The 72089-nt window shown below is 35.9% G+C and overlaps 4 protein-coding genes across 6 annotated transcripts; 1 reads left to right on the top strand and 3 right to left on the bottom strand.

Moving 5' to 3' along the window:
• Positions 1-19365: 19365 nt before the first annotated feature.
• On the bottom strand, positions 19366-20079 carry l(3)87Df (cytochrome c oxidase assembly factor COX20 lethal (3) 87Df). The gene is made up of 3 exons (XM_073960527.1): positions 19944-20079; positions 19688-19875; positions 19366-19623 (listed from the first exon to the last, which is right to left on the bottom strand). Exons 1-3 carry the CDS (start codon positions 19965-19967, stop codon positions 19509-19511), a joined length of 327 nt encoding a protein of 108 aa, XP_073816628.1. The 5' UTR covers positions 19968-20079; the 3' UTR covers positions 19366-19508.
• Positions 20080-21554: 1475 nt separating this feature from the next.
• LOC141389237 (uncharacterized) lies at positions 21555-23341 on the top strand. 2 transcript variants are annotated; one of them, XM_073960478.1, is made up of 2 exons: positions 21555-21746; positions 21805-23341. In XM_073960478.1, the coding sequence occupies exons 1-2, from the start codon at positions 21716-21718 to the stop codon at positions 23181-23183; spliced, it is 1410 nt and encodes a 469-aa protein (XP_073816579.1). In that variant the 5' UTR covers positions 21555-21715; the 3' UTR covers positions 23184-23341. The 2 variants fall into 2 exon arrangements, with proteins under 2 accessions (XP_073816579.1, XP_073816580.1); XM_073960479.1 differs by having other exon boundaries at positions 21578-21746; positions 21808-23341.
• On the bottom strand, positions 23250-26110 carry LOC141389238 (omega-amidase NIT2). Its single transcript, XM_073960480.1, has 4 exons — positions 25937-26110; positions 25362-25868; positions 25066-25299; positions 23250-23505 (listed from the first exon to the last, which is right to left on the bottom strand). The coding sequence occupies exons 1-4, from the start codon at positions 25956-25958 to the stop codon at positions 23417-23419; spliced, it is 852 nt and encodes a 283-aa protein (XP_073816581.1). The 5' UTR covers positions 25959-26110; the 3' UTR covers positions 23250-23416.
• Positions 26111-30571: 4461 nt separating this feature from the next.
• On the bottom strand, positions 30572-63332 carry Phyhd1 (Phytanoyl-CoA dioxygenase domain containing 1). 2 transcript variants are annotated; one of them, XM_073960521.1, is made up of 3 exons: positions 62857-63332; positions 31108-31765; positions 30572-31046 (listed from the first exon to the last, which is right to left on the bottom strand). In XM_073960521.1, the coding sequence occupies exons 1-3, from the start codon at positions 62878-62880 to the stop codon at positions 30862-30864; spliced, it is 867 nt and encodes a 288-aa protein (XP_073816622.1). In that variant the 5' UTR covers positions 62881-63332; the 3' UTR covers positions 30572-30861. The 2 variants fall into 2 exon arrangements, with proteins under 2 accessions (XP_073816622.1, XP_073816623.1); XM_073960522.1 differs by lacking the exon at positions 62857-63332 and adding an exon at positions 50479-50609.
• Between the last annotated feature and the right edge of the window lie 8757 nt (positions 63333-72089).

The raw sequence follows: 72089 nt of genomic DNA, 5'->3' as shown, positions 1-72089 counted from the left end.
TTTGGTATTTAGTCTTCTTTGAGCCTAAAAACTTTTCGTCAGAAATTTGTCGGTATAAAGCGATGTTTTGAAATAGCCCCCATAGAATGGTGCCTCACATTGTTTTACCGAAATTGCTGAAATTTAGTATTAAGTCTTCTTCATACACGAAAGGAAACTAATTATTCCATTTTACTTCAATACAACGTGTGGTGGAGGGTACAACAAGTTCGGCCCGGCCGAACTTAACGCCGTTCTTACTTGTTTGTCTTTGACGTAATCTCTTTAAAATTATGTTTTGCGGGACGATTTTGATTAAATTCAGATGAAGTTCGATTTTAACCCTAAAACGTGTTTTTGATTTTTAAAGATTCCTGGCGATTAGTTAAGATTTGCAGATTTAATGTATTCTGAGACCTATAGTAAAATTTTATGACGAACAATATTGTAAAATATTTGGATTTGGTATGATCACCTTTTAAAGTAGTTTCTGGAAGATTTTCGAAAAAATGACCAAAAAGACCCCTTTGGTGAACCGAATGGGGGTTAAAATTTTTAATAAAAATATTCCCCACATCCTCCTCTGTAATGTTACCAAAGACACTATATACCTAAAATGCAAGGATTCTAAGATATCTTAACTCGAATATTTCGAGAAACTAGAAATGGGCGGAACTTGCCCCGCCAACTTTTGTTACTCTCCGATGTAAACTTTAAAACTTTTTTAGCTCCACTTCCGTTTTTCCCATCATTTTGAAAAAAAAAATGAAGTTTGTTGCACAGTGTAATCGATTAAGGCAAAAAATTAAAGTTTTGGCCAGTAACATCAATTTCGCCGTTTTGTTATGGCTGCAGATTTTGTTAATATTTCGGGTCGTTTTAATCGGGCTCACAATATTCAACCGAGTATTAAAAGGTGTAAACTATCCTCTCACTTGATCTGAGTTTGGGAGACATATTACAATGTACAAAGTTTGGGTCAGATCGGTCATAAATCTGAGTGTATTAAACTATAAATATCCGTTCAAAAGTTTCAGTATAAAATTACTTTATATTACTTCACGATTTGGGATCTTGGGACTTCGCAAAGTTTAATATTTTCATAATAATACGAAACCATCTTTGGCTACTATTTAACCCACTCAGTCGGGCATAATTGCCATGAAATTTGTGTTAAAGGTGTCGTTGTCTTCAACGATATTCCTAAGATCTTTATTCACTTATTACTGGCTTTATATGAATATATAAACAATTCCGAGAGAAACATAATACAGAATAATTCTGCATGCTTGACTGAAAGCCCAATAAACTTATAAGTCGAGTAACAATAACAACAGATGGGTATCCGATAGCAAAGATATAATTCAATAAGGGAAATTATCACCACATTATGTAATGCATTGAGCGTTATAGACTTTTGTCTGCTAACAAATATCTTCCGATTACATTTAAATAATAAAGTATATATGTGCGTCTAATGAAAATTTAAATTTTAATAATTGACTAATATAATTTATAAAATAATATGAGGCAACAAAATGTCCACTCTGAACGAAGTTTCAAAGCAGATATTTTTCTAATGCACCAAATATGCATAAATTACCCAAACAAGGTAAAATAGCAAAGACAACTAATTAAAATAATATTTGCATTGGTTAGATATGTGTATGTAATTGTCTATCAAAATTTAATTCTTACTTAAGCGTTGGGTGACAAAGGGGGTCACATTTTCCTTCCCAATGACCACCACAACAAACCAATGTTTATGAAAGTAATCGGAAACATGCGCATGTTTGTATCATACAAAATCGGATCCCAGACCATTTTTAAAGAAATACACAGTTATAAAAACAAATATAGTAAAAAATGTTCTTAATAAATAACAAAAATATTATTTTGTAAAAAACAAATATGTTTGCTCTTATATGTTACATGTATGTATGTGTGTGCGCCATTTTTATTAATTTTCCTTAAACAACAAATCTGCAACAACACAAATATTAAAAATAAATCAATAAATCTCAATTAATTACAAAACAAACAAATGATATCAGAACAGCTTGAAATCACTTTAAAAAGGTGTTAAATTCATCAACAACCAAAGGCGTTAAGGAAATGCCAATGCGATTGAATGCAAACGTTTTGCTTTGTGAAAAGCGGCAACTTTTCATGGTAGACTTTCGTGTAGATGTTAAATTAGCATTGAGAATGACCGCACATTGAGGTGTATGATGGAACTAATTTTACGATTATTTCATATTACTTAATACAATTATAAGAGATTAAACAGAATAACAAACATCCATCGTTTTGTTACTCCCTAATATATAATTTTTTTTTATTTATAATATAAAATTGATTTTGTTAGAAATAAATATTAAATGACAAACTAACATCGAATATGGCATTTGTGAAAATTGCACAAACTTTGAATGCATATGAAGCATAACGAGACTATGTCGTAATAGTCATTTGAGTGAGGGGATACCACTGAACGTCATCACAAGTGGACATATTTCTGCACACGGGATTTTGTATTATTAAAATTATTTTTAGGAAGATATGGCTTGAACTTAGGAATATAACAGAGTCCAAAAAATATTCTTGAAAAATCCACGCCTAGAGTCCAAAAAATATTCTTGAAAAATCCACGCCTAGAGTCCAAAAAATATTCTTGAAAAATCCACGCCTAGAGTCCAAAAAATATTCTTGAAAAATCCACGCCTAGAGTCCAAAAAATATTCTTGAAAAATCCACGCCTAGAGTCCAAAAAATATTCTTGAAAAATCCACGCCTAGAGTCCAAAAAATATTCTTGAAAAATCCACGCCTAGAGTCCAAAAAATATTCTTGAAAAATCCACGCCTAGAGTCCAAAAAATATTCTTGAAAAATCCACGCCTAGAGTCCAAAAAATATTCTTGAAAAATCCACGCCTAGAGTCCAAAAAATATTCTTGAAAAATCCACGCCTAGAGTCCAAAAAATATTCTTGAAAAATCCACGCCTAGAGTCCAAAAAATATTCTTGAAAAATCCACGCCTAGAGTCCAAAAAATATTCTTGAAAAATCCACGCCTAGAGTCCAAAAAATATTCTTGAAAAATCCACGCCTAGAGTCCAAAAAATATTCTTGAAAAATCCACGCCTAGAGTCCAAAAAATATTCTTGAAAAATCCACGCCTAGAGTCCAAAAAATATTCTTGAAAAATCCACGCCTAGAGTCCAAAAAATATTCTTGAAAAATCCACGCCTAGAGTCCAAAAAATATTCTTGAAAAATCCACGCCTAGAGTCCAAAAAATATTCTTGAAAAATCCACGCCTAGAGTCCAAAAAATATTCTTGAAAAATCCACGCCTAGAGTCCAAAAAATATTCTTGAAAAAATCCACGCCTAGAGTCCAAAAAATATTCTTGAAAAATCCACGCCTAGAGTCCAAAAAATATTCTTGAAAAATCCACGCCTAGAGTCCAAAAAATATTCTTGAAAAATCCACGCCTAGAGTCCAAAAAATATTCTTGAAAAATCCACGCCTAGAGTCCAAAAAATATTCTTGAAAAATCCACGCCTAGAGTCCAAAAAATATTCTTGAAAAATCCACGCCTAGAGTCCAAAAAATATTCTTGAAAAATCCACGCCTAGAGTCCAAAAAATATTCTTGAAAAATCCACGCCTAGAGTCCAAAAAATATTCTTGAAAAATCCACGCCTAGAGTCCAAAAAATATTCTAGAAAAATCCACGCCTAGAGTCCAAAAAATATTCTTGAAAAATCCACGCCTAGAGTCCAAAAAATATTCTTGAAAATCCACGCCTAGAGTCCAAAAAATATTCTTGAAAAATCCACGCCTAGAGTCCAAAAAATATTCTTGAAAAATCCACGCCTAGAGTCCAAAAAATATTCTTGAAAAATCCACGCCTAGAGTCCAAAAAATATTCTTGAAAAATCCACGCCTAGAGTCCAAAAAATATTCTTGAAAAATCCACGCCTAGAGTCCAAAAAATATTCTTGAAAAATCCACGCCTAGAGTCCAAAAAATATTCTTGAAAAATCCACGCCTAGAGTCCAAAAAATATTCTTGAAAAATCCACGCCTAGAGTCCAAAAAATATTCTTGAAAAATCCACGCCTAGAGTCCAAAAAATATTCTTGAAAAATCCACGCCTAGAGTCCAAAAAATATTCTTGAAAAATCCACGCCTAGAGTCCAAAAAATATTCTTGAAAAATCCACGCCTAGAGTCCAAAAAATATTCTTGAAAAATCCACGCCTAGAGTCCAAAAAATATTCTTGAAAAATCCACGCCTAGAGTCCAAAAAATATTCTTGAAAAATCCACGCCTAGAGTCCAAAAAATATTCTTGAAAAATCCACGCCTAGAGTCCAAAAAATATTCTTGAAAAATCCACGCCTAGAGTCCAAAAAATATTCTTGAAAAATCCACGCCTAGAGTCCAAAAAATATTCTTGAAAAATCCACGCCTAGAGTCCAAAAAATATTCTTGAAAAATCCACGCCTAGAGTCCAAAAAATATTCTTGAAAAATCCACGCCTAGAGTCCAAAAAATATTCTTGAAAAATCCACGCCTAGAGTCCAAAAAATATTCTTGAAAAATCCACGCCTAGAGTCCAAAAAATATTCTTGAAAAATCCACGCCTAGAGTCCAAAAAATATTCTTGAAAAATCCACGCCTAGAGTCCAAAAAATATTCTTGAAAAATCCACGCCTAGAGTCCAAAAAATATTCTTGAAAAAATCCACGCCTAGAGTCCAAAAAATATTCTTGAAAAATCCACGCCTAGAGTCCAAAAAATATTCTTGAAAAATCCACGCCTAGAGTCCAAAAAATATTCTTGAAAAATCCACGCCTAGAGTCCAAAAAATATTCTTGAAAAATCCACGCCTAGAGTCCAAAAAATATTCTTGAAAAATCCACGCCTAGAGTCCAAAAAATATTCTTGAAAAATCCACGCCTAGAGTCCAAAAAATATTCTTGAAAAATCCACGCCTAGAGTCCAAAAAATATTCTTGAAAAATCCACGCCTAGAGTCCAAAAAATATTCTTGAAAAATCCACGCCTAGAGTACAAAAAATATTCTTGAAAAATCCACGCCTAGAGTCCAAAAAATATTCTTGAAAAATCCACGCCTAGAGTCCAAAAAATATTCTTGAAAAATCCACGCCTAGAGTCCAAAAAATATTCTTGAAAAATCCACGCCTAGAGTCCAAAAAATATTCTTGAAAAATCCACGCCTAGAGTCCAAAAAATATTCTTGAAAAATCCACGCCTAGAGTCCAAAAAATATTCTTGAAAAATCCACGCCTAGAGTCCAAAAAATATTCTTGAAAAATCCACGCCTAGAGTCCAAAAAATATTCTTGAAAAATCCACGCCTAGAGTCCAAAAAATATTCTTGAAAAATCCACGCCTATAGTCTAAAAAATATTCTTGAAAAATCCACGCCTAGAGTCCAAAAAATATTCTTGAAAAATCCACGCCTAGAGTCCAAAAAATATTCTTGAAAAATCCACGCCTAGAGTCCAAAAAATATTCTTGAAAAATCCACGCCTAGAGTCCAAAAAATATTCTTGAAAAATCCACGCCTAGAGTCCAAAAAATATTCTTGAAAAATCCACGCCTAGAGTCCAAAAAATATTCTTGAAAAATCCACGCCTAGAGTCCAAAAAATATTCTTGAAAAATCCACGTCTAGAGTCCAAAAAATATTCTTGAAAAATCCACGCCTAGAGTCCAAAAAATATTCTTGAAAAATCCACGCCTAGAGTCCAAAAAATATTCTTGAAAAATCCACGCCTAGAGTCCAAAAAATATTCTTGAAAAATCCACGCCTAGAGTCCAAAAAATATTCTTGAAAAATCCACGCCTAGAGTCCAAAAAATATTCTTGAAAAATCCACGCCTAGAGTCCAAAAAATATTCTTGAAAAATCCACGCCTAGAGTCCAAAAAATATTCTTGAAAAATCCACGCCTAGAGTCCAAAAAATATTCTTGAAAAATCCACGCCTAGAATCCAAAAAATATTCTTGAAAAATCCACGCCTAGAGTCCAAAAAATATTCTTGAAAAATCCACGCCTAGAGTCCAAAAAATATTCTTGAAAAATCCACGCCTAGAGTCCAAAAAATATTCTTGAAAAATCCACGCCTAGAGTCCAAAAAATATTCTTGAAAAATCCACGCCTAGAGTCCAAAAAATATTCTTGAAAAATCCACGCCTAGAGTCCAAAAAATATTCTTGAAAAATCCACGCCTAGAGTCCAAAGAATATTCTTGAAAAATCCACGCCTAGAGTCCAAAAAATATTCTTGAAAAATCCACGCCTAGAGTCCAAAAAATATTCTTGAAAAATCCACGCCTAGAGTCCAAAAAATATTCTTGAAAAATCCACGCCTAGAGTCCAAAAAATATTCTTGAAAAATCCACGCCTAGAGTCCAAAAAATATTCTTGAAAAATCCACGCCTAGAGTCCAAAAAATATTCTTGAAAAATCCACGCCTAGAGTCCAAAAAATATTCTTGAAAAATCCACGCCTAGAGTCCAAAAAATATTCTTGAAAAATCCACGCCTAGAGTCCAAAAAATATTCTTGAAAAATCCACGCCTAGAGTCCAAAAAATATTCTTGAAAAATCCACGCCTAGAGTCCAAAAAATATTCTTGAAAAATCCACGCCTAGAGTCCAAAAAATATTCTTGAAAATCCACGCCTAGAGTCCAAAAAATATTCTTGAAAAATCCACGCCTAGAGTCCAAAAAATATTCTTGAAAAATCCACGCCTAGAGTCCAAAAAATATTCTTGAAAAATCCACGCCTAGAGTCCAAAAAATATTCTTGAAAAATCCACGCCTAGAGTCCAAAAAATATTCTTGAAAAATCCACGCCTAGAGTCCAAAAAATATTCTTGAAAAATCCACGCCTAGAGTCCAAAAAATATTCTTGAAAAATCCACGCCTAGAGTCCAAAAAATATTCTTGAAAAATCCACGCCTAGAGTCCAAAAAATATTCTTGAAAAATCCACGCCTAGAGTCCAAAAAATATTCTTGAAAAATCCACGCCTAGAGTCCAAAAAATATTCTTGAAAAATCCACGCCTAGAGTCCAAAAAATATTCTTGAAAAATCCACGCCTAGAGTCCAAAAAATATTCTTGAAAAATCCACGCCTAGAGTCCAAAAAATATTCTTGAAAAATCCACGCCTAGAGTCCAAAAAATATTCTTGAAAAATCCACGCCTAGAGTCCAAAAAATATTCTTGAAAAATCCACGCCTAGAGTCCAAAAAATATTCTTGAAAAATCCACGCCTAGAGTCCAAAAAATATTCTTGAAAAATCCACGCCTAGAGTCCAAAAAATATTCTTGAAAAATCCACGCCTAGAGTCCAAAAAATATTCTTGAAAAATCCACGCCTAGAGTCCAAAAAATATTCTTGAAAAATCCACGCCTAGAGTCCAAAAAATATTCTTGAAAAATCCACGCCTAGAGTCCAAAAAATATTCTTGAAAAATCCACGCCTAGAGTCCAAAAAATATTCTTGAAAAATCCACGCCTAGAGTCCAAAAAATATTCTTGAAAAATCCACGCCTAGAGTCCAAAAAATATTCTTGAAAAATCCACGCCTAGAGTCCAAAAAATATTCTTGAAAAATCCACGCCTAGAGTCCAAAAAATATTCTTGAAAAATCCACGCCTAGAGTCCAAAAAATATTCTTGAAAAATCCACGCCTAGAGTCCAAAAAATATTCTTGAAAAATCCACGCCTAGAGTCCAAAAAATATTCTTGAAAAATCCACGCCTAGAGTCCAAAAAATATTCTTGAAAAATCCACGCCTAGAGTCCAAAAAATATTCTTGAAAAATCCACGCCTAGAGTCCAAAAATATTCTTGAAAAATCCACGCCTAGAGTCCAAAAAATATTCTTGAAAAATCCACGCCTAGAGTCCAAAAAATATTCTTGAAAAATCCACGCCTAGAGTCCAAAAAATATTCTTGAAAAATCCACGCCTAGAGTCCAAAAAATATTCTTGAAAAATCCACGCCTAGAGTCCAAAAAATATTCTTGAAAAATCCACGCCTAGAGTCCAAAAAATATTCTTGAAAAATCCACGCCTAGAGTCCAAAAAATATTCTTGAAAAATCCACGCCTAGAGTCCAAAAAATATTCTTGAAAAATCCACGCCTAGAGTCCAAAAAATATTCTTGAAAAATCCACGCCTAGAGTCCAAAAAATATTCTTGAAAAATCCACGCCTAGAGTCCAAAAAATATTCTTGAAAAATCCACGCCTAGAGTCCAAAAAATATTCTTGAAAAATCCACGCCTAGAGTCCAAAAAATATTCTTGAAAAATCCACGCCTAGAGTCCAAAAAATATTCTTGAAAAATCCACGCCTAGAGTCCAAAAAATATTCTTGAAAAATCCACGCCTAGAGTCCAAAAAATATTCTTGAAAAATCCACGCCTAGAGTCCAAAAAATATTCTTGAAAAATCCACGCCTAGAGTCCAAAAAATATTCTTGAAAAATCCACGCCTAGAGTCCAAAAAATATTCTTGAAAAATCCACGCCTAGAGTCCAAAAAATATTCTTGAAAAATCCACGCCTAGAGTCCAAAAAATATTCTTGAAAAATCCACGCCTAGAGTCCAAAAAATATTCTTGAAAAATCCACGCCTAGAGTCCAAAAAATATTCTTGAAAAATCCACGCCTAGAGTCCAAAAAATATTCTTGAAAAATCCACGCCTAGAGTCCAAAAAATATTCTTGAAAAATCCACGCCTAGAGTCCAAAAAATATTCTTGAAAAATCCACGCCTAGAGTCCAAAAAATATTCTTGAAAAATCCACGCCTAAAGTCCAAAAAATATTCTTGAAAAATCCACGCCTAGAGTCCAAAAAATATTCTTGAAAAATCCACGCCTAGAGTCCAAAAAATATTCTTGAAAAATCCACGCATAGAGTCCAAAAAATATTCTTGAAAAATCCACGCCTAGAGTCCAAAAAATATTCTTGAAAAATCCACGCCTAGAGTCCAAAAAATATTCTTGAAAAATCCACGCCTAGAGTCCAAAAAATATTCTTGAAAAATCCACGCCTAGAGTCCAAAAAATATTCTTGAAAAATCCACGCCTAGAGTCCAAAAAATATTCTTGAAAAATCCACGCCTAGAGTCCAAAAAATATTCTTGAAAAATCCACGCCTAGAGTCCAAAAAATATTCTTGAAAAATCCACGCCTAGAGTCCAAAAAATATTCTTGAAAAATCCACGCCTAGAGTCCAAAAAATATTCTTGAAAAATCCACGCCTAGAGTCCAAAAAATATTCTTGAAAAATCCACGCCTAGAGTCCAAAAAATATTCTTGAAAAATCCACGCCTAGAGTCCAAAAAATATTCTTGAAAAATCCACGCCTAGAGTCCAAAAAATATTCTTGAAAAATCCACGCCTAGAGTCCAAAAAATATTCTTGAAAAATCCACGCCTAGAGTCCAAAAAATATTCTTGAAAAATCCACGCCTAGAGTCCAAAAAATATTCTTGAAAAATCCACGCCTAGAGTCCAAAAAATATTCTTGAAAAATCCACGCCTAGAGTCCAAAAAATATTCTTGAAATATCCACGCCTAGAGTCCAAAAAATATTCTTGAAAAATCCACGCCTAGAGTCCAAAAAATATTCTTGAAATATCCACGCCTAGAGTCCAAAAAATATTCTTGAAAAATCCACGCCTAGAGTCCAAAAAATATTCTTGAAATATCCACGCCTAGAGTCCAAAAAATATTCTTGAAAAATCCACGCCTAGAGTCCAAAAAATATTCTTGAAAAATCCACGCCTAGAGTCCAAAAAATATTCTTGAAAAATCCACGCCTAGAGTCCAAAAAATATTCTTGAAAAATCCACGCCTAGAGTCCAAAAAATATTCTTGAAAAATCCACGCCTAGAGTCCAAAAAATATTCTTGAAAAATCCACGCCTAGAGTCCAAAAAATATTCTTGAAAAATCCACGCCTAGAATCCAAAAAATATTCTTGAAAAATCCACGCCTAGAGTCCAAAAAATATTCTTGAAAAATCCACGCCTAGAGTCCAAAAAATATTCTTGAAAAATCCACGCCTAGAGTCCAAAAAATATTCTTGAAAAATCCACGCCTAGAGTCCAAAAAATATTCTTGAAAAATCCACGCCTAGAGTCCAAAAAATATTCTTGAAAAATCCACGCCTAGAGTCCAAAAAATATTCTTGAAAAATCCACGCCTAGAGTCCAAAAAATATTCTTGAAAAATCCACGCCTAGAGTCCAAAAAATATTCTTGAAAAATCCACGCCTAGAGTCCAAAAAATATTCTTGAAAAATCCACGCCTAGAGTCCAAAAAATATTCTTGAAAAATCCACGCCTAGATTCTAAAAAATATTCTGGAAAAATCCACGCCTAGAGTCCAAAAAATATTCTTGAAAAATCCACGCCTAGAGTCCAAAAAATATTCTTGAAAAATCCACGCCTAGAGTCCAAAAAATATTCTTGAAAAATCCACGCCTAGAGTCCAAAAAATATTCTTGAAAAATCCAAGCCTAGAGTCCAAAAAATATTCTTGAAAAATCCACGCCTAGAGTCCAAAAAATATTCTTGAAAAATCCACGCCTAGAGTCCAAAAAATATTCTTGAAAAATCCACGCCTAGAGTCCAAAAAATATTCTTGAAAAATCCACGCCTAGAGTCCCAAAAATATTCTTGAAAAATCCACGCCTAGAGTCCAAAAAATATTCTTGAAAAATCCACGCCTAGAGTCCAAAAAATATTCTTGAAAAATCCACGCCTAATGTGGTCTGAATAACCTTTAAAAGGTCATATGTTGGTAACCCACGGTTGTGGACCATATTGACGTATGTATTTAAGACAAAAACCTATAAGAATCAATCTTTTTTACTCTCCATTTCAATAATCTAATAAATAGCATCCACTGCATAGACTAATTATTCGTAATTAATTCAAGTTCATGAAGTTACATCTCTGACTTTATTTTTTCCCCTATCAAATTCAGATAACGTTATCTAATATACGCTACCGCCATCTGTTTTTTCTCTGTTCGTTAAAAAATAACTCAAACTGCTCCTCACTAACGCCATCTAACTATTACAGAGCATACTAGGCAACATGCTGAGAGCAATTCTCCGTCTACACCTTCATTAGTCTATGGAAGTTATTAAATTGTCAAAGCTTTCTGTTAAGTGAACTGTTAACCGTTCTTTCCATGAGCTTGACGAAGGAAAAAATACGCACACATATACATAGAGCTTGATAGCCTCATAGAACGGAAATGGAAGCCATTTTTGCAACAACCCAGCAAACACAATGTCGGACGTCCGACGCGTCTGCTCAAAGTCGGAAGTTTTTTCCGAGGCGTCTGACCGACTTCGGTCCGAACTCTGTCCGACTAGTCTGACGAACTTTTTCCTGTCCTCTAAATGTGTAATTGTTGATGTGCCGACATTGATGCAGTACGAAGAAAAATTGAGTGCTCGGGTTTTAATTTCTGTATCGGAGAACAAATTTGGTTTATTTTTGTTATGCTTGTTGATGCATGATAGTGTTTAAATGTTATTCATAGTGATCGTTTGCATACATATTTCTTTATTTTTGTGAAGTTAATGAAAGTAAAGATTATCTTCGTCAAACTTCAACACTATGTTTTATATTATTATAGAGAAATTATTCTTTGCAATTTCCGCCTACATTAATTTTGTCATTTTAAAAATGTGATGTTTTGTTGCCTGACTTGGGAAGCGAACCCGGACCTTCAGAGTGCAAGTCGAGTGTGCTTACCACTGCACCACCGCCTCATATAATCATCTGATAGAAAATGTTCTATATTTGTTCATATGCGTTGAATCATTACATAAATGTAAACAATCGCCTTGGAAGTCACTCAGAAGTCACTCCGAAGTGTCGGCATACGCGATAAAACGTAATCACAATAAGGCTATAGAAATTGTTTGTGTAATTCACCAACGATCTTCCTTGGCGTGTCTCCGGAGTGACCTCTTAGGCGAGGGAGTGCGTAACTCACTTCCAATTGCTGGCAGGGTAGTTAAGTTTCTTAACACTTTTATGTGTATGAACATTTTTTGCATGTGAAGACATGTATTTCCACAGATCGTGTTGACGAATTTGTTGTTCTCCAGTTTGTTTTCCGCATTTAACACAGCATAAGATGATATTAAAACCTTTAATATGTTTATAGTAGATAAACTTTTATAGGATTTGGATATTTCTTAACTAAAACACTTTCGAATTTCATAAGATTTTACTTCCGAATTCGGACCGATAGCTGTCCGAAAGTCGGTAAATAAATCAGAAATTTATACGATAGTTCATCAGAGTTCGGACCGAATTCGGTCCGAAAGTCGGCTAAAACATCAGATTTTCATCCGAATTTCGGTCAGAGAACACGTCAACCACGCCATATGACTTTCGGTCAGAGTTCGGACCGAATTCGGATCCGAACTCGGACGTTTCATCCGACTTTCGGACCGAATTCGGTCCGAACTCTGATGTTTTTTCCGATTTTGGTTTGCTGGGAACATACATACATATGTATGTATGTATTATGCAGCCATAAAGCTATTTTTCAACTAGAGTTATTCTTTTCTCCTTTGGTACATGAAATAACCAAACGCGCACTTTTGTAAAAACAGGAACTACGTTATTTCTATGGATTTTATGAGAGCACCAAAAAACCCGACCGAACTGAATCACCACGATGAATTAACTGAGAGGAGACGCAACGAAAGCATCGATGTTGCGATTGCGGCCTTTTTGCAATGCTATAACAGCAGTATCTTGTGTTCTTATTTAGTTGATTACCGAGCGACAACGAATTAGAAAAAAGACGAATTTTCAAGAAATTAAATGAAGAAATTTGGGTTGAGTTAGACTCTTTATGCAATGTTTCCTTTCTTTCAACAATTTACTACATATTTTTAATCAAACACGTTTCTTTACAAGAGCGTCACAATGCACGACCGAACTGAATGAAACCGATTAAAGAACTAAACTTTAGTTACTATAGTATCTAACTATAGTTAGATACTAGAGTGAGTGCAAAAATGATTGATTAGATGACAATGATGAGAGGCATACAATGGTTCTCAGTGAAAGTCTTGATATAAAAGTACAGGATTAATAATGACAAACGGTGCAAGGCTATAGACCGGGCTTTTTATACCCTCCACCATATGGAGGGTATAATTAAATTTGTCATTCCGTTTGTAACACATCGAAATATTCGTCGGAGACCCTATAAAGTATATATATTATTGATCAGCATAAAATTCTATGTCGATTTGACCATGTCCGTCCGTCCGTCTGTCTGTTGAAATCAAGATACAGCTCGCAATTTTAAAGATAGAGAGTCAAAATTTGGTACAGAAGTTTTTATTACTTGCAGGATGGTTGGTATTGAAAATGGGATATATCGGTCCACGTTTTAATATAGCCCCCACAGAACGGTACCTCCCGATTTTCGGTATTTTTAAGGTTTTGGCTTCCTTATCCTACCAAAATGGCTGAAATTTGGTACGTAGTCTTCTTTAGGGGTATAAAATTTCCCCCCAGAATTTTGTCGGTATCGGTCCACACCTTCATATAGCCCCCATAGAACGGTACCTCCCGATTTTCGGGATTTTTAAGGTTTTAGCTTCATTATCCTACCAAAATGGCTGAAATTTGGTACGTAGTCTTCATTAGGGATACAAAATTTTCCCCAGAATTTTGTCGGTATCGATCCACACCTTCATATAGCCCCCATTTAACGGTACCTCCCGATTTTCGGTATTTTGAAGGTTTTAGCTTCATTATCACACCAAAATGGCTGAAATTTGGTACGTAGTCTTTTTTAGGGATATAAAACTTTCCCCCAGAATTTTGTCGGTATCGGTCCACACCTTCATATAACCCCCATAGAACGGTACCTCCCGATTTTCGGTATTTTGAAGGTTTTAGCTTCATTATCACACCGAAATGGCTGAAATTTGGTACTTAGTCTACGTTGGTGGTATAAAGCTTTCCCCCAGAACTTTGTCGGTATCGGTCCACGCCTTCATATAGCCCCCGTAGAACGTACCGTTCCGATTTTCGGTATTTTGAACGTTGTGGCCTTAATATTCCACCGAAATGGCTGAAATTTGGTATTTAGACTTCGTTGGGGGTACTCAAACTTCCCCTTTAAATTTGTCGGTGTAGGTCCACGCCTTCATATACCCCCATGGAAAGGTACCTCCCGATTTTTCGTATTTTGAAGGTTGTGTCTTCAATATTCCACCAAAATGGCTGAAATTTGGTATTTAGTCTTCAATGTGATATGAAACTGTTCGCCTGAAATATGTCTGTACAGGTCCACGCTTTCATATTGCCCCATTTCTGACTAAAATTCGTCGGTATAGGTCCACGTTTCGATATAGCCCCCAAAGAACGGAACCGGATTTTCGTAATACTGAAGATTGTGACGTCAATATCCAACCGAAATGTCTGAAATTCGTTATTTCGTCTTCCATGAGTTATAAAATATACCAGAAGAGTATTATCAGTATATGTACACGTCTTCCTATATCCCCATAGAAGCTTACTTCTTGATTTTCGGTATTTTTTTAGTTTTAGCCACATTCTCTTACCAAAATACATATAGGAAATTTGGTATTTAGTCTTCTTTGAGCCTAAAAACTTTTCGTCAGAAATTTGTCGGTATAGATCGACGTTTTGAAATAGCCCCCATAGAATGGTGCATCACATTGTTTTACCGAAATTGCTGAAATTTAGTATTAAGTCTTCTTCACGAAAGGAAACTAATTATTCTATTTTACTTCAATACAACTTGTGGTGGAGGGTATAACAAGTTCGACCCGGCCGAACTTAACGCCGTTCTTACTTGTTAAGAATGTTTTTGGAAGCACTTTCAAGGCTATAGGCGTGGATTTTTAAGAATATTTTTGGAAGCACTTTCAAGGCTACAGGCGTGGATTTTTAGGACATTTTTTGGAAGCACTTTTAAGGCTATAGGCGTGGATTTTTAAGAATATTTTTTGGAAGCACTTTCAAGGCTATAGGCGTGGATTTTTAAGAATATTTTTTGGAAGCAATGTCCTGGCTATAGGCGTGGATTTTTAAGAATATTTTTTGGAAGCAATGTCCTGGCTATAGGCGTGGATTTTTAAGAATATTTTTTGGAAGCAATGTCCTGGCTATAGGCGTGGATTTTTAAGAATATTTTTTGGAAGCAATGTCCTGGCTATAGGCGTGGATTTTTAAGAATATTTTTTGGAAGCAATGTCCTGGCTATAGGCGTTGATTTTTAGGAATATTTTTTGGAAGCAATGTCCTGGCTATAGGCGTTGATTTTTAAGAATATTTTTTGGAAGCAATGTCCTGGCTATAGGCGTGGATTTTTAAGAATATTTTTTGGAAGCACTTTCAAGGCTATAGGCGTGGATTTTTTAGATTATTTTTTGGAAGCACTTTCAAGGCTATAGGCGTGGATTTTTAAGATTATTTTTTGGAAGCACTTTCAAGGCTATAGGCGTGGATTTTTAAGATTATTTTTTGGAAGCACTTTAAAGGCTATAGGCGTGGATTTTAAAGAATGTTTTTTGGAAGCACTTTCAAGGCTATAGGCGTGGATTTTTAAGAATATTTTTTGGAAGCACTTTCAAGGCTATAGGCGTGGATTTTTTAGATTATTTTTTGGAAGCACTTTCAAGGCTATAGGCGTGGATTTTTAAGATTATTTTTTGGAAGCACTTTCAAGGCTATAGGCGTGGATTTTTAAGAATATTTTTTGGAAGCAATATCCTGGCTATAGGCGTGGATTTTTAAGAATATTTTTTGGAAGCACTTTCAAGGCTATAGGCGTGGATTTTTTAGATTATTTTTTGGAAGCACTTTCAAGGCTATAGGCGTGGATTTTTAAGATTATTTTTTGGAAGCACTTTCAAGGCTATAGGCGTGGATTTTTAAGATTATTTTTTGGAAGCACTTTAAAGGCTATAGGCGTGGATTTTAAAGAATGTTTTTTGGAAGCATTGTCAAGGCTGTTGGCTTGGATTTTTAAGAATATTTTTTGGAAGCAATTTCCTGGCTATATGCGTGGATTTTTAAGAATATTTTTTGGAAGCACTTTCAATGCTATAGGCGTGGTTTTTTAAGATTATTTTTTGGATTTTTAAGAATATTTTTTTGAAAGCACTTTCAAGCCTATAGGCGTCGATTTTTAAGGATATTTTTTGGAAGCACTTCCAATTCTATAGACGTGGATTTTTAGGAATATTTTTTGGAAGCACTTTCAAGGCTATAGGCGTGGATTTTTAAGAATATTTTTTGGAAGCACTTTCAAGGCTATAAGCATGGATTTTTGGAAGAATTATTTGGAAGCACTTTCCAGTCTACAGGCGTGGATTTTTAAGAATATTTTTTGGAAGCACTTTCAAAGTTATAGGCGTGGATTTTAAAGAATATTTTTTGCAAGCACTTTCAAGTCTACAGGCGTGGATTTTTAAGAATATTTTTTGGAAGCACTTTCAAAGTTATAGGCGTGGATTTTAAAGAATATTTTTTGCAAGCACTTTCAAGTCTACAGGCGTGGATTTTTAAGAATATTTTTTGGAAGCACTTTCAAAGTTATAGGCGTGGATTTTAAAGAATATTTTTTGCAAGCACTTTCAAGTCTACAGGCGTGGATTTTAAAGAATATTTTTTGGAAGCACTTTCAAAGTTATAGGCGTGGATTTTAAAGAATATTTTTTGGGGCCACCGTGGTGCAATGGTTAGCACGTCCGCCTTGCACTCAGAAAGTCTGCGGTTCGAATCCCAGGCCAAGCAACATCAAATTTACAATGGTGGCAAAATTCCCCCTCAGTAATACTGGCGACATTTTCTGAGTATTTCAGCCTTGAAAAACTTCTCTACAAGTGGTGTCGTAAGACACGCCGTTCGGACTCGGCGATAAAAAGTAGGTCCCATATCATTGAGCTAATATGAATCGGCGTGCACTCATTGATATGAGAGAAGTCTCCATTGTCCCTTCGGAGATGTTGTGGGAACATATGTATGTATGTATGTATTTTTTGCAAGCACTTTTAAGGCTATAGCCGTGGATTTTTAATCATATATAAGAATGATGTGATGATGTGTTTTTAAAATGAATCCTCAATGTTGTATAGCTTCTTTTAAATAATATTTGTAGGTTTCCAGACCAACAATGTGTCATCGTTTCCAATCCTCCATTCTAGCAGCACTTATAAAAAAAAAACATTTGTTACTCCCTTTGTTGTTAAAGCTTTACAAAAGAGATGAGTAATCAGTTTTTATTTCTCCTCTAATATTACCATCAACTCAACAAATTTTCCGGTTCGATCAGTTATTTCGCCGCGTTCATGTCAAGTTTTATTTTGCTCTCATGAATAAATATGCGTCTGCATAAAAATATGTATAAATTGTTAAATAAGTGTTTTAAAATTAAATAAAAAGTTAAATTCCATATTTATTTCAGTGCATATGAAGTGAAATTGCTTTTAAATGTTTCGTGTTTTTCATGTGTGTGTTCCGCGATATTAGTGGTTAATTAAAATACAGTCGAACTTCTCTATAACGACCTTCCCTATAACGAATTTTTTCAGCTGGTGGTTTTGAAAGCTTCGCTGGTTTTGCCGTTGTGAAAAACTCTCATCGTAGAGTTGGTATATTGAGCTTTTATCAGTAGGCCTATTCTGTAACTTTTAACAACTATCGATATTAGGTTTGTCCTTTTACGTACTGAACATTGTTTCTTCAGTAATGTTTAGCAACATTTCAATTATACAATTGTCAAAACTTTACTGAAGAAAAAATGTTCAGTAAAGTTCAGTACGTAAAAAGACAAACCAATTGTTTAAATGTCTTTTGTTACTGTAACAAAAACAAAACAAACAAATGAAATTGTTGTAAAATAAACAATGAGTAAAGTTGTTAAAAAGTTACAGAATAGGCCTACTGATAAAAGCTCAATATACCAACTCTACGATGAGAGTTTTTCACAACGGCAAAACCAGCGAAGCTTTCAAAACCACCGGCGGAGTTAAACAGGGATGTCTGCTTTCTCCGCTCCTGTTCATAACAACACTTGATGAGATATTGTCATATTCAATTAACCAACACTAAGGCATCCCTTGGAGACTTCATCATAACCTCGAAGATCTAGAATATGCATACGATATCGTGCTGCTTGCAACAACAAGAGAAAATATGCAATCCAAATTCAATCAACTATCAGATCAAGCAGCTAAAGTTGGCCTACACATAAATGCAGAAAAAAAGGAAATGTATGTTTGTTAAAACCAATCAAACGGCTTCATTCTTTCTGAACGGGAAACCTACTGAGAATGTCAATAATTTCTGCTATCTAAGTAGTAACATCAACCCGAGCGGCGGAGCAATTGACGATGTCGACATGCGCATCCAAAAACCCAGTAGCGCATACTATAGCCTGAAAAGTATTTAGAACTCTGGGGCATATTCTCCAAAATCAAAACTGCAATGTATGCGTCAAGTCAGAACTACTACATACATATGACTACATATGACTGTATGGATCTGAAACCTGACTAGTGAACGAAAACATTAAAAATAAACTGCAAGTATTCACTAACAGATGTCTTCGCAATATTCTTAAAATGTGGGGGCCAAGGACCATTTCAAATGGAGACCTTCTGCAACTGGATATAAACACACAAATAAAACGACGTAAATATAACTGGATTGGCCACACACTCCGTTAAACTTTTGATGATATATGTATGTATGCCGTGAAACATTGAGTTGGAATCCTCAGGGTAATCGCAGCAGAGGACGGCCAAAAACCACCTGGCGAAGAACCATCCTAAATGAAACCGCAATAAACATTTAATGAGTTAAGATATATTTACATTGGATAGAGTAAGATATATGTAAATAGTTTAAGTTCCTGATGGAATAAGCTAATAAATAAAAACGTTTGAAACGGATAAACAAACTTAATGCTATATATACTATGGTGGAGAGTATTTTAATGTACCATGGAAATAGTGATTTTTGACCCCAAGTATGTTTATACGAAATCCGTTTTAGAGTCGTCTTACTCTTGTTTGTTTATGGTTGGTAGCTGGTGCGTACGTTACCAGTCGAACAGATCAACCAATTAGGTCTAAATACCTCGTAATATTTTGTTCAAGTTCGATGATGAGCCATATTGATCCATTAGTGCTCTGCAACTTCTGTTTACGCTTAGCTGTTGCCAAAGCCAACTGATTCTTGTTTTCACACATTTTACATCAAATAAATCGAGATACAGCAGTCTATCATGGTAACAAAGACAATACAACAGCAAGTCATTTTTATGAATTAACCACAAATCAAGGTTTATTCTTCTTTCACTAATACTTAGCATTACGGTCGTGCTTCTTCCATAGTATGTGTAAAATTAACAACATTAAACAAATCACTTTAAAAAATATATACTTTAACAAATTAACTACTACGCCGACTTCAAATCCAACTTCTTTTCTATTTGTGTACCTTCGTACAGAGCCTGCTGTCGCATTGCCTTTTCCAATTGGGCATATTCAAAGCGTCTTACTGACCATTGATATCTGAAAGAAATGGAACAAACAATATTATATATTGTATATTACAAGAATATTACAACATCCTTACCGGCACCATGCCCAATACGATATTGTCCCACAGAAAAATGTTCCAAAGCCTACATGCGTTGAAAATTTTGTGCGGGAAGTAGCTAAAAATGTGAGTAAACCTATACCTACACCACCTCCAATGCCATACAGAAAACTACTACGAAAGCAGGGAATTTGTGAAACATCACGGCCATAAAGCATCAAGCCCTAGAGAAATGGGGAATATTTCTTTATAATTTCATTTTTAATTTATATAAATTTGTTGTGAAATATACTTTTTTCGGTTCATCATCTTCCATCGTGCCTGTGTTACGTATTTCTTCCAATCCGACGGTAAAAAATGTAAATATTTAGAATGTCAGATTATAAGAAAACGTGAATAAATCACTTTGAATTGTGTTCCCATATGTTTTCTCTTATAGCTTTAAGTTAAACGTATGGCAAAAAAGGTTGGAAGTAGTGCTATGTCCCAATTTACATTAGGCGAGTTTACTTGCGGCAATTGTCAGTTTGTTGGTGAGAGAGGGTGTTGAGAGGCAAAGGGTTACCATCCATATACCTCACCTCTCTCTCCATCAAACTGACAATTGCCGCAAGTAAACTCGCCTAATGTAAATTGGGACAATGCAGAGTTATGATTTCATTACAGTTTTGTTCCAGATATAAATTTTTTTACAATTTTTACGACTTTTAAGGCCTGCGTACATAAGCTGCCTTGCCTGCTTACCATGCTTACTTCTGATAAAAGAATAAAAAAGAAAAGGGCAACCCAGTTCGAAATTTCCTCGGCCTTCTTTATTCTTTTATTTTTATTATGTCAAAAATGAAGCAGAAAAGCAAGGCAATCAGGCAGAGCAGCTTATGTACGCAGGCCTTTACACATTTTAACCGAAAACCCATTCCCGTACACAAAAAAGTTGTAAAATGTTACCTTCTCTTTAAACAAAAATGGCGCTGAATGACGCTCTCTTTAAAAACTTTTTACTCGACAAATTTGAGCGTGTAAAAAATAGTAACATGGATGCTGGCGTCTGATTGGCGTTTTTTACATTTTTGCGTTCCCGAACTTTTTGAAAAAAAAAACTTTTGTGTGAGAACAATTTGTCTCTCTTTCCTTTACGAGTTTTACTTTTAAAAAGTAAGGGAACAAAGCTTACATTTTTCGATGCAATCCACACGGAGTTATGAAAGCTTTGTTCCTTTACTTTACTTTTACTTTTAAAAGAATAAAGAAGGCCGATCAAATTTCGAACTGGGTTGCCCTTTTCGTTTTTATTCTTTTATCAGAAGCAAGCAAGGTAAGCAGGCAAGGCAGCTTATGTACTCACCCCTTGAAGGAACGGAAAATGGTAGATCTGGTAGCAATATCAAAAAGAAACGTAAAAATCAATGTTCTTTTATTTCACAGTTTTTAATTTTGTTTTGTCAGCGTTCAACTTTTTCTTCTGTTCATTTTTTTTTTTCATTGTGAAATAATCGTCAAACAAATGTCGAAAAATCAGTTCTACCATTTTTTACCTGCAGAAATTTGTCTGGTAGCCTGTGGTAGAAGAGAAAGGCATACGTGCTCTCTCCTCTCTCACTCTCTTAAAAATTGCTGCCAGTTCTACCACATTTTGGGGTTAAGGAACGCTTTGCAGGTAACAAATGGTAACCTCAGGAAATTAAAGGAACTGTAGCTTCTTGCAGGTTCTGGAACAGAGCATATGTTGTAGTGTACCAAGTTGTTTTTACACGAACAAATCAAAATAATAACAGTGTGGCTCTTTAATCGCTTTTTTAATAACTACAAAAATATAAGAAAGCTAAAAATTGGATGTACGTCAAACTTTAGAGTGCAATAGAAACCTTAAAGTTTGACGTACGACCAACTTTTAGCCGTCTTACATTTTTTGCAGTTATTAAAAAGCGCTTAAAGAGCCACACTGTTATTATTTTGATTTGTTCGTGTAAAACAACTTGGTACACGACAACATTAGTTAGTTTTTTTTATTTTATTGTAATTAACAATCGTTGTAGACTTATAAATCCAAACAAATTAGGACAAATGGAGGTGGCTTTTATGGAAATGGCAAAGGGTAAATACAGGATTGTGGATATCGCTTGAAATTCTTAATTTTCCCCAATTCCTTAAAGTAGGTCGTACGAGTGGCGATGGAATGGAGGATCTCCAAGAGAAAGTGGGGGAACAAGTAGCACAGTCAAAGGCGGTTCAAGCAGATAATCAGGTCAGCTGTGTTAATGTTGCTGCTGAAACAACAGGCATAAGCAACGAATCAATATCTGCGGCATTGGATAATAAACAAAAAACAAGGAAAACATCAAGCTGTTCAAACAGCAGCAAGGCCAATAATGGCGGATTACCTTTACCTGGGTTGCACACACTTTATCGCAGGCCAGAATGTATAACTAGAAGTTTGAAACCTGTTGTTCCTAAGGGCGAGTTGATAATGATGAAACCCAGACTTGTTGATCCTGTCAATGCAGTTCCTGAACATAAAAAGACCAAGCCCCCTAAGTTTATACCATTCGAACCGTATCCAGGGGCAGTCAATCCCATAGTGCCAAAAGCTCGCAGTGGTTCGATAACACCAAAAGTGGGCAACAATTCAAAAAAATCAAATCGTAATAATTTGGATATTGGTGTCTTAGTTTCCCAAATGTCCACTTTACGAACACAAGAGCTGCAGGAACCCGGTGCTGAGGCAAAACAATCAACTTCCACCAACGACACAACATCACCTAAAACAACATCAGACTCTGAAGAGTTAGAAAAACTAAGAGAGGAATTAAAAAAAGTCAAAGAGGAACGTGACTACTTCCAGGGCCAATTTAAGTTTCAAACCCAAGTTAATGCTGAATTGAAAAATCTACTGGTTGCCTCGGTGGGAGAGGACTTACTGACCAGGGTGAATGTATTGACTGAGGATAAACTTCAATTGGCCCGTGCCTTGTTGGACACAGCAAAGAATTTAACGACACACACTGAACAAATTGAATTCCTTGCAGGGCAATGTGAGGTGTGGCGTTCCAAGTTTTTGGCAAGTAGCGTTATGGTAGAAGAATTGGCCCGTTGGAAGGCTGATTTAACACAGAAAAATCAAATGCTTACCGAATCAACAAAAAAATTGCTACACACCACGCATCAGCTACGGCAAATGCATTTGGATATGTTAAAGAATTTAAAATTCTTAGCAAAAATACGTTATCTAAATTTGCCAGCTACTGATGTTGTAAATTTAGCTGTGGAAAATTTGAATATTTTACAACAAATGGTGCTACATTCCGGTGTTGGTATGCCAGAAGGTGATTTGACAATATCATCGGCATCCACATCACCACTTTGTGAATCGGAAAAATATGCAGTGCAAGCTTTGGAATTTATTAGTCAACCCCTTATGGCCACCGATGAAGCCATTAAAGCTCTTTTTGGACAAACACATAGACCTTATGTGACGCCACAAAGTCAGGAGTTGACGGAGCAAATAGGTGATACCAGCAAATCGGTAGAATAAATTTAAACGCTGTGGTTGTATATATCATATTTTAATTACTTACATACACATATAAATCAAAATGTATTTGTTTTTCTTTATATGTATATCCCTTTTTTGTCTTTTTTATTAGCCATAATAAAAACAGATAAGCAATAATTATTACCAATTACACAAAATATACCAACAAATTATTTACAATTTCAGAGATTGAAGTAAAGAAATGCCATTTTTTATGATTATATATGAAATGTTTAACACTTTTTCGTGGTGCTGTATAAATCCAAACGGCGTTGAGAGTAAACCGGAATCTGCTGACGAACTTGTTCAACCAATGAGAAATCTAAAAAGAAAAGGGAGAAAAACGTCTTGTCAGTTGGGTTGGGTTTTCGGATACTCTTTATCAACGAGTATCGGAATTCCTTTATGCAAATGAAGCTTTTGATTGTCAAGAGCTGTTAGGAGGTATGTTCGGCTATACATTTTTGTTGATCCACAGTCTCGCTTTTATACCAATACTATAGCGGAGTTATGGTGCCACTTGAAAAGATCAGTTTCTGAATATAATATTTTTCAGTCGCTGTATTTTTCTGTCTTTACGATTATTTCTTTAAAGATGTTGCCGAGATAATGGGAAGAATTAGTTTTTGGGTGTGCGGGTCAGTTGTATGATCCGAAAAATCCATCGGCTGATACCGAACTAGTGAGGATCAATATGTATTATTCTATAATTTTGGATCCACACAATATTTCGCACCGCCTTCCAATATAATAGACCCGATTGCATCACGACGTTCTTTTGTCAATCCAAGAAAGACATTTACGAAATAACTTTTTATGGAATCAGTACCTGTACCTGTTTGAATATCATTCAATCCTGTCTAGAATAGTCTATGATCTGGCGACACTCTTGTAAGATTGTTGTTGTTGTGACAGTATTTATTATTGTATGTTTGTGTGTTCGTTCTTCTGCTCAATCTGGCTGTATATCCAGTTGGAGGAAAGCTGCTTCGATGGGGTGTAAGCACAGATCCACTGAGGTTAGATGAGTAGGTTTGGCGGGGCAGTTGAGAAGATGCAGTGTGTCGTGCGGGCCCATGTCGCATGCTAGACAGATGTCTTGCACAGCCCAATAAGAATTTAGGCGAATGCAATACCCCGACTATAGTTGAGCCTAAACTACTGTCGTTTGTCGTGGCAGCTGACGCTCCTCAGTTGCGATAGATGGGGGATGTACTCCGAGAACTTTCTTCACACTAAGGGGGTTATCATGAATGAAATATCCCCGTGAGTGTCGTCTTTCCGCCGTTGCAACTTAAGGCAGAAAGTGAAAAATTCACGGGGAATTGCCGTTCATGATAACCCCCTATATTTTCTTATGGCCATAGCAACTGCATTTAAACCTGCTTGACATGCCTGCGATAGATGGGGGTAGTGAACGGAACTATTCTGACATCCACTGGAATTCTCATCTCATTAACTGACTTACATCCATCACCCTTTTGTGCGGTTTTGGTGTTTTGATGAATCAATGAATTAACCATCTTATTGATGAGTGATTCCCCGTTACCATTTTCTTCCTCCAATGCTTCTTGTCTAAGAAGTAAAGGTTTGTCGAATTTGTCCGACTCTAAAACCTCCGTCCTGAGGTTGTCAAGGCATCTCGCCCTGTTTTTTTTTTTTTTTTGGATGCTGGAGTATAGTTCTGGTGTGATAGTTACTGCATACAATGTACTGTATGAATCTCATGATAGTCCAGACACCATAGAAGAAACTGGACAGTTTGTTTTTGGGCTGAAGGAATTACAGAGAGGTGCTGGCGACGGTGAGCTTGATGTTATCCACAGCTAACCATTGCAATTGGATGCTTAAAAAGCAGAATAATTAGTTCCATTTTACTTACCAATATCAGCAACGACAGTTTCCTCTCCTTCTTTGGCACTTTTAACAACCTTTGCCCAGGGGTCAACTACCATGGAATGACCAAATGCTACATAATCGGCCGACTCATCACGGGCAGGTGATGTGGTTACCACATACAATTGATTATCATTGGCACGAGAACGTTGCAATAGTTCCCAATGCAATGGTCCCGTGGTCATATTAAAGGCAGCAGGATATATCAGCATTTCACAACCTTAAAAACAATAAATTTTAATTAATAAAATAAAACGGAAACATAACTCTTAACCAACTTACCTTCATTCCTATACACCTTGGCCATTTCTTCAAAACGTATATCATAACAAATGCCAATACCAATTTTATGACCATCAACTTCTATTATAGTGAATTCGTTGCCGGCCGACAAAGTTTCCGATTCCTTGAAACGTATACCACCCTTTACATCGATATCGAATAAATGCATTTTACGATGTTTAGCAATTAAATTGCCTTCGGGTGACCACACGGTACAGGTATTATAGATCTTATCATTATCTCCCAATTCTGGTATAGTTCCACCAACAATATAAACTCCCATTTCTTTTGCCAATTGCGATAGAGTTTGTGATGACTCGCCACTAGGTATGGTCTCTGCATATTCACGGAAATATTTTGTACCATATGGACAATTGAAACATTCCGGTAGTGTTAATAAACGGGGTTTATGCTCCTTCACAGCATCTCGTATCTTTTGCGATGCATTTTGCAAATTGGCCAATTTATCTTTCGAGCCCTTCAACTGCAATAGTGCCAGCCTCATAACTGTGGAAAAGTAATGTTATGTTCTATACAAATGAACTTGTCCAATTGAATTAACAAAACTAACTTACTGTTGCTTGTTACTTTACTCATAGTTTTGTTTTAATCAATGTTTACTTTTATCTTTTCTTGCTGTGGTTTTAAGTTTTTATTGTTACTTAATTAATTTGTTTATATTCTCATAAAGTGATAAGACAATTTGTACGCAACAAGTTGTAACGTAGTGTTACCAACTTAAATTCCATATTCTTATCAGTTCAAAGCTTTTACTTGCGGTTTCTGAGATGGCAGTTTGAAAGACATTCTTTATTGTTAGCGTGTGGCAAATGGGGATTGCTGTCACACATGGTACAATAATACAGGTAGCATTATCATGCCAGCTGATGGCATGATTGCATTGAATTGATGTCAAATTTTGACATCTTATGTTGCCAACAATTGTCGATGCGGCTACCTGTGTATTTGTACCATGCTGTCACATTAGGAGAGTGAATTTTTTTTAAAATAAATCCTACCACTACCTTTCTACTGAAAGCAACATTTTTGCCGGGTTAGGATGAGGATTTATTTGGCATACCGTGGTTGTCACTAAAAATGATGCAACCTGTAGTGCGATTCTCTAATGGCTATATTATGGTGTTATATAAAGTATGCAAAGTTCATATTCGTACAAACTTCAAAAATGAATAAAATCGTTATTAATTCCATATGTTATATGCAAATATGATACAATTGATGGGGATTACTATAACGAAAAAAGATTTAAAAATAAGAAAATAAATGTTTAATTTATTCCGTCATTTAGGTATAGATGGCGCCTGTGTGGGTGGCAAAGTTCGTATTCGTACACCTAGAAGCACTATATATTTGTGGTATTTAAGGATTTTTAAAGCAAAATACCACAAATTTTTGTTGTTTTCTTCTTTTAGAATGCCTCTGCTGTAGAAAAATGTAAAAATAACGATAACTTAATTAAACATTTTGCATTAATAAAAAGTCGGACGAACATCCGAAATACTTAAGAAAGATGTCATAGAAACGATTAACTATGGCAATTTTTTCTCGAATTTTCAACGGAAATAGCTAGCAGGAGTCCTTCTGCAATAATATTCAAGGTCTTATATGAAAATAAATGTTGTCAGCGTTCGGAAATGCAACGAAACGTAATCCGGGTTAAGGCAACGCAAAGACATGTTTTGGTTTCTACGTCGTAAAAATCGCAATTTCTGTCTTATATTTGGCGGAAACTGTATTGAAGTTTTAGAATAGGGTTTCGAAAATTATTTTATATCGAAAACTGTGAGAAATTATGAGGAACAATTAAACTGTAGAAGTCTTTATACTGTCTCCGTGCGACAGAAATTTTACGCTTACTATCACGAGGGTTATGATTGATAAAATTGCAAAAACAATGATTTGTATTTGTAGAAAATTATACATATTTCTTTACCAAACGCTGCTACATGAATGCATAAATGTCAAAAGATTTAAGTAAATTTGCCAAGAAAGAACGTGGGGTAACCTATTGAAGAAATGCATTATTTTCGGGGAAATTTTCGCCCTTAATTATCTATTTTTTCTCGTAATTTCCGATATGTCTTGACATAACAAGATTTTCAAAACCCTATTCTTATACTTCAATACATTTTATACCAAATATAAAACAGAACAGAACAGAACGACATAGAAACCAAAAATGACTTTACGTTACCTTAGACGGGATTACATTTCGTTGCATTTACGAACGCTGACAACATTTATTTTCCTAGAAGACCTCAAATATTGTTGCAGAAGACTGCTATTAGCTGTTTTCGTCCAAAACTCGAGAATAAAATACCATAGTTAATCGCATCTATCACATTTTTCTTAAGTATTTCGGATTTTCGTCCGACTTTTTATTCATGCAAAATATTTCATTAAATTATCGTTATTTTTACATTTTTCTACAGCAAAGGCACTCTATAAGAAGAAACCAACAAAAATTGGTGGTATTTTGCTTTGAAAATCCTTAAATACCACAAATATATAGTGCTTCTAGGTGTACGAATACGAACTTTGCCACCCACACATGCGCCATCTATACCTAAATGATGGAATAACTTAAAAATTTGTTTTGTTATTTTTAAATCCTTCTTCGTTATAATAATCCCCATCAATAGCATCATATTTTTATATAAAATATAGAATTAATAACGATTTTATTCATTTTTGCGGTTTGTACGAATATGAACTTTGCATACTGTAGCTGTCAATTCCATTACTTAAACGTCAAATGAAATTCAATGGATTTCAGTAGTGCGATTCTTGTTGAGTTACCGACAAAAATCGGTAAAATTAAAATGCATACAATTTCGGTAATTAACGATATTATTCATTAAGTTAGCGACCAATTAAATGTCGTAAAGTTCTACCGATAGCAACAGTTGGTCTGTTCATTTACTTTTGAAAATGGTAAAACCGGCAAAAGTAGTAAAAGTTGTAAACTGCTCCCATATGAATTTTATGGTGTCTGAAGTAAAGGAACGCTTTTCGAGTAAAAAGTGGTAAAACTTGAAGATTCTTGCACGTAAAGGAACAGAGCTAATACTGTCGACTTTTATTTGAACTTTTCATTCATAATTTTGCCTTTTAATGCTATTGACTTGTGTCGGTATCTCAAAAAAATGAGTTAGAGAATCGTACAATCATCCTTATGCGTTACGATCTCAATGCCGTTTGGAGGGGTGGAACACATGAGAGGTAGAAGTTAAACAGTTCCGGAGATCTCAACTCCCTGTTTCACTCTGCGGGGCTTGGATTTCTTGTTCCTGTATTCCACATGCGACTGGCGACCACACATATATGTAGTTGATTATCCAACGTTTCAGACTTGGCCGGAGTGTTGTCTGTTCTATGTCCTCAAATAGCGTGGAGTGCTTGAAAGTATCAAAGGCTTTTGATAAGTCAAGCGCCACCATAACTGTTCTATGACACGGCCGCTCCTGGTTGAGTCCTAATATATATGTGGAGATGGCGTGCAGCGCTGTTGTCGTGCTGTGCTGCTTACGGAATCCATGCTGATGATCGCCAACTTGATAGCTATTTCTGATACTTTGGAGGATTAAGGCCTCAAGTGTCTTCGCTACAGGTGACAAAAGCGTAATCGGCCTGTACGATTCACCTTTGCTGGCATCCTTGCCTGGCTTCAGTAACGGGACCATTTTCCAGACTTCGGGAACAATTAGGGTGGCTAGCGACCGGTTGAGAACTTTAGTGAGATACCCGACTTCCGGCCGTCCAGCTGTTCCAGTTTAAGCATGGCCGCTGCTCCCGCTGCTCGCAACAGAGTTTACTTTCTCCGCAACTGATTTTGATTCATCTTACAAAACGTTTTTTACTTCCCATCACCAGTACAGATTCCGTGCTCTCCAGCCACTACATATGGTGCCATAAGGGGTTTTTACAACTTTTACCATCGTAATTGAGGCTGCGAATGCAAGTTGCTTCAACAAAAATAAAAGTGATTCGATATCAGGTCTTAAAGTGAACTTATCCGAAATTTTGTGTGGGAGGTACCGGATGGAGTAGACAAATATAGTCCATATTTGAACCTGATCTATACCAGGAAGATATATTAGGATGTGTAAAGTATGGAACACTTCGGCCACTCCCTTCAAGAGTTATCGTGCGAACAATTTTTCCAAACATTTTTGAACTTTTGTGGGGGAGGTACCTGAAGGAGTGGTCCGATATGGCTTACTTTCGAACTTAAACTATGTTTGGACAAAATATTACTAAGGATAAATGATGGACCGAGTCGGCAGATCCGTTCTAGAGTTATCTTGCGCTCCAACCTCCTCACACGGTGTCATAGGTGTTTTTTGCAACTTTCATGCTATTTTCCCAGGAAGTATGGACTTGCCCCTAATGAAACTTAAACCGTCGTATTGGGGGCAGTGAATACAAGTTGCTAAAACAAAATTCAAAGCGATTCGAGAGATGGCCCTAAACTGAACTTGTCCGAAATTTTGTGTGGGAGATACCCGAAGGAATGGACCGATTGAGTCCTTATTGAAACCTTATCTAAGTCTGGAACACATTTCAGGATGTGCAAAGTATGGACCAAATCGGTTACTCCCTTGAAGAGTTATCGTGCGCACAAATTTTCCGAACATTTTCGAACTTTTGTGTGGGAGGTACCGGAAGGAGTGGACCGATATAGCCCATCTTCGAACTTAAACTAAGTTTGGGCAAAATATTACGAAAGCCAAAATTTGAACCAAATCGGTTCATCCGTTCGAGAGTTATCGTGCGCTCCAGCCACCCAGACAGACAGACAGACAGACGGACGGACATTGCTCAATCGACTCCAAATTGTCTGAAACACATTTCGTTCAATCATACTTGGGGTCTAAAACCATTATTTTGATGAGGCACATTTTGCCCTCGTTAGCATAAATGCTGAGGGTATAATTAGACCCACTACTTCTGTCATTGTTTTTTTATACAGTCACAGGCTGAGGGTATTTAGCTGTCGGAAAGGCGAATGATTCTTTTTCACTTGTTCCGATGTAATTCGAAACATTTTAGTTGTTATTTGTGAGATAATTCGATTTTTAAATGGGATAATTCGAATTACAAACGGAATTCTCGAATTAAAATCAAAGTGTTTCGAATAAAATCTGAAAAAAGCTTCCCTTCTCTCACAATATCTTAGAATTAAACAATTTTATTTTTGATCACTATATTTATTTAAAATGTTTAAAAATTACATTACCTATGTATGTATGTCACGTAGTAATACAATTGTTATTTGATTTAAACATATAAAGCTACATAAAATTATTATTACATAAGTTAATGGGTAAAAACTTATAATCAAACAAAGAAAATGTTATGCTATTTTACACAAATAAGAAGAAGTACAAAACGGGGTTGGGGGAGTATAAAGGGAAAGAATTAGCGTGGGAGGGACTTCACAGATACACAATTGAAGATCTAAACAAAGTTTACGATATCAGTTCTTTCTTTCAAACAAAACAGGGAAGGGTTTGTCTTTTGGTGGTTGCAGCCAGTTGTCTTCTGAATATTTAACATTATTTTCAGTCTCAATAACATGGAAGGTATAAGCATGGCGACTCTTTTGTGAGCGATTCGATTCGCTTTTGTGGACCACATTACCATGGATGACAATGCAAGTGCCTGTAAAGATAGAAATAAATTGTTAATATTTCCTTTAGTTTGTAATAAAAATTACACTTACCTTTACTACATTGAATGGGTGTAAAACTCGAATGAGGATAAACGGGTGCAGCTCTATCGTAGATCATTAAATCTTGTGAATTCTTATCAGGATTACGGACATAACGACGATGTACACCGCTCTGATGAGAGCCCTTAATAAATTGCAAACAACCATTTTGCAAGGTACAATCTTCCAGGGCAAACCAAAATCCAATGGCCGAATTGGGTTCCGTATATAAATACCATGAATCCTGGTGGGGAATAACTTCACCACCAACTCTAGGATTCTTATAGATGTACATACTTTGACAAATGGCAGGTCTATTGAAATTTAATTGCCAACAGATTTCCTTAACACGGTTGCAGAAACTAATCTTATTGAAGACAGGATTTTCTACATGTAATGCATGGCCAACTTTATTCAGCGCAATCATGGGATCGACCAGCAATTCGCCCTTCTCACCAATGGCACCATCTTCAAAGAAATATCGCACTTTATCGCCCGATTCGAGGAAATATGTGTCTTTGCTTTGGGCATCGCCGTGATTGTTGGTATCGAAAATTTTACGATTTGCTTGTGGAGCATCCATACACAAGGCCCGTCCAGCCTTGTACAGTTCATCTACTTCCTGCTCTGTGAGGAAGTCTTCAAGAACAATATAACCATTTTGGTTTAACTGGAATGAGAAAATTAGAAAAGATAGATTATTTATTAGGTATGTAAGTTATTTAAAAAGCTTGAAGGCAAACGAAAAGGAAATTATTTGTGATTTTTGATATATGTATGTATATATTCTGGAGACTTCCAAAATTCTATTACCACCTTCAACAAGTAAAAAAGTATCACTCGGCTTTGCCGACAGAGATATACCCTCAGCCTGTGTGAATTGAAACTTTCACCTAGGATCTTTTCAGAATTTTGTGGCCTTGACATTGGACATTTGAACTTGTCGACAAAAATGTGGATTTGGATTTAAGTTCAAAAGTGTTGCAGATGTGGATCTTATTTTGGAAGTCATGTCATGATAAATTGGTTGATCCGTTCAAGAGATATCGTACATGCCTTTTTACTGATTTTTTTTAATATTGGGGGGAAGTGCCGGTGGTTGTAGACCTGTATTGCCCATCTTCGAAGTGAAACTAAGTTTGGACAAAATATGACAAATTTTGGACCTAATCGGTTGATCAGTTCGAGAGTTATAGTTCTCTCCAGCCACTACACATGGTGCCATAGGGGTTTTTTTACAACTTTCGGACTGTTTTCTCAAGAAGTATGGACTTGCCCCTAAAAACCTTATACGGTCGTAATTGAGGCAGGAAACGCAAGTTGCTTCAACAAAAATCAAAGTGATTCGAGAGCAGGTTTTAAAGTGAATTTATCCAAAATTTTGTGTGAGAGGTACCCGAAGGAGTGGACAAATATAGTCCATATTCGAACCTGATCTATATCTGGTAGATATATTAGGATGTATAAAGTAAGGCCCAAATCGGTCACTCCCATCAAGAGTTATCGTGCGCACAATTTTTCCGAACATTTTTGAACTTTTGTGGGGGAGGTACCTGAAGGAGTGGACCGATATGGCTTCGAACTTAAACTAAGTTTGCGCAAAATATTACGAAGGCCACATTTTGGACCGAATCGGCAGATCCGTTCGAGAGTTATCTTGCGCTCCAACCACTACACACGGTGTCCTAGGGGTTTTTTTAGGCTATTTTCTCAGGAAGTATGGACTTTCCCCTGATGAAACTTGTACCGTCTTATGGGGGGCAGTGAATACCACTTGCTACAACAAAAATCAAAGCGATGCGAGAGCAGATCCTAAACTGAACTTTTCCGAAATTTTGTGTGGGAGGTACCCGAAAGAGTGGACCGATAAAGTCATATTGGAATCTCATTTAAGTCTGTAAGAAATTTCACGATGTGCAAAGTATGGACCAAATCGGTTACTCTCTTCAAGAGTTATCGTGCGCACAAAATTTTTCCGAACATTTTCGAACTTTTGTGGGGAAGGTACCAGAAGGAGTGGACCGATATAACCCGTCTTCGAACAAAATATTACGAAAGCCAAATTTTGGCTTTTGGCCGAATCGGTTGATCCGTTCGAGAGTTATCGTGCGCTCCAGCCAGCCAGACAGACGGACGGACATTGCTAAATCAACTCCAAATTGTCTAAAACACATTTCGTCCAAACATACTTGGGGTCTTAAACCGTTATTTCGATGAGGCACATTTTGTCCGTATGAAAGTGTATATACCCTCGTTAGCATAAATGCTGAGGGTATAAAAACTAACTATTCTATTTTAGTTCAGAATATTTTATGGTGAAAGGTATACAAATTTCGGCTCGGCGATTTTTAACTTGGTTTATTTTACCCTCATATGCTGCAAGAATTAAGCTGTCGGCAAAGCTGTGTTGTTTAACTTATTAAACATTTAAGTATCTATAAGCGAACTATTAGCGCAATGGTGCCCATCTACAATTATGTAGTGAATTTCCCATTAATATTAAACGTCATCTATCATTACAATTTAATACAACAACAAAAAATCAACATTTATTTAATTTATTATTCCTAACAAATTGCTCTTTATTACGTGTTAAAATCAACATATTAAATTGTTCTTTGATGTGCAAAGTGGCATGAGTCGTCCGTCCATCATTTAGAAAAAAAGGCGATGTTATTCATATGCATGGCCCACATCCGCTATACGCCTTGCATTATTTATTAAACAAATTACATAAAATAATAATAACAACAAAAACATATGTAAATGTTGGAGCAAAACGCAAAAGCATAAATTTGCGACAAATGAAAATTTTCCATTGCACGGTTAATGATGATTGTTGGCTGATTGATTGTGCGACCGACCCAAACATTCATCTACTACTCGATGATGTCTAGCCTTTTATTTGCATCATGCAATTCATTCATGCATTCTTATCGCCACCCCACAAGGGAATGACAACCATCCAAACATCCATAATTGTAGTGGGTTAGGAGGCTAGGCCAACGAATAGTTATGCCATTGTTTGCGAATTTTTCCTCATACTGGATCTCGGTAATTGTATCATATCAAATATTCAATTGCAGTACAAAGTCTCAGTAAGTGTGTATGTGGAGAATTCTTGTTGACACATGTCTCGATTTCGTTAGAAACTAAATGACCTAATTCTGTTTTGTAATTGCCAATCACTACTGAGTATTGTAATTAAATCCAACTGATAAGGAATAATAATATAAACAAACCAAGATATAGTTTTTTTGCATAATGATTTGTTTACAAAAGAAACAAACACATGTAATAATGGGAAAATAGATGTCAATGTCGTGTAAGCCACCCCCAAAGGTGGGCTCTTTTTAGACCCTTAAGGACTTTGATATTTATTTCACTACACATCTATTTTTGCTGTTAAATGGCATGCGATGGGACAATGCGCAATAATTCGAACAACGGAAAATTTGCCTAGTCCACAATATTCAAACCCGATAATCCAAAAACAATGTATCACCAGCTGTACGATCTGGACAAATCTAGTATTCTTATCTAAGAGAAATTATAGCAACGTGTGCATATAATGAGCCTAATATGGGATTTAATCTCTTGGAATAAATTTAAAAATTAACTTCAATTGAAATGATGGTATGTACAAATAATCGATTTTGTAACTATGTATGGAATAACTATGGAGTGTACTATGAATATATTCCTACATAGTTATAGTCCCAATTTACATTAGGTCATTTTCCTTGCGGCAATTGTCAGTTTGTGGATGAGAGAGGGTCTTGAGAGGCAAATGGTTACCATATACATATGTACCTTACCACTCTCTCCATCAAACTGACAATTGCCGCAAGGAAAATTGCCTAATGTAAATATGGACATACCCACAGCCTTTAGGCTAATGAGGGTATATACACTAGGGTTATGACTTTTTTACAACCTCATATCCCAGTATCATATTGGATGAGCTTTTACCTAAGATTAGATAAAATGTTAATTATAAGGTGATTCGATAAAAAGCTTTTAAAATTTTTATTTTTCAGAACTTTGGTCAATTTTTTGAAGTCACTGTAAGCAGATATATCACTGAAACCAGCATGACATAACCGTTTGTTTCTCACTAATTTTGTCACCATATCATTACTTATATGTCATATTATATCATATATAGCTTTATTTCATATATCATATCAATTGAAAGTGGTTTGTGCGGGACCTTTTTCAATATTTATACGGAATAAAAGTTATTTTACGAGGGCGGTTCGGTTCGGTTCTTAGCATATCAATGAAAGAGAATAATTAATTTTTCAAAAATATTTTTATTTTTCAATATAATCTCCTGAAACTTCAATACACTTAGTCCAACACTTTTCTAGCAATTCTATCCCTTGATTAAAATAGTTTTCCTCAAGGTCTTCAAAATAGTGGTTTACAACTGTAATTACATCTTCATTTGAGGTAAAACGCTTGCCAGCAAGGAATTTTTTAAAATTGGGAACAAGTAAAAGTCACTGGGTGCTAATTCAGGAGAATAAGGTGGGGGTGGTCAAGTAACTCGTACTTTAATTCGATGATTTTAGCCATTGTTAAAACACTCTTGTGCGCTGGTGCGTTGTCTTGATGAAAAATTATGTTTTTGTGTTGTAAGCCAGGACGTTTTTCTCGAATTTGTACATTTAATTGATCCAAAAGGTTGCAATAGTACTCTGAATTTATTGTTTTACCCTTTTGCAGATAGTCAATCAATAAAAGACCTTTGAAGTCCCAAAAAAACCGTTGCCATAACCTTACCAGCCGATTGAATTGTTTTTGCCTTCTTTGGGGCACTTCCTCCAGCTTCAGTCCATTGTTTGGATTGTTCTTTTGTCTCTGGAGAAGAGTGGTGGATCCATGTCTCATCAACAGTTATGAAACGACGCTTAAAATCCATTTTATTTCGCTTAAAACGATCCAAACAAGCTTGAGAAATGTTCATTCTTATGCGTTTTTGATCGACTGTTAACAAATACGGCACCCATCTTGCAGAAAGCTTTTTCATCTGTAGTTCTTCATGCAAAATTAAATGGACTCGATCATTTGAGATGCACATGATATTAGCAATTTCACGCACTTTTATTCGTCGATCATTTAATACCATATCATGCACTTTGGCTACAATTTCTGTTGTTGTTGCTGTTTTTGGACGTCCACTACGTGGTTCATCTTCAATGCTTGTACGACCACGTTTAAATTCAGCAACCCAATTTTTTACTGTTGCATATGAAGGAGCACTTTCACCTAACACATTCTCCATATCATTATGAATTTCTTGTCCCGATAAACCTTTTTTATGTAAATATTTAATGACAGCACGCATTTCTAATTTTTCAATTGCAAAAAAATTGCGGATGCGTGTTTTTTGAACGCCTGTTTCTATATGAAGGAGTTGCCAGATCGAAACAAAATTTAACATGTGTTCATAACAGAGATGGAAGTTTCCAAAACACTTAACTTTTTTCTGTTTATACCGCGCTTTTTCTGCTAGGCTAAGAAGTTTCCGAACTGCCCTCGTAGTCATTAATAGGCAAAAGGTCATTCATACGTGCAACAGAAAATAATTTTTTGAGAATTTTTATTCCCTCCACCATATTATGGGGGGTATATTAAGTTTTTCATTCCGTTTCTAACTACTTAAAATAATGATTTTAGACCCCACAAACTATATATATTCTCCATCAGCGTGCAATTCTACATCGATATAGCCCCGTCCGGCCGTCTGTGGAAATCACTGTAGCGTCCGAATGGATTGAAGAAGGTGGATAAAATTTTGATAATATTTATTCTATGTATGTAGCACCTTTGGTATTGAAAACGGGCTATGTAGGTCCACGTTTTGGTAAAGCCCCCATACAAAGTGACGCGTGACGCTTCTACGTTTTAAGGAATTTTTAAGATATTTGTCCCATTTGACCAGCGAATTGGTTGTAATTTGGTATTTTGTATCTCCAGAGGCTAAAAAACATTTCTAACAAAATTGTTTATATAGGTCCACGTTTTGGTATAGCCCCATATATAGAATGCGTCACTTACATATGATATTTTGAATGTATTATTCCCATTTGACCACCGAGGTTGTAATTTGTTATTTTGTGTTTCATTATCACCTCGAAATTTGGTATTTAGTCTTCGTTGTGGCTATAAAACATTTGGAATTTGTTGGTATAGGTCTACGGCTTCATATAGCCCTCATAGAATGGTACCTTCGGATTTTCGGGATTTTGAACGTTGTGACCTCAATATTCCACCGAAATGGCTAACATTTGGTATTTAGTTTTCATAGGCGATACAAAACTGTCCACCTGAAATTTGTCGATATAGGCCCACGCCTTCATATAGAACGGTACCTCCCGATTTCGGTATTTTCAAGGTTATTGCCTCAATAGTCCACCGAAATGGCTGAAATATAGTGTTTAGTCTTCGTTAAGCGTATAAATGTCTTGGGGAAATTTGGTCCAATTTGGTGAAATATAGGTCCACCTTCCGATTTTTGGTATTTTCAAGGTTTTAGCTTCAATATCCCCACGAAATGGCTGAAATGTGGTTGTTAGTCTTTGTAGGGAGTATAAAACTTTCCGCCTGAAATTTGTCGGTATAGGTCCATGTCTTCATATAGCCCCCATAGGTATCTCCCGATTTTCGGTATTTAGAAGGTAGTGGTCTCAATATCACACCGAAATGGCTGAAATTTGATATTTGGCCTTCGTTGGGGGCACACAACAGTCCATCTCAAATTTTTCGGAATAGGTCCACGTCTTCATATAGCCTTCATTGAAGAAAACCTCCCAATTTTTTGGAATCTCCACGCAGAAAATTACCACTATAAAGTTATTTTCATCAGTTACGATATTCTACTCCTCCAAGGAATAAGCCTTAAAGTGAAGGAAGAGTTTAGTGTTTTTCTAATTGAAAAGAAACTAATTGTTCAATTCAGTTCTTGGTGGAGGTTATAAAATGTTCGGCCCGGCCGAATTATTTTTTTTTTACAAATATAAAATTTGAAAGTGTTTTGTGCGGAACCAATTTTTTAATACTTAAATGGAATGAACCTTATTTTAGGCTTCAATTGGCAGGAGTTCCTGCTACTGGAAATCATTTTTGAGAAAACAGGTCAAAAAGTCATAACCCTAATATACACTTTGATACGATGAAAATGTGCCTCACTATAACTCGCACGATAACTGCCGAACGACTCAACTGATTTGGTTTAGATTAGAACAGCTTCGAATATGGACTAACTATATCCGTCCACTACTTCGGGTGCCTCCCACACAAAATTATAAATTTGTAGCACATGTGCAGTTTAAGAACACTTCTCTGATCGTCATGAAATTGTTTGAAGAAGGTTTTGCGCTCGGTCCCTTTTTACGATGGTACAATTTTCTTCGGTGGTAAGTCCTTACTTTCTGAGATAATGTCCCAAAAGGCTATATATAACCCTACCGGCAGCAACTCAAGTGACTACTGAGCACGAAATCTTACGAATTGAGTATACGAGTTTGCTGCAACTTTACACATTGTGGAATTTCTTTCAAACGTACATCGAGTTTCAAGAAGGTTTATGTTGGAAAACATATTCGGTTACCTTCCTCACAAAAGTTCAACATTTTTACTAAATTGCAGTTTAATGGTAGTTCGAGGATAGTTTGCAAATTTTTACCGAAAGTACTTCTTGTGGCATTGTTAACAGCGATATAATGTTTTTTCGTCAGAAAGCTACACAAAAAATCCGCGGTGACCAACTAAAGTGTATAATGGGTACGATAATTATCGAAAGGAATGATTGACATTAGTCCAACCATCATCGCAATGATTCTCTAGCACTTAAATCAAGTATGATTATGGACTATATCGGTCCAAACCTTCGGGTACATCTCACCCCAAATTTAAAAATGTTCAAAACTGTTTAATTACTACAACAGATCCCTGTAGCTCATATTAAGACAGTATAATTTTTATCAGGGAACGGATAAAACTACTAAAACTATCGCGAGGTACGGTTCTATGGGGGCTATATCGAAAAGGTTGACCTGCACCGACAAATTTCTGAGAAAAATTTTTGTTGCCCCAACGAAGATCAAAATGCAAATTTTAACCACTTCGGTGGCAAAAATGCTAACCTTAAAAATACCGATGATCGCGAGATACAGTTCTATGTGGGCTATAACGACAGGTTGACCTGCACCGACACATTTCTGGGGAAAAGATCAAATAACAAATTCAAGCTCCTTCGGTGGCATAATGAGGACAAAACATAAAAAATACCGATAATTGAGAAGTACCGTTCTCTGGGTGCTATATAAAAAAGTGGACCTATGTCCACAGTTTTTAGTGGAGAAATTTATTGAATACTAGGAATAATAAATGTCAAATAACAGACAATTTAAATAATAAAAACTTCAAAATACCTAAAATCGGGTGTACCGTTTATTGATATATACCCAAACGTGGACCTATATTATTACATTCCAATTCGGTGGTCACATGGGACAAATGCCTTAAAAATTCCTTAAGCGTCGGAGCGTCACTTTATATGGGGGCAAAAGTACTTCAATTCGATCTGACGCTAGAGTGATTTCCGCAGACGGACGGATAGGCGGACATGGCTCTCGATGTAGAATTGCATGCTGATCAATAATATTTCGAGAAGTTACAAACGGAATGATAAACTTAATATATCCTCCATTATATGGTGGAGGCTATAAAAAGCAAGCAAATTCTAATATGACTATATCGGACCACTTTTTCGAGAACTTCCCACCACCGATGTAACCAGAGGGGTGTTCGGTATTATTTAGACATTTTTTGTATATTTTACTTGCAAATAATCAAATTTTGTCCGTTGGGCCACCCCCGATATGGTATCGATATGCATTTCTGGCTACGTCCCTGCCTCCCACATTTCAACATTTTTCGCAAATGTCCAGTTTATGGACAAGTCTAGGATCGTTTTGAAATTTTAACAGCAGGTAGTGCTCGCAGTATTTTCTGAGATAATTACCCTAAATCTGTTGAAATGGCTCTAAAAGGAAGTCTCCGATTTGGTTCTTCAAAACCTACAGCAAAATTTAAAGATCGACTGCGTCTGTCCACTCTATGTTCGAACATTTAGTCTTAAAAACAGGTTGAGATCTGTTCGCGGATAAATTCTAAACTTTATTACGCGGTTTTTATTACAAAAGTAGTCTATGAGGAAAAAACACCAATATTACATTTGCTTCTTTTCATTACGTGAAAGGCTGACGATATATCTTTGTCGGCAAAGCTGAATGATAATTTTGTATTTTTTAATACTGAAAGTAACTGTAAAACATTTGACGCTTAAGGTCAAAATAATAATGAAATGCCTATTAAAATTTACTCTGATTTCCGTTTAAAAACTTAAAATTAACATTCAAACAATAAGTTTATTTTAATAAAAGTATTTCTACGGAAAAATACCAAATCGTACTATTAGAATCGCCCACCTTTAAATATTTTTTTTCAATTAAAACAATTTAAATTGTCAAGTCTTTCCGCTTCCTTAACTAGAGCTAGATCACAACAAAATGTATAATATAGAAACAACAACAAGAAATCATACATTTAACATTTCAAACATCTGTTGCCGTCGTACAGTATTTGTTTGACGTAATTTTTTTCGTCTAAAGATTTTGTGTGTTTTGAATTTGTTTTCGTGTGGCCGTGGACACCTTTTTACTGGCCAGTCAGTTTCGCCAATGAATACTAATTCGCCATCAAAGTGCACTCAAATAGTCCACATTTTCCACCTTCCGTTGTTCGTGGTCTTGTTTATGAATAATTCTCAAAAAAGAAGAAAAAACACTTTTAATAAAGTGATGTTAAAAATGTGTCAACACATCGGATAAACATAATCCTCATTTAAGATTTGCGGGAGAAATAAATCAGCCTTATGTAGAGCAAATTAGAAAAAAAATCAAATTTTAAAAATAAATTGACAATGACATGAAAGGGAAACTGTGACACTCGTGCACATGTCATCGAGAAAAGAACGACAGACAGACAGGCGCATTGTAGTATTTGGCGGGAAAACCTGTATTGGAAATGATATTGGTTTGGTGTGTTGTAGAATTTTCTTCACTTTCACTAATTTAAAAATAAATATAAATAAACAATGAAATTGTTTTCATATGATTTATAATTGGCTATTTTTGCAATTAATTGAGTTCGTTAATGACAAAAATAGAAGTTATTGGTACATAAGTATTACATTCGTTTAACACATACGTGTTAAAATACATAATATTATACACCTGCTTTTGCAAATTCTCATTGCATTTGACTTTGTCATATTTGAAATAGTTCGTCAGAAAACTATTGTATCGCTCGTAAAACGTTTTTATCATGTAGTATATACAGGTGAAATTTAAAACATTTATTTTAAAAATTATTTTTAACAAAATCATTTCTTTGTTCTAGAAATTTACATAGCTACATCATTATTTAGTCGTTTATTGTTATACAAATGTATCAATGCATTTTAATACATAACGATGGTATATCGTCTGCCTCGCAAGAAAATTTCCTAAGTCAACCTTTTATAAAAAGTACTAGTGAACAAATCTCATATGATATATTACACTTGCCAGAAAAGATCGTAAGTCAGGAAAATGTGGTAATTTGAGTACGAAAATGTCGTAAGACCACAGACAAATTTTTATTTTGAAAGAATTTATGGCCAATGTACTTTAGGTATAATTACGGTGACCAACCGTACTCTATTATAGAGGACAGTACTCTAATTTAGGTGTCGGTACTCTATTTTTTCAACGTACTCTATTGTCCTCTATTTTCATCACATATACTCTATGTCCTCTATTTTTGATTTGTTTTATTCCCTCCAAATATACCCGTATCGGTACGGTGACCAACCGTACTCTATTATAGAGGACAGTACTCTATTTTAGGTGTCTGTACTCTATTGTTATAACGTACTCTATTTGTCCTCTCTTTTCAGTGGACGTACTCTATGTCCTCTATTTTTGATTTGTTTTACAAATGCATATGAATCCAACGAAACCAGAGAACCAACCTTAGAAACCAGAAATGGTTTACCTTAACATTAGTTGAATTTTTGTTAACGTATTACAAAATTCTCGTGCTTTATTTTGGCCTGTAGCTTTTCGCAATGCCCACCGATCATTTTATACGAATTATCGGGGGTTTCGTTCTAGCGATGTTTAAATGCGAAGGAAATGGATTCATGGGATATATACGTTTCTAAATTTTTAGGTTTTAAAAATTGTTTTAAATTCAGACCAATTGTTCCAATTGTTAAAGCCCTTTTATACCCTCCACCATACGATGGGAGTATATTAAATTTGTCATTCCGTTTGTAACTACTCGAAATAATCATTGTAGGCCCCGCAAACTATATATATTCTTGATCAGCGTGTAATTCTATATCGATATAGCCATGTCCGTCCGTCTGTCCGTCAGTGGAAATCACTCTAACGTCCGAACGGATTGGCGTAGTTTGATGAAATTTTGGGAAAATATATTATATGTACGTAGAACTTTCGGTATTGAAAGCGGGCTATGTAGGTCCACGCTTTAGTATAGCCCCCATACAAAAAGACGCGTGACGCGTCATCGTTTTAAGGAATTTTTAAGATATTTGTCCCATTTTACCACCGAATTGGTTGTAATTTGGTACTTTGTGTCTCCAGAGGCCAAAAAACATTTCTACCAAAGTTGGGTTATATAGGTACACGTTTTGGTATAGTTTCCACATAAGACCCCTTATAAAGTACGAGTCATTTTAATATATTTTGAATGTATTAGACCCATTTGATCAAAGAATCGGTTGTAACTTTGTATTTTGTGTTTCCAGAGGCTAAGAAACATTTCTACCATAAAATGTTTATATAGCCCCCATAATACTATATCTCCCGATTTTCGATATTTTGAAGGTTTTAGCCTCATTATCACACCGAGATGGTTGAAATTTGGTATTTAGTCTTAATTGGGGGTATAAAACTTTCGCCAGAAATTTTTAGGTATAGGTCCACGCCATCATATAGCCCCCATAGAACGGTACCTTCCGATTTTCGGTATTTTGAAAGTTGTGGCCACATTAATCCGCCGAAATGGGTGACATTTGTGGTGGAGGGTATTAAAAGTTAGGTCCGACCGAACTTAACGCTTTTCTTACGAGTACTTGTTTCCACTCCCATTGATCATATTTTTTTTAAAAATTTCTTGCACCGACCAACACGGGATCCAAAACCACAATTTTTTTGTCACCGATCGTTAATTTCTCTATGGAATTCGATAGTAAACATATTGAAACTATGAAACCAAAAAATAGATACAAATATATTGGAAGGTGTGGGTGCGACGTGCTCCTATTAATTATTACCGTAAAATCACCGTACCGTTTACACAAAGTGAACTATTTTATTTTTCCTCAGAAACTAACTTGTAATTAAATTCCAAATTTAGTGAAAAAAAAAACATGGAACAACGTTTCATTTTCGCAAAAAGATACTTTTGTACACGTACCGTTACATCCGTTTAACACTTTTTTAATTTATTGAAATTACATAGATAAAAACGTGTATTTTTTTCTCAAACAATTTCTAAATTAATGAAAAAAATTTTATTTTATTTTTTTGTTTTTCATAACAGTCAGGCTTAATCCCATAGTCGTTGTTTTAAATTTTTTTATTAAAACAACTTTAATTTATTAGTGGAAAAAATTGTGATCTTTTACCAAGGGGTAAGGCAGGGAAGACTAAGATTAAGCCTGACTATTTTGAAAAACAAGATGGAAGTCGTCATCCCAAATAAAAAACGCTTTTTATTAATTTTTTTAAATTTTATGTTATATTTTCATTTTTATGATTTATTCATGGGGTTTGACGTTTTTTATAGATTGGAACATATAAAAACAAGTAAAAAAGTGTCAATCGGCTTTGCCGACAAATATATACCCTCAGCCAATGTGAAGTGAAACTTTCACCTACGGACAGATCGAATGTATTTAAGGTATCTTCAGAATTTTGTGGCCCTTTTTGGACATTTGAACTTGTCGACAAAAATGTGGATTAGGAATTAATTGCACTAAGACACAAATGTTGAACTTTTGTGGGGTAGGTACCCTTAGGGAGGACCGATATGAACCATTTTAGAAGTTAAACTAAATTTTGACATAATATTAGGAGATCTGGACCAAATTGGTTGCCCCATTCAAGCATTTTAGTGACATTTTGTAAATATTGGGGAGAAGTACCGGAAGTTGGGGATCGGTATTGCCACATGAAACTAAGTTTGGATATAATATAACGAAGACCAAATGTTGGACCAAATCGGTTGAACAGTTCGAGAGTTATCGTTCTCTCCGACCGCCACATATGGTGACATAGGTGGTTTTTACACCTTTCGGGCTGTTTTCCCAAGAAATATGGACCCTCCCCTGAAAAACGTTTACTGTCTAATGGAGGTAGCTAATGCTAATCGCTTCAACACAAATCAAGTGATTCGAGAGCAGGTCTTAAAGTGAATTTATCCGAAATGTTGTGTGAGAGGTACCAGAAGGAGGAGGCAAATATAGTCCATATTCGAACCTGATCTATATCTGGTAGATATATTAGGATGTGCAAAGTATGGATTACATCGGTCACTCCTTGCAAGAGTTATGGTGCGCACCATTTTTCCGAACATTTTTGAAGTTTTGTGGGGGAGGTACCTGCAGGAGTGGACCGATATTGATTATCTTATTAAACTAAGTTTGGACAAAATATTACGAAAGCCAAATTTTGGACCGAATCGGCAGATCCGTTCGAGAGTTATCTTGCACTCGGACCACTATACACGGTATTATAGGTTTTTTTTCACCTTTCAGGCTATTTTCTCAGGATGTATGGACTTCCCCCAGATAAAACGTGTGCCGTAGTATAGGGGGCGGTGAATACAAGTTGTTACAACAAAACTCAAAGCGATTCGAGACCAGATCCTAAACCGAACTTTTCCAAAATTTTGTGTGGGTGGTACCCAAAGGAATGGAGCGATTGAGTCCATATTGGAACCTCATATAACCCTGGTAAAAAATTTACGATATGCAGTCTATGCACGAAATCGATTACTAGCTTCGAGAGTTATTGTGCGCAGAAGTTTTCCGAACATTTTCGAACTTTCGTGGGGGAGGTACCGGAAGGAGTAGACTGATATAACCCATCTTCGAACTTAAACTAAGTTCGGCGAAGGGAATTATCGATCAGTAAATTTTGCAAGCTGTCAGTGCGTTTTGTAAACATTTTTCTCTGCAAAGAAGAAAGTGATGAAGTTAAGCCAATGGAATACGGGAAAAGTTTCTAGCAAAAAATTGGAAAATAGTACTATTTTTCAGGTTCTGGAACACAACTTTTGTTTTTTCAAAATAGTTTGTTGTCGTTTTAATATTATAAAACATCGAATTTATTAGTGGAGAAAATTTGGTATTTTTTGCAAATACTTTCGTTTGGTTATATGGGACTGTTTCTTTGGTAACCCTTATATTTCGAGTAGACGAGAAAGTTATAACAAGTTTTCTGTTGAAGAAGTTATTAAAAAATAAATTCGGTGCAGAATATCCACAAACATAAAACAAGGGAACTGATGAGATCCTGTGGCGAGGATCGAAACTATAGTCTTCCCTGCCATTATATTTTGCATATAATACTATCTGTGGCATTTATTGCTTTTACGAAGATAAGAGCTGAGTCTAACAATTGGATCCGATTTCAATATATGGTTGGTTCATTCCTTCACCTTTACGTTTTAATGGAGTTTAAGGCCAGTTCTTGGATCGTGTTGAAATTTGAATAGCTGGTAGTCGTTGTGATCATCATTACAATTTTTGTTTGCCAAGAGAAGCCAATACTTCCTGAGATAAGGATGGGCGCCCTAAAATGTCCCAATATTTAGGGTTTCTCCTTCATATACCTCTCGCTACAATGTTATTCTCCATACTTCTTTCGATAATGGTCCGAAGTGTATTCTTGCAATATAGGAAGGGATATTTTTTTTTTGGTGGTGTTGGTTACGGAGTGAATACCTTTATTTCCACTGTCTTCCTACTACCCAGAGACCTCCGACCTTTTTATATCCTTTGCACGGTGTGCCTTAACCAAATTTAAATGGAAGCTGTTTACTCCTGGGAAGTTTTTGCAGATTCTGAAACTGCAATGCTCATAGATGAGAAATATCAAGAAACAAAAAAAAAATCGCCGGAGGGATTTGCAAATAAATCGCGATTTAAGATCACATTTTAGGGTTTCTTTAGGTTTTCACGATTTTGCTTGAAAACCGCGAGTCCTATGTAAATGGGCCTACAGAAAATGTTGTAGTTGTGAAAATTCTCCACAAGATTGACCATTATGATGTTTTTATAATTTTTACCGTTTTTGAGATATAGAAGTTCAAATTGAGGCAATGCACTGACTGTATCGCCTCCGTATAAAACAATATCATGCTCAGTGCGCCTTAACTAACTTTTGATGAAAACCGCTTACACATGGAAAGATTTCGCGGATTATGAAACAGCAATGTTCATAGATAAGAAAAATAAAAAAACAGAAAAAATCGCCGGAGGGATTTTTAAATAAATCGTGATCAAAATTCACAATTTTAGGATTTTTTTTAGGTTTTCACGATTTTGCTTGGGAATCGCAAGTCGTATCGAAATGAGTCTAAAAAAATGTTGTAGCTGTGAAAATTCTCTACAAGACTGACCTTTAGGTTTTTTTCGTAGGTTTTACCATTTTTGAGATATAGAGGTTCAGTTCAAATTTTTAGGTTTTTATCTTAAGTCTTCAAGATTTTGCTTGGAAACCGCAAGTCATATCAAAATGGGACTAAAGAAAATGTTGAAGCTGTGAAAATTCTCTACAAGATTGGATGATTTATTTCTTCCTAGGTTGTACCATTTTCAAGATATGTAAGTTTAATTTGGGAAATGGCAGTAATGACATTGTTTTATAAGGAGGCGATACAGTCAGTCCATTGTCTCAATTTGAACTTCTATATCTCAAAAACGGTTAAATTTACGAATGGAGAATTTTCACAGCTACAACATTTTCCTTAGGCTCGCTCATTTACAAAGGAATCGCGGTTTCCAAGCAAAATCGTGAAAACCTAAAGAACCCCTAAAAATGTGAACTTAAATCGCGATTTATTTTAAAATCCCTCCGGCGATTTTTTTTTTGTTTCTTGATATTTCTCATCTATGAGCATTGTAGTTTCAGAATCTGCAAAAACTTCCCAGGTGTAAGCATCTTCCATTTAAAATTAGTTAAGGCGCACCGTGTTTGTGTTAAAAAAACATTTTCAATTTGGTTAAAAATAGTTGTCAACACGAAACAGACAACTGAAAATATATTTTAAATTCTATCTGACACATCTGCATTCGCGTGTTTTCATTTCACTTTTGCTATCATTTAAGTCAACATTTTTTTGCAAACTAATGTGAAATAATGAATGTCAACAAATATATTACGAAAAAATACAGTGCTTGCCAAGGGAATGGATGATTTTTTTTTTATTGCCAAAATATAATTCAATTGAAATCCAGAACTTGCAAGTAGCTAAAAGTTCTGCCATTCTTACAATATTTTTCTTTATAAATTTTGAAATGGTTTTTTGTTAACATTTGATTTCTACGTCTATCTTTAAATCTTTGTTCGGCTTGAGGTCCTTATAATAAAACAAAAATTTATTTTGTTTTATAATCGTATTTACATATTTTCGATATTGCGTTTGTCTTCGATGATCTTCATCAAGGAGATTTGTATTTTTACAAGTCAATAGATCAAATCCAACCTTCTTTCTTCTTCGGTCCGTCTATATTCACGGAAATTTTTATTTTCAGTACATTAGAATTGTTTACATGTCCATACTTGAAACAAGAGTTTTTTTCAGAAACTGTTTATTTTATATTTATCAATACTAGACCGACCCTTAACACAACCCTAGATTTCCAATAAAAATCTATTTTTCGACATGCATGTGATATGTATGCACTGTATATACCACCCACTTGAGTATGTACTTATTTTTAGTTTGTTTTTTTTTATAAGCAATCATTAATTTTATTTATCTTTAGTGGTACTAAAGTACAGTGACCCGCATCGTATTGCTTTGTTATGTGTTTTTTGTTGCTTTTTCACTTTTCATTTAAACAAAGCAAATGAGAAAAAATGTAATTGTTTACACAACAACTACTATTTTATAATAAGTTCAACACTAGTTTTCAATAAACCACGAACGGTCGCAGGCACACACATCATGGTGTCTCCTCTCAAATTCATTTTGTTTTTTTTTTAACTTTGGTGATAAGTCTCCAAAGATAATATGGACTATATAAAAACATATGTTTATATTTGTTTTTTCTTTGCCAATTTCAATTATTATACAATTATGCCGTGTTTTCTTGGCGTGCCTAATTACTGACTAGCTGCTGTGGCTGGCTAACAAGTTCACCTATCTTTTTGCTATTGTTGTTGGTTGATTTTGCCATCAGATAATGCTGACAAAGTCGTTGTCGGCGTATAACAAGTCTATGGGTGTTGATTGCTTAAAGAGATTGCCAACAGGCAGTAGTGCAGGTAGGAGTACAAAGATCTGGGTCAGTGTTAACATCTATTGCCAATTTGTTTGTTGTTGCTGTTGTCTGGCAATAATAATTAGATTGCGTCCAAAATAATAATCTTTGCATGGTTTTTCTTTCGTTTTATCAAGTAATTCAGGTACGAAAAAGTGGGCGTAGGCTACTGTTTGATAGACTTCGGCACTTGACTTTTTTTGCAAAACACGTGTGGAACATTGTAGCATGATAACATTATATCAGAGGTATTTTTCGCCATCACATAATTTGTTGAAATCTATGAAGATTTCAAAAATATATGAAGATAAGCGGGTTTTCATTTCACTCACTTATTTTTGAGATAAGTACCAAAATGAGAAAGATTATCAGAAGCTTGGAAAGTTGGCGGGATGACGGAAAATGTACAGTATTAGAACAGCATTACACGTCATATGTGTGGATATCAGTCGGTGACTGACCCAAAACAGGCCGTGCGACCGAACAGTTATGGTGACACTTGACTCATCGAAGGACTTCGATACTGTCAATCATGCTACGCTGTTCAAGGACATGAAGAACTACCCTCCAACCGTGTTTGAAACGTTTGATAATAAACTATATATTTGGACTTCAGAAATGGGAAGTCGAAGACCCGTAGATTGAAGCATGGAGTTCACCAAGGTGTGTTAATATCTCCGGAACTATTTAACTTCTACCTTTCTAAAATTCCACACCCTCCGTTGTATACAACGTAATGTATGCGAATGATTGTACGATCTTGGCGTCGGGTTCTATGACGTATGTGATAGGGTTAAATATTTATGTACATAACTGATTTTGTGCAGTTTTTCCATCTGAGGAATACGAACATATTCGGAGCTAAATCCACACCTGGACAGCAAAAATGAACTTATTGGTTGAAGGTCCGGATTCCAACCATTAACTACGTCAAGATATTGAGTGTAGAGATCGATAGCATGTTTCACTCTTTCGCGCAACCCACTGCTACTTCGGAAGTAGGTAAAAGGTCCTCAAGATGGTGGCCTGCAGCAATACGGGTGCTGAAATTGTTGAGTATTTAAAAAGCAATAGGCTGGTGTATGGAAAGCTATGTGACACAAATGTGATATTAAATGTTAGCGATATTTAGTGGAAGAATGTTTAAAACTGTGCCATGAGGCCTGCAACAGGGTGCCTCTTCATGGCACCAAGGGACCATATTCATGAGGAGGCGAAGATTTTACCAACGCATCTGCACAACAAGATATTATCGATGCTGCACCTGCTTGGATGGCATTTCAAAGGCAAGTGCCGGAGATCACACCCCATCCATCGCAACAGAAAAGCGAGAGCTGCTAAGGCAAACACGAGCGATTTTAGCCGACTTTAGATCCGGTCGATGGAGCCGCCTCAATTCGTAATGGGTTCGAATTGATACCCTGCCCTCCATGTGGATTGGTGTTTCACGACACGCTGCATTTGTTTAAGTACCCAGCCAAACTCAGTTACCAGTCTCCCGATTCTTTATGGACCCAACCAGTATAGGTTGCAGAATATTTGAATCTGGACAACAACAACACATTCCCTAAATGTGGACTGAGACTCACTCAACTCTCTCCCTTTAACAGGTTCCAGAATTTGCGTTGCAACAGCAACAACGGATAGACACTATAACTTACGTATTGAAGTATCCGAATTGGCAGAAACTTTGTACCTCTGAACATGTCTTAAAAATTCCTAAAGCGCCTTACCACCCTCATACATACCTTTACAAAAGTTCAAAATTTCCGCTTAAGTGTAGTTTAAGGGCCGTCTGAGGATCGTTTTGAAATTTTTACCAAAACAAAAAGAAAGATTCGTTAAACTACTTTACTCTCGGAACTATTTGGAACGAAAGAAACAAAAACAAAAAAAAAAAAAAAAAACGACGAAAGGTAAAGATTCATTGAACTAGATCGGTCTCGGAACTATTTGGAACTATATAACTATATTAAGGAACTAGTTCCTTTTGGCAAAATTAACTAGAAAGATCGATCCGCTCCAGGAACTATGTAGATTGCCCAACTCTACTTTTTGCGATGGTGTTGAAATTTTATGTTTATGGTACCTACCCACAAATGCCTTAAACTTTACGCTGGAGACATCCAAACATATTTTGTCACCTACAAAAATGCTATTTCTTCTAACACTAGTTGTGTTCCTTTACTTGCCTGAGGTAACCATTTTTATCATTTCTTACAATTTTTAAGTTTCAATGCGTTCCTTAATCCTAAAAAGTGATAAAAATGGTAGCAATTTTTCAGAGAGAGAGGGAGAGAGAGAGAGAACAAAAATGGCTTTCTCTTCTACCACAGGCTACCAGACAAATTTCTTCGGGTAAAAAATGGCGGAACTGATTTTTTCGACATTTGTTTGACGGTTATTTGGCAATGATGAAAACAATTAACAAAAACAAAATAAAAACGCGAACGCTGACAAAACAAAATTAAAAACAGTGAAATAATGGTTTTAGACCTCAAGTATGTTTGGACGAAATGTGTTTCAGACAGTTTGGAGTCGATTGAGCAATGTCCGTCCGTCTGTCTGTCTGGCTGGTTGGAGTGCACGATAACTCTCGAACGGATAAACCGATTCGGTTCAAATTGGCTTTCGTAATATTTTACCCGAACTTAGTTTAAGTTCGAAGATGGGCTATATCGGTCCAATCCTTCCGGTACCTCCCCTACAAAATTTCGAAAATGTTCGGAAAATTTGTGTACACGATAACTCTTGAAGGGAGTAACCGATTTGGTCCATACTTTGCCCATCATGAAATTTGTACCAGACTTAAATAAGGTTTCAATATGGACTCAATCGGTCCACTCCTTCGGGTACCTCCCACACAAAATTTCGGAAAAGTTCAGTTTAGGGCCATCTCTCGAATCGCTTTGGTTTTTATTTTAGCAACTTGTATTCACTGCCCTACATACGACGGTACAAGTTTCATCAGGGGCAAATCCATACTTCCCGAGAAAATAGCCTGATAGTTGCAAAAAACCCCTATGACACCGAGTGAGGTGGTTGGAGCGCAAGATAAGTCTCGAACGGATCTGCCGATTCGGTCCAAACTTTGGCCTTAGTAATATTTTGTCCAAACATAGTTTAAGTTTGAAGATAAGCCATATCGGTCCACTCTTTCAGGTACCTGCCCCACAAAAGTTCAAAAATGTTCGGAAAAATTGTTCGTAGGTAACTCTTGAAGGGAGTGGCCGAATTGGTCTATACTTTACACATTGGTTCAAATTGGCTTTCGTAATATTTTACCCAAACTTAGTTTAAGTTCGAAGATGGGCTATATCGGTCCAATCCTTCCGGTACCTCCCCTACAAAATTTCGAAAATGTTCGGAAAATTTGTGTACACGATAACTCTTGAAGGGAGTAACCGATTTGGTCCATACTTTGCCCATCATGAAATTTGTACCAGACTTAAATAAGGTTTCAATATGGACTCAATCGGTCCACTCCTTCGGGTACCTCCCACACAAAATTTCGGAAAAGTTCAGTTTAGGGCCATCTCTCGAATCGCTTTGGTTTTTATTTTAGCAACTTGTATTCACTGCCCTACATACGACGGTACAAGTTTCATCAGGGGCAAATCCATACTTCCCGAGAAAATAGCCTGATAGTTGCAAAAAACCCCTATGACACCGAGTGAGGTGGTTGGAGCGCAAGATAACTCTCGAACGGATCTGCCGATTCGGTCCAAACTTTGGCCTTAGTAATATTTTGTCCAAACATAGTTTAAGTTTGAAGATAAGCCATATCGGTCCACTCTTTCAGGTACCTGCCCCACAAAAGTTCAAAAATGTTCGGAAAAATTGTTCGTAGGTAACTCTTGAAGGGAGTGGCCGAATTGGTCTATACTTTACACATTGGTTCAAATTGGCTTTCGTAATATTTTACCCAAACTTAGTTTAAGTTCGAAGATGGGCTATATCGGTCCAATCCTTCCGGTACCTCCCCTACAAAATTTCGAAAATGTTCGGAAAATTTGTGTACACGATAACTCTTGAAGGGAGTAACCGATTTGGTCCATACTTTGCCCATCATGAAATTTGTACCAGACTTAAATAAGGTTTCAATATGGACTCAATCGGTCCACTCCTTCGGGTACCTCCCACACAAAATTTCGGAAAAGTTCAGTTTAGGGCCATCTCTCGAATCGCTTTGGTTTTTATTTTAGCAACTTGTATTCACTGCCCTACATACGACGGTACAAGTTTCATCAGGGGCAAATCCATACTTCCCGAGAAAATAGCCTGATAGTTGCAAAAAACCCCTATGACACCGAGTGAGGTGGTTGGAGCGCAAGATAACTCTCGAACGGATCTGCCGATTCGGTCCAAACTTTGGCCTTAGTAATATTTTGTCCAAACATAGTTTAAGTTTGAAGATAAGCCATATCGGTCCACTCTTTCAGGTACCTGCCCCACAAAAGTTCAAAAATGTTCGGAAAAATTGTTCGTAGGTAACTCTTGAAGGGAGTGGCCGAATTGGTCTATACTTTACACATCCTAATATATCTACCAGGTATAGATCAGGTTCAAATATGGAATATATTGGTCCACTCCATACGGTACCTCCCACACAAAATTTCGGATAAGTTCACTTTAAGACCTGCTCTCGAATCACTTTGATTTTTGTTGAAACAGCTTGCATTCGCTGCCTCAATTACGATGGTAAAAGTTTTTTTAGGGGCAAGTCCATACTTTTTGCGCAAATAGCCCGTAGAAGAAAAACCCCCTATGGCACCATAAGTAGTGGCTGGAGATCCACTTCCATAACGGTCAATGTCGATCCATGCCCTTTAGTATCTCCTCCGCAAAATTTTTGATCTTTAATCCAAACCAACATTTTTGTCGGTTCAAACGCCCATCATGAGAGAGCAATTTTGACAGTTTTCTCCCAGGGTAGAACAATAAAAGGTAACAGCAATACACAGCTGACTGAACTGGGTTGTAACGTTAGTGTCAAATTCCATACGACTTTTTATATATGTATTTATTTTTATTTCGATGTACATTAGGGATATATATTTTTTAAGGAAAAAATATATCTTTCAGAATAAAACTATTTCGCACAAAGACTTCTTCATATCAATGATATGTAACTTACTCCAAGTCCGAACTCCAAGTCCGGCGGTACAGCGTTTGTTAATATGTGAGGTATTTTGTTAAATTTGAAAAAATAAAGGCCTAATAAACATTGTTTCTTTGATTTCAAAAACAAAAGATTGAACCAGCTTCTCCTTTTTCAATGAATTTCGAGCGACCCCAAACATTTTTGCTAGAATTCTACTTTCAGCGAGAAATTATGCATTTAGTGAAATGATGTGGAAACATCTAAATTGAAAATGTAACGAACTTTCATTCATGTTTTCCAAAATATTCAATCAAATGTGAAAAATTATTAGTTTTTTAAATTCAAATAATTTATAGACATTTCCTAATTTTGTTTACAATCACCTTTGACACTAGCGTTACAAACAAAAACAAATTTCTATGTGGTTGTTGTTGACTTGTATTAGTTGTAGTATTTACTTTACCTTATATTTGTTCTACCATGGTTTTCTCCTTTACCACTTTTACCAATAAAAAAATAAAGGAACAGAGCTACTGTTGTTGTTGTTACACTTCTCTTATTGTTGTTTTGTGCAGTCATAGGCAGAGGATTGACATATAATTCTTTTGATTAATTTATGGATCCTTCAATTTTATTCCATAAATTAAGAACATTCTACAGGTCATAATCCCATCCACCAAAAAACAAAATCCAATATATTAGAACCAAATAAGGAATATAATTTTTCTTCTTTAAACAAATTATCGCTGACAAGAGGTGGGTGGGAGGTATAAAATGTCCGATGTCTGGTATTAAAATAAAAGTCATTAAACCATTCGACAGGCAATGCCATTGTTTCAAAAGAAAAGAACAAAAAACACTTCACTGATGAAAAATACCAAGAAAGACCAAAACACAAATCCACATTGTCCAATGTATTCTTGCATGGAATAAATAAACAATAACAATTCAAATAAAACACAAGAAAAATCATAAACATTGTGGTGAGAGCAGTAGAAGTGTGACGAATAAAGGGGGGGATTTCATTTCATTTTCACTGACTGCAATTCATCGATTTCTTGAGAATTTATTCTTGAGGCAAAAAAAAAGTCATAAAAACGTTCGAAGCCATGCCATCATTTTTCTTTTCCTTAATTTGTTGTTGTTTTTTTCAGATTCAATGGTGGAGATGATTAGCCATGGATAATTATGATCAATGTAGGTGTGTGATTGTGCGTTTGTTTTGGAATAAATCAGCATTATTTTGAGCGATTTGTGGTGATTGCCAGGAAATCATTCACATAGACAAGATTACCGGTCGTCTAATAACACAAAAGGTGTAATGACCACAGGAAAATTGTCGTAGATAATAACAATAACAACAACACCCACATCAACAATAGATGGCAGAGATTTTCCGAAAAAAGATGAATTAGTCGTTGGTTCTAAATTTAAATCGATACGTAATTAGACTTACCACGCAAAAACAAATCACTAATGAAAAATGTCGTTCACACGCCCCCGGCGAATGTGACAGCATAAACGATGTGAAAATACAAATTATGCGTTTTAGTTTTTCACCTCCCCACACAAACACACACTCACTCATCATCCTCCCTCCACTTAACAAATGAATTCATTTTCCCCCAAAAACTAAACATAAATTTAAATGTAAAAAGAATTCAAGAAAGTTTTACTTTTTGTGGTTTATTTACCCCCGCAAAGGTTAAGCGTTTTATGAGTGTGTTTGAAATGACGGCACTGCATGTGGATTGGGCATTGCATTATGTTTATTTTTTAATATTATACCCATTTAAATTTAGAAAATATTTAGACACTATTAAGAGAAGCAAAGAGGGGGGAGGTGAGAGGGTGTATTGTAAAGGTGTCAAAAGAAATTTTGGAAGTTTCCAGGCTAAATTTTTAGGCGTTTGTGGGCCTAATTATTCCAATGACAGACCCAATCAACCAAGTCTACCCAAAAAAGTAATCCATATATTGGGAGAAAATTTTGGCCATTATCGAAAAACTTTATATCAGCGATGCACAGAGAGAATCGGGCACATTTTCTCTTAAATATTTCACACTGCATTTTTGTTGGCTTTTCTTAACTTTTTTATGTTTTAAAACTTTAACTGTATTCTAAAATAGTAAACGTTCCATATTGTTTAAAAATGTTTATACAACAATGTGTATATTTTTGATTGTACTTGAGTCAATTATGGCTGAGATTAAGAGTAATCGACGCTAGAGAACTCTTTTGTTCACCATTGCTTCATATCAAGAGGTGTATGAAAGAGTAGATTCTCCTAGAATAAATGATAATGTTAGCTTTGTTCCTTTACTTTTTTAATGGTAAAAATGGTAAAAGAGAAAACTGTCAAAATTGCTATTAACATTTCAACACGCGGAGGAGGTACAGTCAGGAATGGACTGTCTAACACCATCTTAAAACTAGATCTTATTTTAGGAGTTTTTTTAACGTTATCGTGATAACCAGCAATTTTAGTTGGTCTCCACAGGATTTTTTAACTATTGTCTAAAAGTATGGACTTGTCATGAAAAAAATCACAATGGTAAATTTGGAAGAAATATTAAGATATACAAAATTTGTATCAAATCGGTTACGCCGTTCGAGAGTTATCTTGCGAAACCAGGACACAATCAAAGCTATAGGGCTGAGGATATAAAATGTTGTACAAATTAGGAAGGTTTGATCAACAGATGGATCTTAAGTTTAAATATATCTCAACAATGCGACACAAAGTTGCGCAATTTTAAACATTTTTGTTGAAATACGATGTTTACTCATAAAATGTTTCAAATTTAGGCATTTATTGTTGGAAATTTATTCACTTTAGATACATAGGTTCACAATTTCAGCACACTTGTGCGTAAGAATCGTATTTCAACAAAAATGTTTAAAATTGCGCATCTTGTTGCAAAAAGTTTAGAGTGTACCTAAGTACCTCCTTTATTGGTAGTGAACACTGAACACTCCGTGAAGTTATCCTAAGAGCAATTAAGGGCAGATCGGTTCGAGGAATATGATTAATAAGGCAGGAGGGGCCAATGAGGAAAGCTAACTTCATAATTTAAATTAAAACAGAAATCTTTAAACCGGATGTTACGGAAGTCAAGCCTGAGAAGTTGAAAGAGGAGAAACCAACCCGACAAGAGGTAAGTTAAGGCAAAAGCGCCTAAGACTAGGGTGTCCGAAGTCAAAAATGAAAAATCAGAAGAGAATAGGGCTGATAAAGAATCAAAGACGGCTGAAAGAATGGAAACCAAGGGAGGCATGAAACCTGGAACTAAAGCTAAGAAACGAAAAAGAAGTTAAGACAAAGATAATTATATGGCCCTTCATGGGTTTTCCATATTTTTAGGGAAATGCCCAAATAGAAACCATGGGAACAGTAGTTTGAGCGATACCATTGGGTCGATGGTATTTGTATGGTAGTCGCTGAATTATGGTGCTGATGAGAAAGAAGTCCAGTAGAAAACTATACTAATAATGATTGCTCCACAAACATCACAGAAGGGACTAGGGAACTTCTCTCAATGATATAGAACCTACTGTTTATCACCGAGTCCGAAAGACGTGTCTTAAGACTGAAATTTTACATGGCTGAAATGTCTTCAACATTACAGTGAGGGGTATTCAGTGTGCAAAGTCGGTGTGTTTACTTTTGCACCACGGTTGCACACAATCCACTCTCTGGTACTTTGTAAGCTCTGTGCTCGATTTTACTCGAAGAGTGCGAGTTTAACAAGAAGCTTTATCTTCTCGCTTTTGTGTTATGTGGCAGCGCTCGCCAGTTCTTCTTGTTGAAAAATAAGAGTGGGAGCTAAAATGTTTGAAATAGAGCAGCGGTCGGCAACGTGCGCGAGAGAATACGTGTGGTTTGTTTTAACGCTACCGTAAGGAAGTGATCACCAATGACTTACTCTATTTCAGCGGTCATCAACGTGCACTTGCTGAGAGCGAAAGAGCGTAAATTTCAAGCAATTTACACTGAAATTTACACTCTTTTGCTCTCAGCAAGTGCAAGTTGATGACCGCTGAAATAGAGTAAGTCATTGGTGATCACTTCCTTACGGTAGCGTTAAAACAAACCACACGTATTCTCTCTTTATTTCTCATTTGCCATTGCTTAGTAATGGGGAGAGTGTCTTACCACTACTAATACACGAACTATTCTGAGCACCCCTGGAGTAAATGTTTATACTACTACTTGATTTCAAGCGGATTTTACTCCCACTAGAGCATAGAATATTCAGTCTTTTTCGATTGCCATAGAAAATGGGTGACGTAGGGGATGGGAGATACCAAGGAACGGTCCTGACCTTTAACATGGCAAAGTCCAGGATTTATCAAGTGGACACTGACCTCCCCGTGATGTGACATGGGGTAGCTGCCTTTAACATCCGTTAGAGGTAGAGAGATAAAATGTGCCGCGCGTTCACCCATAAGAACGTTAAAAACTTGGGTTTGGGCGTCGGGTTAGTAACCCTCCCATAAAAAAGAGCAGCCTACTATGAAAAAAAAACAAAAGAAAAGAAAAACAAATCCCTCTAAAATTGACGACCCCCGCAAACGTTGTATCTGCACCTGGAATGTTCTCACTCTTTATAGAGAAGGTGCAGTTTACGCATTGGCAGACCTACTTGAAAAGTACAAAGCCGACATTACTGCCATACAGGAAATACGATGTATTGCGAAAGGCGTCACAACAACACCTAAAGGTGACGCACTGTATTATAACTGCCATGAAAAAAAGCATGAGTTTGGTTGCGGATTTGTAGTTGGTCGGAGGTTAAAACACCTGGTCTCCAGCTTTACACCAGTGAAGTAAAGACTTGCAACAATTCGAATAAAAGGAAAATTCTTCAACATCAGCTTTATTTGCGCTCATGCTGCTACTGAAGACAAGGACAAACTGACCAAAGATATATTTTACGAGCGCTTAGAAGAAACATACATATGTCCGTTGTCCTGCCCATGACATTAAAATTATTCTAACCGATTTTAATACCAAAAGTCGGTAAATTCAGTCTCAACAATGAAACATCTGACAATTCTATGAGGCTGATAGACTTCGCAGCGGCAAAAATATGGTAGTTAGCAGCACCAGATTTAAACATCTCGACATCCATAAGGGCACCTGGCTGTCTCCAGATCAGAAAACAAGAAATCAAATTGATCACGTTGTGATAGATGGAAGACATTCATCGAGCGTGTTTGATATGCGTTCGTTTCTAGGAGCAAACATAGACTCGAACCACTACACGCAGAGAAAAAATATTTTTCGCTTTTGTTGGAACAAAAATATATGTTTTGGTTCCAAAAATGTATTTGTTTTGTTCAAACATTGTAATCCAAATCCAAAAATACCATCTTTTGTTCCAAACATAGAAAACAAAAACAACTTTCGAATTTCCGCAATATTGTTAAAATCGTTAACAATACCGATTGTAGGAACTATCATAATCTAATTTTGTTTACAAAAAGTATTGTCAATACAGAAAACCAGCCCAGAAATTTTTGATTTGAGTGCATATACTTCTCATATACACTTTTCGCATAACTTGGATATAAATGTCGCGAATAATATTGCAGTCATTGATGAACACAATACATGGTTTGCTGCATTGGCTGACAACAAAGACAAACAAAAAGCCACAAGAACCCACCACAACATAAGGAATAATTAAACACCATAACAAACATGAAAAGGAAAGAAGAATGAAACAAAACAGAAACAAATAAAAACAAGAGTCTCACAAGTACATACACACAAAAACAAAGGTAAAGGCAGCATGTCATACAAACACACCACAACTCACCAAAATTGTTTTTTCAACACGGCATCGAATAGCGAGAGAAGAGAAACAAATTTTCGAAGAAAAGAGAGAAATATTGTTCAGTTGACACAAACTATTTTTGGATTTACAATACTACATGAGGAATCCAACAATATGTTAACAATACATATTTTGCTCTTGGAATATTGTTGGATCAAACATATTTTTTTCTCTGCGTGTACCTTGTTGCAGCAAAGGTACTCACCCGGTTACACGTAGCCACAGCATATTCTACTCAACTAGCCCAATTTCTTAATCAAAGCACTCCTCATCCCGATAACATATCAGCGCAATGGCAAAGCATTGCCCACTCCATGCAAACAGCCGCAAAATCCATACTTGGATACCAGAGAACTCCACCAAGGAATCCATGGTATGATCAGGAGTGTCGTGCTGCTACCGAAGAGAAAAATGCGGCATATATGGCTACTTTACAATCCGTAGCAACGCGTAGCGCACGAGGGAGGTATCGGGAGAAAAGGAGAGAGGAGAAACGTCTTTTCGCAGGAAAAAGAGAGAGATCGAAAAGCGGGAGTGTGAACAAATCGAGATGTACAGGAGCTAGAATGAAGTCCGAAAATTCTATCAAAGAGTGAAGCATCAAACTAATGGCTTTGGTACAGGCACATCCTCCTGTAGAAACCAGCAAGGTAATTTGGTAGCTGATACAGATAGTGTGCTCAGGATATGGAAAAAACATTTTTCAAACCTGTCGGTATCCAATAGCAGCGAAGAAGATACCACAGATCAAATCCCAGACGATGGTATTGAATGTATACCGCCCGGCCAAGATGAGGTAAAAACAGCAATTAACCGGCTGAGGAATAATAAAGCAGCAGGAGCCGATGGCTTACCAGCCGAGCTGTTCAAAAGCTAGTTAGCACCATCTGGCAGGAAGAATGAGTACCCGACGATTGGAATCTGAGTATCCTGTGTTCCGTCCACAAGAAAGGAGATAAGACTGTATGCTATAACTATAGGGGCATAAGTCTACTCCCTATTGCCTACAAGAACGTGTCAGGGATATTGTGCGAACGACTAAAGCCTATGTTCAACGAGATAATTGGGTCATATCAATGCGGCTTTAGACCTGGCAAGTCCACCATTGACCAGATATTTACCCTGCGGCAAATCCTGGAAAAGACCCAAGAGATGCAAATCGACACCTACCACCTTTTTGTCGAATATAAAGCAGCCTTCAACAGCCCGCTGCGTTTAAAAGTCTTCTGCTAAAGTGGGTCTGGCGGTAAACAGCGGGAAGACCAAGTTGATGGTGTTGAAGTTGCTTCCTATAATTTTGAGGTGATAAAAGACTTCGTCTATCTCAGCACTGCCGTAAACACAACAAACGACATCAGTTGTGAAATAAAAAGAAGAATTGTATGGGCCAACAGATGCTACTTTGGCTTAAGTAAGCACTTCAAAAACAAAGCCACATCTCGTCAAACAAAAATAACGCTCTACAAAACACAGATACTACCCGTGCTGATGTATGGATCCGAAGCCTGGGTACTTGCGCAAGCAGACATGGCAGTGCTTGGTGTGTTTGAGAGAAAAATTCTTCGAAAGATCTACGGACCAATCTGCGTTGACGGTGAATATCGACGTCGCATGAACCACGAGCTGTATCTGTTATACAACGACGTCAATATAGTTAAACGTATCGAGATGCAGCAATTGCGTTGACTAGGCCATATCATAAGAATGAGCGATGATGAACCCGCTAAAAAGGCGTTTAAATACGGGCCGCTTGGCGGTGCACCAGAATTGGCAGACCAAGGAATATATGGCGCAAACAAGTGTATGCAGAGATAAAAAACGCGGTATTCCAGAAAGCGAACAATAAACAGAAAGAAGTGAAGATCGTTTCTTAGTTCGGCCTATGGAACAAATGTTCTGTAATGGGCCAGCTAAGTAAGCAAATATAGAAAATGGAGAATATTCGTTTTTTTATCTACTCCCGAACGAATTCGAGCGAGTTTCATTCACTACTCGAATTCGAACGGGCATTTCGGAGCTCTGGTTATGCTAAACATTTTATTTTGATCTTAAAATCTTATCAAAATTTGCGACTAATAGAACCACCATACAGTTTATGTGGGCACAATACCACAGTGAACGCATTTATGAAAATCATTGAAACCACAAAAATTAACCAAGTTTTGACATAGATAATCCCCATATAACGATTCTTTCTGGTATAGGGTATTCTGAGATTTTCAGTAACTGGTTCCTTCCAATTTCTCCATAATTAAATTTTTTTATTAAAACCCCCCTTTGTACATAAAAGTATTTTATTTATCTGGGATTTTGTATAGCCGCACCGTTAAAAATATCAATTTTCAACATTTTAGGGAAATGTTTTAAATTATTTTGTGACTGTTCAGTACTCAGTTGCCCGAAATGTATAAACAAGAATTCAAAAACTACCTAACACGAACTTTCATGTGCACAAAAATTTTACCAAAAGCTTCAAGGTTTGAAACACGGCTGCAAACTTTTGCGACCAAATACATCTGATTTATAATCTGCAGATCCAAAGGTTCAAACAAATATCAAATTGATAGCGGAACTAGAAGAATTCAAACTACTATCGCAAACACAAATAAATTGAGTCTCATTTCGGAAATAAATTACTTATGACTAAGTGGGTAGCATCACCTCTGCATCCCACTCAATATTTATATACATATAATAGATCCAAGATCCATCCATGACTTATTTGATCTTCGGCTCATTTCGGAGTTTATTTGTTACTCGAATATATATTTATTCATTGTCTAAACATATAGATTAAAAAAATATTTGGTCGAACTAAATTGATTACAAATTTAATATTGAAAATTTTTTTTGTGTCAGACCACTTAAATTCAAATTCATAACTTGTTCAATATGAAAAAAATAAAAATGTGTATTTTATTTCAGATCCTTATATAGGATCTCAAAATACTGTATATTTTCAATTTCCTGTCATATATAAAGCTATTTGTGTATTCGAACAATATTTCCATTAATTCAAAGCAGGTGAATCTTTCAATTTTCACATCACAATATTTCTAATATCCATATTGCATTATTTTAAATATATTTCTTATTAAAAATCACGAATATAAATAAAATAAAAATTCCTTTCCTCTTTATGATGCATAATAAAATAAAAATTGTTTCCTTTACAAACCTCATCCAACAGGGTACTGTGCATTTTGTTATTTGTTGTTGTTTTCGTTTACTTTTTTGTTTAATTTAAATTAGAAAATAATTTGTAATAAACACAAATTTAGCAAATGATTCACTTTTGTATATTTTTTTCTTCTTTTGAAATAAATTCTTGGGATGCTCTTTTTTCAAAATAGTATTTAACGTATTTTCTTCTTTAAGAATTTATTTATTTTCTTTGCTCTCGCTCGTCGCTTTCTTTTGTGTGTTCACCGTTTAACTCTTAGTTTTAAACTGAACTAATTTGATTTTGGAAAATATGAAATAAGTTCTGTTTCCTTAGAAAGAAATCGCCGCGCCGACACCAAGCTGTCAAACACAGACGATTGTCGTTAAGTGTTGTTGTTGTTATTATTCTATCAGAAGAATAGAACAAAAACAAAACAAATCCATACGAGCGACACAGTAGGCAACAACATGCATCCACGCTACATATTTAGTCAGCTGTTTAAACGTCAGTCTCTGCCACCAGAGAGATCCTATGTAGATACTCAGTCTCAATCTATCTCAAAAGTAGACAGAACAAAGTAACATTTAAGTGTTGTCAATATTCTTGTTTTTAATATTCTACATTTTGTTATTTTTTTAGAATAAAGAATAAGAAGAATTAATCTTCAAAATAGTATTAATTTGCAAAACACGGAAGAGAGCCCATTGAGAATTGAATTTCGATTAAAATAAAACTGGACTACAATTCAATAAAGGCGTATTAACTTTTAAAGATGTTAGGCCATAACCTGTGAAACAGGAATATTATTTTATTAAAAGTCAATGACCCCTGTTTGACTGTGCTAATGTGAAGGTCAGCCATAACATCGATTATTCTATACATAAAAAAATCGTATGCTTTGTCCCAGAACCCGCAAGAGTCTGGTAGTTTTTAAATTTATAAAAGAAAATGGTAAAAATTGTAGATTATTCCAGGTTCTAGAACAGACCAATTGTCGATTGTTCCAATTTTTCAAGATGCTCAAAAATTATATTTGTATCTGCTACAGTTGATCGATTTTTGCAGCCTTTAAGTAAAAGAGGGTATAACACATTGATACGATGAAAAAGTGATACGAAATAATAATTTTCATGGTGCGGCTTAACTAAATTTAAATGAAAGGAGCTTACACCTGGGAAGTTTTTGTGGATTCAGAAAGTACAATGTTCATAGATGAGAAAAATCGAAAAAAAAAACAAAAAGAAAAATTGCCGGAGAGATTTTCATATAAATCGCGGTCAAAGTTCACATTTTAGGTTTTTTTATATTTTTACGGTTTTACTTGGAAACCGCAAGTCCTATCGTAATGGGTCTAAAGGAAATGTTGTAGCAGTGAAAGGAGCTTACACCTGGGAAGTTTTTGTGGATTCAGAAAGTACAATGTTCATAGATGAGAAAAATCGAAAAAAAAAAACAAAAAGAAAAATTGCCGGAGAGATTTTCATATAAATCGCGGTCAAAGTTCACATTTTAGGTTTTTTTATATTTTTACGGTTTTACTTGGAAACCGCAAGTCCTATCGTAATGGGTCTAAAGGAAATGTTGTAGCAGTGAAAATTCTCTACAAGATTAACCTTAATGGTATTTTTTTTAGGTTTTACCATTTTTGAGGTGTAGAAGTTCAAATATAGACAATGTCATGCACGATGCCCCTTAACTAACTTTAAGTGAAAACCGCTTACAGCTGGAAAGTTTTATAGATACTAAAACAGCAATGTTCATAGATGAAAAAATCTAAAAATAAGAAAAAATCGCTGGAGGGATTTTAAAATAAATCGCGGTCAAAGTTCTCATATATGAACATTGTAGTTTCAGAATACGCAAAAACTTCCCAGGTGTAAGCACCTTTCATTTAAATTTAGTTAAGGCGCACCGTGTTTTAGAATCCAACGATGTTTGGACGAAATCTGTTTCAGACAATTTGGAGTCGATTTAGTAGTATCCATCCGTCCATCTCTTTGACTGGATCGCACGATAACTCTGGAATGGATCAACCGATTGGGTCTAAATTTTGGATCTCGTAATATTTTGTCCAAACTTAGTTTAATTTCGAAGATGTGCCACAAAATTCAAACGATGACCACAAAAGTTCAAAATTTTTCCCTAAAATTAACTCTGGAATAGAGAAACCGTTTGCGTCTAAACTTTGAACGTCGTAAAATTTAATCTAGACATAGATCAGGTTCAAATACTCGAATATCGGTCTACTTTTTTCAAAATTTTTCGCACGAGCGCATTTTAAGAATATGTCTCATGGTTTTGATTTTTTTGCAACAGGTTGTCCTTTTTTCAGGGGCAAGTCATACATTCTGAGATAATGGCCCAAAAAGTCTAATACACCCTGCCGGCAACAACTAAAATGACTGATGGGTATGACTTACGAATTGAATATTCGATTAGATTCCTTTCAAAAGTATATTAAGTTGCAAGAAGGTCCATATCGGACAACAACTTCGGTTAACTCCCTTAAAACAAGTAAAAAAGAGTCAGTCGGCTTTGTCGACAGATATATACCCTCAGCCAATGTGAATTGAAACTTTCACCTACAGCCCTTTTTGGACATTTAAACTTTCCGACAATTATGGATTAGGAATTAACTGCAATAAGACACAAATGTTTAACCTTTGTGGGGGAGGTATCCTTAGGGAGAACCGATATGGACCATTTTAGAAGTTAAACTAAATTTTGACAAAATATTGGGAGATCCAAAGTTTGGACCAAATTGTTTGCCCCATTCAAGTGATATCGTCCTAGCATTTTAGTGACTTTTTTTTTAAAATTGGGAAGAAGTACCGGAAGTTGTGGACCGGTATTGCCCCATGAAACTAGGTTTGGATATAATATGACGAAGACCAAATGTTGGACCAAATCGGTTGAACAGTTCGAGAGTTATCGTGCTCTCCGACAGCTACATATGGTGACATAATGATTTTTTACACCTTTCGAGCTGTTTTCCTAAGAAATATGGACTTGCCCCTGAAAAAACTTTTACCGTCGTAATGGAGGTAGCGAATGCAAATCGCTTCAACAAAAATTAAAGTGATTCGAGAGCAGGTCTTAAAGTGAACTTATACGAAATTGTGTGTGAGAGGTACCAGAAGGAGTAGACAAATATAGTCCATATTCGAACCTGATCTATATCTGGTAGATATATTAGGATGTGCAAAGTATGGATTACATCGGTCACTCCCTTCAATAGTTATCGTGCGCACAATTTTTCCGAACATTTTTGAACTTTTGTTGGGGAGGTACCTGTAGGATTGGACCGATATGGCTTATCTTCGAATTTAAACTATGTTCGCACAAAATATTGCAAAGGCCAAATTTTGGACCGAATCGGCAGATCCGGTCGAGAGTTATCTTGCGCTTCCATCAACAACACACGGTGTTATAGGGAATTTTTGTATCTTTTAGTCTATTTTCTCAGGAAGTATGGACTTGCCCCTGATGAACATTTTCCGAACATTTTCGAACTTTTGTGGGGGAGATACCGGAAGGAGTGGACCGATATAGCCCATCTTCGAACTTAAACTAAGTTTGGACAAAATATTACGAAAGCTAAATTTTAGATCGAATTGGTTGGTCCGTTCGAGAGTTATCGTGGGCTCCAGCCAGCCAGGCAGACAGACAGACAGACGGACGGACATTGCTCAATCGACTCCAAATTGTCTGAAACACATTTCGTCCAAACATACTTGGGGTCCAAAGTCATTATTTCGATGAAGCACATTTTGCCTGTATGAAAGTCTATATACCCTTGTTAGCATAAATGCTGATGTTATAAAAAGTTCAATTTTTTTTTGGAGGATAGTTTTGAAAATTTTACATACCCAGTAAAATGTTCGATGCCAAAGATGCTATTCAATCATGGGTGCAAGTGAGCTGGCATGTCATCTTTTTAGCATCTCCATCGATGAATTTTATATGAGCGTGGACCCCAAAAGATGCTATTCATTTTTGTATCCAAAGCATGTCATTTACACCAATGCTTTGGCATGTCATTTCCATCAATGCTGTGGCATGTCATTTTCACCAAACTTTTGCAATGACATTATAATTACGACGAGTTTTAACAACGTTGGTTGTAATTTCGAGTCTCCGACAACATCAAGCCTATTGTAGATAATTAGTCTTATATATTTAGAAAAATTTATATACTATTGGATCGATGGAATGGGTTGAAATGCTGATGAAAGTATCGGATCTTTCACGACTTCCTTTGCATGGGTTCAAATGCTGATGAAAGATCGGATCTTTCACGACTTGCTTTGCATTAGTTCAAATGCTAATGAAAAGGTCGGATCTTTCACGACTTCGTTTGAACCAATGCAAAAGATGCCATGAAATCACGTCATCGCATGGAACCCCTTCCCTCAAATTTTGCTGGGATAATGACCAAAAAATGAAATGCTATGATGGCCAAAGAAATGACTCCAAAAACTATCCTGTTCCTAGTAGAGATGCCTGGGTTAGGGGTAAACCTCCTCTTGACGGTATGGCCATTATACATACTAATCAAAGATGGAGGTAGGCACTGGAGCCGTTGCCTACTGCAGAGAGTCACTCCTTAAAAAATCCTATTAACTCGACCATAAGTGCAGCGTTTTTCAAGCAGAGATTCTTGTCATCAAGAAAGCAGCGGAACGGGTCAAAGAACTTGAACCGAGACTCAAAGGATTCATGAGGGCTGTTTGACTATCAAGCGGGTCAAAAAAGCTGAATCGAGACTCAAAGGATTCGTGACTATATATATGAGGCGCTCAGCGCCAAAACGGCCAAACCCACATATCAAACTGACTATAAAGAACCTTTTTAACAAAATACTAAAAAACTCCACATTGCATTGTTTCAGTAGTTAGTATAACCTAGTGTTATACAGTGCAATAGGAAGTTTTTTAAGTAAGTACTTTAAAAGTTCCGGTTTGATCTTTAAGGTCAGTTTGATTTTTTGAATATGTGGGTTAGGCCATATACATATATTGTCACGAATGCTTTGAGTCTCGGTTCAAGTTCTTTGACCCGCTTGATATTCAAGCAGCCCTCAAGGCTCTCAAGTCATGGATCATACCCTCCAAAACGATCCTTGATTGCAAAAATGCCCTACTTGACATACGCGATATCGTTGTGCTTTGTTGGGTTCCATTAAACATGTGGCTCTCAATCGATTGCCTTACCAATAGAGGAATTTATTAGGCCACCAATGTGATACTACATTGGAAAACTTCGTAGTGTTTCTCTTGAGAAAACGAACCGAAAATTGCAAATAGAACCTGGTTGCAGGGTATCCAAACAATCTTGCGCATAAAATCCATCGTAGAAATAATTTAGGTATTAGAACCATATTGGGACTTATTACTGGTCACAGCAAGGCCTGACCCCTAACTTCAAGATGGGATAACAGCATCATCGATTACTGTAGACTATGTGAAGATCCAGAGGAAACATAGACGATCGAACATCTGAAACACGGACCTACATTGAAAATTTTCTGTGAAAAGGTGTGCTACCCCCTGAGAAACCAAATTAGAGCCTAATCACTTGGAAAATATGGCAAAGACTCTCGAAATAGCTAAAATCAGGGGGAATCTATATATAAGAGGCTATACCAGTACGTGGACCTATATTGATGATTTTGGTTTATATTTACTAAGAATTCAAAATACCCACATTTGGAAATTAGTTGGCGTTAAATATACTGGAAATCGGGGAATGCCCTTACAGGGAGCCTATACCAATTTTTTTAAAACAATGACTCTATACGTAATTTAATATGTAAGGTCACTATCAATTTTCAAAACATTATCTTTAATCTAGCTAAATATAGTGCATAATATTGCGGACCACATAATATGTATATTAGGGCGACCAAAAAAAATTTGTTTTATATACGAAATTTTATGGGAATCGTTAACCCGTGCCACATGAGCGATCTTCGTTTCAATAGTAATTTTTATGATGCCAAAGGAGTATTTTCACGAAAATTTTCTAAGGGCCGCAATTATGGTCCAATCGATGGAAAAACTTTACCAGTTCATTGTTGTGGCTAAAAGAGATACGGTAGATACTTTTTTTCAAAAGTATCTATTTTATTTTTATTTTTAATTTCAAAAAATCCCACCGTATAGAATTTCGGACTAAAAGGTACTAAATGCAGTTCCAGGCTATTTAGCGAACGGGAAAAGTTAGAAAAGGTTTTTGGAAATTCGTGCTGGCGTTGTGTCGTGGTATGTAGCAAGAGGGCAAAGAAATTTGGAAAGTAGGGGTTATGACTTGTTTTTTTAAGAAGATTTGAATTAAAATACGTTCGAATTACTAAAGAACTCCTGTTATTGCAAAGCAGGCTATAAAAGCTAGCAATCTCTGGGGAATTTGAACTTAAAGTGTACGAAAAGCACTGGTACTTGTCGGTGTTTAGCGATGATAAGACACCGCATTTTTGAAAATTCGAGCTGAGATGGTACTAAACGATTCTAAATGGGAAATTGCAAAAAAATACGAAAACATTTGAAAACCAACGAGGAACTTTAAGTATCTACCTATAGAGTTGACAACACTGAAATTGTATCTCATTTATCAAAACATTTTATTTTTTTGTATTCATGTTATTACTGTTCTATGTAATGTTAGATTACTGTAATGCTCAGATCACAACGTCATAAACGCTCGCTCATTCGGCATGAGATATCTCACATATGTTAAAAAAATGACAGCGTGCACTAATCACACCCACAGACTAGAATACACTGAGTGTCTGATCGGTATAATAGAAAACACATGTTCTCTGTTAATTAACACGGCTAGTAGTACCATGATCATTTCTTTCTGCCTGCCAGGGTATACGTTATGGGTTATTCCATTGGACTATATTAAGAAAACCATTTAATAGCAATTTGTAAATGATAATATGTTTTTCTTATTTGTTTACAGGTAAATAAGCTGCAAAGACATTGAATAGACAAATGATAAGTACAGGAGGTATAGTTGAAGTGTACACTTCCATCTTTAACATTCGATGTCAATGTTCATATTATACAAATTAATCCTCGTAGAAAAAATTTAGGATCAAAATGTGCGAAGTAAAATATTACGATTCTATTAATAGTCCATATCTACATACATTAGGCAATTTTCCTAGCGACAATTGTCAACAACAACCTCTCTCACCCACAGTTTGACAATTGCCGCAAGGAAAATTGCCTAATGTATATATGGAGATAGACAAATTGTATGAAAATTTTTTTACACACTGTTGTCAGGCAAATTTATCAAAGGAATCTGGTTAGTTGTGTCCGTTGCAAATGCAAGAAGCCATTGTATAGGTAATTTAGGGAGTTCTGGATTTCATCATTCTACGTCTTTCGATCTGGTTGATCATCGTATGCTTATAACTTTTTTATTGGAAAGATACATACATATTAGAGTGGGGCGATTTGAACACCATCACGGGCGCCTGGAGTTTCTGATTCTTGGGATTGTACTGAGCAAAAAAGTCAACTAGACCATATGTCTACGGTGAAAATCGAGCCCCCGGATTTTGACTTGAAAATTTTTTAAAGGATATTTTGACCAAACCATATCTCAGAAACTTGACCTATCATGAACATTTCCTTTTGCGTTCTTAGTACACTCACCAAGGGCTTTCATCTACAAAAGGAAATTTCCACCCACTGATTTTGAGTCCCATTTTGTAGCACAGTGTCATTTATCGATATTTTCCGAAAAATGTGCACCTTCTCGAGGCCATAACTGCCTGAAGGAGCGTTCTAATGCTTTTCCGATGTACTAGAGAGTTCTTTATTATTGTCTTGGCTACAATTGTTGTCTTTGTGTTGGATCGAAAATCTCAGTGGTTTGGTTATTATATGCCAAAATATCCAAAAATTCTTGAAAAAAACTTCAAGTCAAAATCCGGGGGCTCGATTTTCACCGTAGACATATGGTCTAGTTGACTTTTTTGCTCAGTACAATCCCAAGAATCAGAAACTCCAGGCGCCCGATAACACTTTTTTCCTTCCATACAAATCGCCCCGGCCTAATACATATGTATATAATTTGCAAAAACAAGAAAAAAGGCGTTAAGTTCTGCCTGACCACTTGAATATACCTATATATATGTATGTATATTCAATAATTAATTTTCTTTCCGTTACAAAAGTAAAATTTTAGGTGGGGAAGTTTTCTGACCACTGGGAACCCAAAATACCTAATTTTAACTAATTTGGTCAGCTTAAAACTTCAAAATACCGGAAATAATTATTGGTGAATATGTGTTTTCCACTGTGAACCCTAAATGTCAAAATATGGCTAATTTGGAAAGAACATTTATCTAAATACATTGTATAAAATATCGAAAATCGGACGATATCCTTATATAGGGGCTATACTAAAACGTGGACCGATATAGCCCGTTTTCGAAATTCATCTAAGTTCCGACCAACGATCTATCTCTATTTATTCGGAAGATAGCGTGATTACCGCAGACGGACGGACATTGCTAAATCGACTTTGAATTTTACGTTTATCAAGATAATACATATATACATAATTTGGTGAGTCTGAAATTATTATTTCGATGAGTTACAAATGGAATTACAAACTTAGTATACCCTCCATCCTACGGTTTTCCATCCTTATGATAATTTGTTTTTAATTAATATATGGAATTCAATACTAACAAGTAGAAAAGTAGTAGTCGGCTATGCCGACAGAGATATACACGAAGCCGCCCCACAGTCGATGTGTCTGAGGAGCCTTCCTAAACCAAAGGCGAAACATGCATGTCACACAGTGGTGATTGTGTGGGTTCGTATCGTCGGCTTTCCTTTTTCAAAAGCATCTTGGTCAGTAAGCTCGTCTCTAACGAGAAATTAATTAAAAAAAAAAAATAATTACTGCATTTCAGGAATAGTGTTCATAAAGTCTTGCCAAGGTTCAAATTTCTGCATTTCATGAACGCCTTTCATAAAGCAAAAAAATACAGTTTTTTTCCGAGAGATTGAAAAAAAAGTTGGTGAGTTGTTGTTTTTGTAATTATTGACTACTAACCACCACACACCACCAACCAAACCAGAGACAAATTTTGCAACTTTTATTAATTCTTTTATTTTGTATTATTGTAATTTACCGTTTCTTCAAATGATTTTCACTGTAGTTGTTATCGTCTTGTGAACATATCAGAACAATACGAACCATATGTACATACATGT

This window comes from Musca autumnalis, unplaced genomic scaffold, assembly GCF_047663935.1.
Source record: "Musca autumnalis isolate F117 unplaced genomic scaffold, ASM4766393v1 scaffold_1, whole genome shotgun sequence".
In the NCBI taxonomy this organism is placed as follows: domain Eukaryota; kingdom Metazoa; phylum Arthropoda; class Insecta; order Diptera; family Muscidae; genus Musca; species Musca autumnalis.
The sequence above is the reverse complement of the archived record's forward strand: the minus strand, read 5'-3'. Positions and strand labels throughout refer to the sequence as shown.

Bases quoted from the DNA above. Each gene is read 5' to 3' on its own strand.
- Phyhd1 (XM_073960521.1), bottom strand. From the start codon at position 62,880: ATGCACAGTACCCTGTTGGATGAG. The intron at 31,766-62,856 runs GTTTGTAAAGGA...TTCTCATTCCAG, and splicing joins ACAGTACCCTGTTGGATGAG to TTAAACCAAAATGGTTATAT. The intron at 31,047-31,107 runs GTAAGTGTAATT...CTATCTTTACAG, and splicing joins ACCCATTCAATGTAGTAAAG to GCACTTGCATTGTCATCCAT.
- LOC141389238 (XM_073960480.1), bottom strand. From the start codon at position 25,958: ATGAGTAAAGTAACAAGCAACA. The intron at 25,869-25,936 runs GTAAGTTAGTTT...ACTTTTCCACAG, and splicing joins GAGTAAAGTAACAAGCAACA to TTATGAGGCTGGCACTATTG. The intron at 25,300-25,361 runs GTAAGTTGGTTA...ATTGTTTTTAAG, and splicing joins CAAGGTGTATAGGAATGAAG to GTTGTGAAATGCTGATATAT.
- LOC141389237 (XM_073960478.1), top strand. From the start codon at position 21,716: ATGGAGGTGGCTTTTATGGAAATGGCAAAGG. The intron at 21,747-21,804 runs GTAAATACAGGA...AATTCCTTAAAG, and splicing joins TTTTATGGAAATGGCAAAGG to TAGGTCGTACGAGTGGCGAT.